This window comes from Carassius auratus, chromosome 48 (assembly GCF_003368295.1).
Source record: "Carassius auratus strain Wakin chromosome 48, ASM336829v1, whole genome shotgun sequence".
Lineage (NCBI taxonomy): Eukaryota > Metazoa > Chordata > Actinopteri > Cypriniformes > Cyprinidae > Carassius > Carassius auratus.
Window position 1 is genome coordinate 6,933,672 of NC_039290.1, and position 72,089 is coordinate 7,005,760.

The 72,089-nt window shown below is 36.7% G+C and overlaps 1 protein-coding gene and 1 long non-coding RNA gene across 2 annotated transcripts in view; one reads left to right on the top strand and one right to left on the bottom strand.

Annotated features, from left to right (window-relative positions):
- Nucleotides 1–3,731: 3,731 nt before the first annotated feature.
- LOC113065361 (uncharacterized) lies at nucleotides 3,732–34,059 on the top strand. The gene is made up of 3 exons (XR_003278998.1): nucleotides 3,732–3,958; nucleotides 4,318–4,508; nucleotides 33,959–34,059. It is a non-coding gene; the product is annotated as an uncharacterized LOC113065361 (long non-coding RNA).
- An 8,810-nt stretch (nucleotides 34,060–42,869) lies between these two features.
- Nucleotides 42,870–72,089, bottom strand: part of LOC113065673 (teashirt homolog 2-like) — a 30,970-nt gene continuing 1,750 nt past the window's right edge. Inside the window, exon 2 of the mRNA XM_026237120.1 lies at nucleotides 42,870–46,673. Within this exon, the coding sequence (XP_026092905.1) occupies nucleotides 43,645–46,608 (2,964 nt within the window). The 5' untranslated portion in view covers nucleotides 46,609–46,673 and the 3' untranslated portion in view covers nucleotides 42,870–43,644. The remainder of the gene's footprint in view (nucleotides 46,674–72,089) is intronic.

Below are 72,089 nucleotides of genomic sequence, written 5' to 3' on the forward strand. Positions count from 1 at the left end.
CATCATCATCCGTAGATCCCTCTGAGAAAGAAGGGAGATATAATGGCACTTGTGGAAAAAAACAGCCGCTGGCTTCAGGAAAGGGATTTGGGTGTCTGGAGACAAGAAGGTCCATATGGAGCGGGGTAAGATAGCAAGGCACACATTCAGAATAATGGATGATGTGTCATGTTTCATGTTGTTAAGAAGCCATCAAGAGACCTGGTCGGGGAAATCAAAAGACGTACGTACAGTAAAAGCGACTGTTGCAGCGTTTAAAGATTTTGCTGGTTCCATCAGCCCACATTTGCTCTCTGATAGCTGAACCCATTAATGGGAGGAGGGTTTTTAAGAAATGACATTGTTGTCATTGTTCAGTGAAAATGGGGCAAAATACATATTCAACACACCTGTACAAAACAGGTTTTTTTTTTTTTTGAGCAGCAAATCAGCATATTAGAATGATTTCTGAAGCATCATGTGACACTAGGAATGGAGTCATAAAGTCATAATTTGAAATGAGACAAAAAATTTAGAATTCTGACTATTTTTTAATGCAATTTATGAGTTTTATGAGTTAATTTTATGAGTTTACATCTCACAATTCAGTTGTATTATTTGTGCCATGCAATAAAAAATGAAATAAATAAATAATAATAATAATAAAGGTATTGCAAATGTTAATTAATTAATTCATAATTATTTTTTTTAAATATTAGAACTGTGAGAAAAACTAAACAAAAACAGAATGGTGACCCTGGACCACAAAACCAATACACTTTTCGATATTAAGATTTAGACATCATATGAAAGCTGAATAAATAAGCTTTCCGTTGATGTATGGTTTGTTAGGATTGGACGATATTTGACCGAGATACAACTATCTGAAAATCTGGAATCTGAGGGTGCAAAAAAATCTAAATATTGAGCAAATCACCTTTAAAGTTGTCCAAGTAAATTCTTAGCAATACATATTACTAATCAATTAAGTTTTGATATATTTACGGTAGGAAATGTACAAAATATTTTCATGGAACATGATCTTTCGACAGTTTCCTAGTGATTTTTGGCATAAAAGAAAAATCAATAGTTTTGACCCATGCAATGTTTTTTTTTGGTTATTGCTACAAATATACCCCAGAGCTGCTTTTGTGGTCCAAGGTCACAACTGTTAGGTACAAACTAAAAATGAAAAAGGGCTTCCTTAACTAAGCTGAATAAATATTGATATCATTTATATTTTTGGCACGCTATTCCTTTAAATATTATCTTTAAATGCTCTCTTAACACGTCACCATTGTCCAAAAAAATTGGGAAATTTCATCTTGTAAACAAAAAGTGCAATCGCTCTTCCCCAGATGTTGCATTAGCGTATTCGAAACCAGACCACTGAGGGAGATACGGGACCGAGGTCATGACCCCGTGAAAATATATATCTAGTGTCGGCCTGTCTGAGCCTGTCTTCCCTTCTATCATCGAGCCATAAATATTACAATGCCTAAACATCACAATCACAAAACACATTGCAGAATTGATAGATGGTGGGTGAATGATAGAAAGAAGACAGCTTTGTTTTCCACCTTTCTACACTCCGGATCAGGAGCATGGGGCGGCGGGCTATTTTTCTTTTTGCAAGGGGAGTTTTTTGCTCTTTCTTTCTTTTTCTCTTTGCAAAAGCATGTCCACTAAGTGTGATTCCCCCGCCCGCTCGCCCCTCTCTCTCTCTTTTTCTGCCTCCTGCGCTCTACCTGCATGTGAAATGCGTCTGCATACCCCTAACCTCGCTTTTTCCTCCTGTGTCAGAGCCACCCTTAAGTGCTGTTGCCGATACCCATGAGTAAGCCCCATAAAAGCCGCACTATCGCCGCGGCCGTTATTGTTTCTTGCGGATGATTGATTGATGGATGAGGGCTGACACTTCAATGAAGCTATTTCCACTGGCATCTCTATCCGATGATGTGCAGCGTATATTTTCTATCTACGCCTCATTGCTCGCCTGTGTCATTCCTGGAAGTTCATTTACACCATGTTCCCTGAAGGACCTTTTTTTTTTTTTTTTCCCATCTCCCTTTTCTTTCTCCTCCATTTCTACCATTTTTCTCCTCCTGGTGTCATAAAATAATGCTGTTTCTTGTAGGCTCTGTGGGAGCTGAGATAATTTGCACAGAGTGATAAAACAAAAGGCATGGAGAGGTTACTTACAGGAGGAACATGCATGTTTCAGACATATTCATCATAAAATATAAATCTGCTAAAATATATTATTGTCATTCCTGCTGTGCAGGGTGTTTTTGGCTTCATTTTTATTTTACTTTCATTTATAAAATTCTGAAAGATGGAAATCATTTTTGTCACTCACAATATCAAAATTAAGTAAATATGAGGGTTAATTTTAAATAATTCTATTATTATAGATGTTGCTGTACTTATCATGTTTATGGAAAAACTGAGAGTTTATTGAGAAATATATTGTTTTAATTGGAAATAAAGTGTGTTTCATGTTTATCACAATGTTTTTCATGTCCACACTTTTTCATGGTATTTTTGTGTAATTTCCCTTTAAAAAAAAACACAAGCCTGTTCATGACATCATCCTCCAGGAAGTATCATCGTTTTGGAGGGAAAACAACAGCAAAAGTGTAGTCAACTGAGTATAAGAAATGGATTTGATTCATTGTGTGATTCATTGTGGTATTTTGCATTTATGTAACTAAAAACGTCACATCCTTTTTGATAAAATTGCTAAACTTATGATAATTAATGCATTTCAAAATATAGTCAAAAACTAGAATGAACTCGAAGATAGCACCAAGTGTAGGCCTACTGCATAACAGGAATGTCCCAGCAACTCCGTTAGCATTTAAGGTAATTACCCACTACGTTAGTCAACCAGAAACTAATGACGTGGCTTCCTGTTCTTGTTTCCAGAATATCGTAGCAATAACGATTTTTCAGTTGGTGAGTTGAAGAAGAGAGAAAGATGGCTTTTCGAAGACGATTCTTCATTTTTATCTCATATGGAGAGCAGATGGCAGGCCTGCATCAGTGCAGGAGGCTTTCTGGGATGACAGCCATGAGATTCCCCCTCAGGTGCCATTGGAGCCCTCATGAGCCGGGAGTGTGATGGTTGGGACATGGCACCTCCTCGTGAAAGAATGGCTCTCTGTTCGCCTCCCTTTCTCACTTCGTAATGGTGCTTGCTAACAACCTAATATTTCAAGTGTATGTGTGCACACACAGTAGCCCAAACACTATGAACTCTCTTCTCTCCTTCTCTTTGTGTTTGGGTATGAAAACAGCCTAGGATTTGAGTTAAAGATCTAAGAACATAATTATCTTTTTATTAAGAGTTTTCTGGTTAATTTACATTTACCTTTAGTCATTTACCAGATGCTTTTTATCCAAAGCAACTTACAAATGAGGACAACAAAAGCAATCAAAACCAACAAAAGAGCCACAATATGTAAGTGCAAATGACTCACTTAGCCTAACGCAGTACACATAGCAAGGTGTGTGTGTGTGTGTGTGTATAATTAAAATTAGCAATTCATTAAAATTGCCTGGTAAGGCTTCATTGAAGATATAACATCTAATGAAAATATTATATTTAATTTAATATTTCATGAAAAAAAAAAAGAAAATTGTCCTAACCAGTAATTTGGCCACACTGAAAGAAAAATACTGTGCGAATTGACTCAAATACAACCAATCAGAACACATTTTGTGTTTAATATATACCTATATAGCTATGTGGCACATGATCTTGGACCAATGAGGATTCCCTAGGGGCGGAGCTATACCTATATAGCTATGTGGCACATGATCTTGGACCAATGAGGATTACCTAGGGGCGGAGCTATACCTATATAGCTATGTGGCACATGATCTTGGACCAATGAGGATTCCCTAGGGGCGGAGCTACCCAGTATGACACCATGGGAGCGGAGGCCAAACGCCTGGCAAAATGTCCTGTTGGCAGGTAAGGACAAAACTCCAACACTTTTGTAAAACTGTGCAAATATTGTACTTTTAGGGGTACAACAGCTTGTCACTGGGGAAAGAGTATCTTTGTACCTTAGTAGTTCCTTAAGGGGACATATTACTACTCTAAAGGACATTTTAGGGATAGGTAAGGTACAAAGTTTTCCTTTCCAAGGTACTGCGCCAGTGACAAGCTGTTGTACCTCTAGGGTACCATTTTTAGAACAGTGACAGTGAATATGCAGTTTCTTGGATGTGTGTTGTGTGATAGCCACAGTTGTGCAATAAAATATAATCAAAAACATATGTGTTAAAATTATAGGATTCCCACATGAACCATTTCCTCTGTCTTTACAGTGTTTGTGTCACAGGTCATTTCCACTGTGAAGGGGAATATCTTTCAGAGAAAATGCAGCATGTTTGAAAAATATTCAAGACTTCATCACAATATCAGAGATAACATGTGGATACTCCACCAAAAACCTCCTGCATTTTTGATGACTCAACCTTCTCTCCTCTTCCAGAGATGAAGTGACTCATAAGGAGAGGTAAGTGTCCATTCCTCCTGTATTTATACAAGCCTTCCCAATGAGAGAATGTATGGAGGCAGAAGAGGTGATTGGACTCTGGCGTATATTTCCCCTGTGTCTTCCCTTCAGCATGTCATTCTTTAGAAGTAATCACCTTAGAGGGCAGCATGGCACTCATTTGCGAGATGCTGACCTCCCTTCCACTGAGAGGCAGTGGACAGTAGGGCCATCCATAATGCTGCGATGCATTACCGGTGGTAATATGAAGTGTAGTCACCCCTTTCATGCACTAGTGTTCAAGTGCAAGGCCTGGGGAAAAACACCTTTTGGGACCCATCAAAACTCAGACTGATTCTATGTGTCACTGGTATTCATTAACCAACAGAAATGGTGAAAAATGGAATACGCTAAGCTATGTAGATATGAACGCCTACCCTGCTGAGAAGACTAGGGATATGACACTCCAGTTCTTGAGGGCCATTATCCAGCAGTTTTTAGTTCCAACAACTCCTGACTAATCAAGTAATCCTTAATTTGCTTCTTCACATGTACTGGATTAGGGTTGGAGGTAAATGCTCCAGGCCATTGCCCATCCAGGATGGGAGTGAAATAGTCCTTGTTTAAACAAACATGACTTTCCGTGCAGGTCCAAGATGGTTTGTGCATGTTAGGTCTGGGTCAAGCTAGTGGACCAATATTGCCAAGCTGTTCACCAGCAAAACTTGTGTAGCATCTGGCAGAGTTAACTAGTATGATATTTCAAGTGATGCTAACTGAGCAAGGAATTCTTGCCGGTTAAGCTAGATAAGAAGCCCTTTGAGGACGGCAGCTTTCAAAATGTGTTCTGGATTTAAGGCCAGGACACACCAAGCTGACTTCAAAGAACTAACGTCGACAAAAGCCAACGGTGTTGTCACCTAATTTTGGCTACATCTGGACAGAAAAGCTGTGTTTAAACACACTGCAAGGACTACGGCTGACTGCAAACTCGCATGTGTGTTCTGCATCTGTTTGTAAGGAGTTAACTCTCTATATCACCAGGTATTAATAGTCTTTATATAGTCTTCAATTTTAAGTAGCCTTAAATAATCTAATAACTTTCTTCATGTTAAGCAGCTCATGTTGTTATGAAAATATTTGTGTATTGGAATGCTTGGTAAAGATAACTTGACATTATAACAGACTTCTGTCTGTGCAGTCTTGATTTACTTGCTTGTTTTCATCGGGAATCTGGCAAACTGCTTCCTACAAGAGCTGACTTTTAAAACACATTAAAAAACCTGCCTGACCATCAGCTTGGTGTGCCACTGCCTCTAATCACAATAGATGGTATATTTAATTTTATAGAAATGAAACTGTGAAGGACTGATGCATAGTTCATTCAATAGATTGTACCGTCCAAGGTCACATCTAATCTTCACAGCCCATATTTCCTGGACCAGTGGTTCCTACACATTCCTGCCCCCCAAGCTTGTCTCATTTGTCTGACAGACCCAATTCAGGTCTTGGAGTCTCTAATGAACTGATGACCTGAATCAGGTGTGTTTGATTAAGGAGAGTGGGATGTGGTTGGAAACCACTGTTCTAGACATATTTACAATGTTTGGTTGGATGTTAACAATGAACACCAAGCTATACAACACAACAGTGCAACTTAATGACCATCTATCCCTGTTAAATGTGGCATCCCCCCAACAAATGGTGGTCTGTTCAGCAAGCTTTCATTCTTTGCAAATGTTTTGTGGTAAGCAGTGAGCTGAACTGGAACTTTCAAACTCATGTTCCAAGCTGTGATTCTGGACACTTCTCATCTCCCCAAGTGCATGTACATCTCAATCTTAAAGGCGATCCAGCCACACCCACCTGGCAAAGCAATACACTTTATCCGCTAATGCGTGCTGACACTGAATACTACACCCACCGAAATAAGGAGCCGCAAATTGGGTTATTCATCTTCACCTGGTGGTAATCTAGTTGATAAGCACTATGCACGTAGATCTCTAGTGGGGGAAGAGGCAATGTGATTACTGAGAGCAGAGCCATTGATGCCTGAGCTGCAGTAAAATGGCCTCTGGAGCTCCGAGGGATGGGCCTCTAACAAACACGTTTGAAGAAGACAAAGTAAACACTCACTCTCAATTGTCAGCCATGTAATGCCTTGCAGCACTAGCAACAGTTAGCATGAAACTAAGGAAAAGGAGTATAAATTAGTTTGTTTTACTGACTAAAGGAAGATAGGTGATTTGAGAGGTACTCTTTGGTGTTTGAGAAAGATATCATCTATTTCCGCCTCAGAGAGACTTGGTATTTTTCTTAGTGTATATCCTCTTGCTGTACCTCAGTTGTTTTCCCCAGAGAATAGCATGCATTCACCTGTGAAATCGGGCTAGCGTGCAAAGTAGTCTGACTATTGTAAATAAAGAACAAAGGCTAAAGAGATTCAGCTGTCCATCAGCCAGGGCAAGATACAACATTATCTCACAGCAGACTGGCTGGAATGTAGAGGGATACTCTTTGTCTAGTTGAAGAAAATGCATGTATCTAGCAAGTAATTTGTAGAGATCCAACTTTGCAATCTTAAATGTAAAAAGGTTCAAATGCAAAGCAAAAAAAGATTTATTAAAATGTGATCAGAGATGTCGACTGGACCACTGAGCTTTAAAAATGTTTAGGTTGCATTAACTCATCATGCGATGGCAGTACCTTGAATTATACTACCAATGTAAACACAGGACTCTGTAGTTGAGTCCACCTTCTGCAGGTTGTGAAAAGAGCTGAGGCCTTTGTTGCTCGGTCTGTGAATTATTTTCATCCCTTCAGGAGTCCATCTGACCTAGACGTCGCAGCATCTCATGACTTATGCATGTCATAGACCCCCTTACTTTCCCCTCCTAATGGCTAGATAGCTTTGGCGGCTGCAAGTTGTTGTTGTATTTGCAGACGTGATGCATAGATCCCCGGTGGCCGTGTAAAAACCAGCCAGACCAGGTGCAACACTAATATCCCAGCCGTATCCAAACATTTCCTTTCAAAGTAACCAGCACACAGGGGCCCATAAATTAGAGCCAAGATGTCGGGCTTCCAATAAGACCCTACCCTGAGCAATAAACTTTGACATTGGTGTGTGAAAAACGATGGCCCTTTTTCATTGTCAAGTGTTACAAATTGATGAAATGAGTTCATCGATGTTCCCTGGTCATTATCTCTCTAGTGGCACTTTGTTTTACAGACAGCGGGGAAAGGGACGGAGCAGATTAGGGGCCCCCGACACAGTTTATCAAACCAAATCTAATATCAACCCTAAGAAGGGAATCTGGAAATCAATACTTCATTACTAAATTGTTACTGGGGATGAAGAGTGATTGTGAGGGTTCAGAGATGTGTCTCGGCAGCCGGGGCACAGGAAGTTCAATGTCACCGGTGAAGTGATAAGTAAAGGCTTTGATGGGAAGAAACATTTCTGTAACGGGCGCACTGGTGAAGGAGGGCTTTGGGGGTGTTGGTGAGAACAGATAATAGAAACCGAGTTTGCCTTTGATTGGGCGTTTGTTTTATAGCTGGAAAGAGAGAGAGAGGAGGGGAAAAGGAAAGGAAATCTTTCTTTCTTGACTTCACCAATATCTCTAAGTCTACTGGGTGCTTGCAACATTATGGCAGAATTATTGGGTCGTTGGCAAACAAACTCTCATTATGAAGGCATCGATTTACACAATAATAAACTCTTTACTTAAAATAGATGTTTGCTTATTTGCACACATTGTTCTATTTGCAGAATTGGTGTGTTGAATGCAGGACAGTGGTAACTTTATTGCTGCTAGTCTTCCATAGTCAGGCTTTTCACTATTGGTGATGAAGTCTACATTACCAAGAGCAATCAAGAACAAGCGACAGCATGAAGAACTTGAAGTTCTATAAAGAACTTGAAGAAGCATGAAATCATATTTGTTCTGTCTCTTCTCTGTGTCCTTGATGATTTCTGACTTTTGCATCTGCATGTCATTAATTGAATGGAATAACAGTATAGTGAGATGGTAGACGGTGCTCAAACCTGCTCCGATTACATCCATCATGGAAAACAAACTAAAGAAATTTGGCGTAAACGTACAAGGGTTTATCAATATTTTTCTATTGTGTTATATGTGTATGCATTAGGATTTAAAAGCCCTAATGGAGTTTTTTTTTTCTTCTTTTTTCATTTCTGTCATTACAAATAAATGGAGCAGCTGCGACTGAACAAGTATGTGTGGTCTCTTTTTATGTGAAATAATGTTAAAAATCAGCTTGGTTTAGCATGCTAACACAAATTGATAAATTGCCATTTTTTTATCGTAAATCATTGGTATGTAAAATATAGATTCTGAAGTCTTTACATCTTCATGTAAGGTCCAACTGTCAGCTTCTGTCAAGTTTGTTTTGCGATATAGACGGTTTCTTTCATTTTCCAATCTGTGAAATTGTGGGGTTGTGTGACGTTTGCTTCAGGGAGGCCTGTTAAGGGCAGATTTTATTGTAGCCCTGGTCTGACAGTGGAAACCAGCCTGATTTTGATATAATGACTTGAGGTCCGAGGCTTTTGGCCCCTCCTCAGCTCATTGTTAGGATATGAGGAGTTACACTTCATTTTCTGCCAAATTGTATTGCCGATTAGAAATATTAAAAATACAGTATTTTATATATATATATATATATATATAATTTTAGTTAACCAGCTAAATGAATTCTACATTTGCTGTCAGATTTGATTGCAGATTTTAAATGGGATGTATAAGAAAATGTATATCTTGATTACAAATTTGCTAAACATACATTATTGTAGCATGATTTGAGCTAAAAAAAAAATAAAAAAAATAAAAAGTGCAGCTAAAGCACTCACTATCAGCCTTATGCTACATTTACATCACAGCGATGTAGTCAACAATGGAAAAGTTTTTACCTCGTGTTTTACCCATGCCAGGTACCCGTTCTTCGTATGTCGCCAACTCAGTTAGCTGGATTTGATTGTTGATGATTTGGCATGATCTTGGATTGGTTGGTTCTTCAAAGCTCATCCCAGAGTTGCTTTCATAGCAACAGGTCTGTAAGCTTTTTCATGAAAACAGAATTAGATCGCATATTTTTAAGTAGAACTGATACTTAAAATCTGTCCATTGCCACCGCTACTTTATTACAAGAGTATCCTACTGATACTGGGACAATAATAATCTTTAGACAAAGACAGTTTCACTCAATGAAAGATTTATACGTCATAAAATAATTACTTCATTATTGTATTAGAGTCTTACACACAGATAAAGTCGTGCATTAATTTGAGTGATGACAGCTATAATGGGAGTGGCTTGATGGAGCACAGGAGATGCAGTTAACATGATCTTGACCCTTAAGAAACTTTAATTAATGCTGTCACATAACAAATGTGTTCAAATATAAAATTAAATGAATTGCTAATTGCTACACTGAAATAAAAATGGTAAGCCTGTACAAATGTTAGAAATCGTGAATATAAATAATTGGGAATCATGTAAAAATAATAATAATAATAATAATTTATCTATTCTAACATTTTGTTTTGTTTGCTTGGCAGTTTCCTGCCAAATCCAGAAATTCGTCAAGTTTTTCATTAGGTGTCATTTTTAAATAAATGTCATTACGTTGTTGTCTTGCCGCCAGCCAATCGCTGCATTGCTGATCGTTGTTCCAAGTAACTATAGATAACCCCTTTTAAACCAATCCATGAAGGTGCAATTATCTCAGATAACTTAATCCAACCAATCATCAACAACAGGTGCATTTGAAGAACCCCAGTAGTTGGCGTGGTCACCTTGTTAGTAAATAGTACCTGTAGGGAAGTAACGACTATATGTTGTATATGATGCATCGCCGCTGTAGGTTGTAATATTGGTGAAGTAAATCCACACTTTGCTGAAGAACCATTAGCAAACTCTTGAGCAGCAAATACAGTAATCCACCATTGTTGTGTATGTTTGTTCGCGCTTGCATTTAAAATCGACACACACTGCGCATGTCTACATACTTAACACTTACTATGCACGTGCATGACGTAACCATTTTCAAAGATTCCCATATTGGGTGTTTACATGGAAACGATAACGGTGGAGTTTTCAAAATCTTGCACTTTGAAAACCATCTCCAAAACACCGTTGTTGTGTAAACGAACAGGCAAAATGCATAAAAAGTGTCCAGTTTTTGGCTGAAAATGTATCAGCAGCAGTCCCTTAGAAACAAGTTTGTTACAAAACGTGCACGCTGACTGCCAGAATTGTGTAGAAGCTAACTAATCAAATCTTGTCTCTTGTCCTTTATTGTGTGCATTTCAGTCAGTAAACAGTTCATGGATGCTCTCTACACAATAATATGACCGTACCTTGAAGACACTAAGCCATTCTCTAGTACTTTATATAAATAAATAAATTAAAGAGACGGAATAAAAGATTTTGGAGCAAATTATCTTGATGAGGCGCGTTATGCTGCATCGCTAACTCCTCAGTACGTCTCTAATTGGAAGACCATTGTCTGAGCTGTCACGACTGAAACCTCGCACATTCGCTCACGTTAAGATGTTCCTCGTGCACATTGCACGTTTCCAGAGCCCTTCTCCACGCAGGTGACAAAGATAAACATTTTTTACGGCAGAGTTTGACATCGGTGGAGGAAGAAGACTTAGTCCAGTATCAGAGGCCCACGGCTAATGATTTTTGAGCAGCCCCCGACTGAGCCTTAAATGTCTTCAATATCCATAAACAACTCTATACTGTCCAATTAGGCAGACAGAGATGTACTGAGCTGTCAGACAGATTTGCATGGCTAAGCACCTGAGATCCCGCAGATGATGGGGGGGAGGGTTCGTCAGGCCGAGAGAGAAAGATGAGCACAACGGATGACTTTCATTACTGCATTTTGCCTTTTTCCCAACACCCAATTACTGCCAGGATTAATTGATTATGTTACCTTTCTTTCAAAGCCCAACGCAGAGATTGCTGGCTCTCTCTTTCCCCACTTTATGCACTTATTTCCTGAGCCTTTTTTTTTTTTGTTCATGTATTCGCATGTTTCTCCTTTGGGGATTTAATTATTTTGCAATTTATAGGTTAAGAAATAACATCCAGTTCTGTTGCCTTTGAAAAAGATGGCCATTTTACAGCAGGCGATACCATGCTTAATTAGGATTTATACTCTTGCGTACCATCGCTGTTGTCCCTGCTCTCCCCTCTCTCTTCGCAACTGGCCTGTCAGTGGTCGGGGAGCTTGGGAGAACGTGACACTTCCCTGAGTACGTCTGATGGGAGTGAATCATGCTTTTTAGATTCATTATGGCACTTTATTTTTCCACTGGGCCTTTTCTCTCCTGTCCATCCAGTGTTGGGAGTGAGACGTGTGAGGGTGTATTAACGGACAGACAGCGTACATATTTCATGATATGTACGCGGTTCTGCTCTGTGGGCCGGCTGAGATGCTCGGCTCTCCGTCGGTGTCTGTTTTGTCTTACATGCTGGCCAGACAAAGAACTAAAAATGACAAGCGTGTCTCAGTTCAGGGGAGCAACGTCAAAGTCACATCAGGCTGTCCGTAATTTCTGGATTAAAGCTGGTTCTATGGGGAGAGAGTGAAGAGAGAGAAATCTAGAAGCAGGGCTAGTTTTATGTCTGTTTTAAAACTGCTATAGAATTATATAGCAGCTTTATATAATAACCAATAATGTATTTTTCTGAAAATTATAACTAAGACTGGAAATTTCTGATTTCAGATCAGTTATTAAAGTCAGTATACTACATGAAAACATCAAACTTGGAATATATATATATATATATATATATATATATATATATATGTATATGTATATATATATATGTATATGTATATATATATGTATATATATATATATATGTATATATATATATATATATATATATATATATATATATATATATATATATATATATATATTTTTTTTTTTTTTCTTCATTTAAATATTCAAATAAATATTTCTATATAAATGTATCTAAATTATCTGCTAATTGTGGGCTTGAAGTTACAAATTCACAACAATTTTAATACATATATATATATATATATATATATATATATATATATATATATATATATATATATGTAAAATATTGTTGTGAATTTAGAACTTAAAGCCCACAATTAGCAGATAATTGAGATATATATTTATATTAAAGTGAAATAATAATTATAAATAATATACTAATTTATTATTTACTAATACTATTTTATTATATATTAGATAATATTGCTTGTATTGTTAAGATTGTATATTTATTAAAACATTTCATGTTTCATTTTATTTCTCTAATTGTATATTTTTAATTTAAAAATGTCAATATATTTTATGTAAATTTGAAAAAATATGTAATTGTAAATTATATATACATATATAAATATTTTCTGCTTTAAATATTTTACTTTATTAATGTTTTCATAAATTTTAATTGGAAATCTTGGTTATAATCTTAAAAAAAAAAAAAATCTGGGGGAAATGATTAACATTAAACACCCTAAATATATTTATGCTAAAATTGAACTACATATTTTATATATTTTACATATTTAAATGTGTGTGTCTGTGTCTGTGTCTGTGTGTGTGTGTGTGTGTGTGTGTCTGTGTGTCTGTGTGAGTTCTGTGTGTGTGTGTGTGTGTATATATATATATATATATATATATATATATATATATAAATTAAGAACATATAAATTAGTCAACATTTGAAGAGGATCAGATTTGTCCTAAGACAACAACAGGTATTGTTTTTTTTTTTTAGGACAACTTTGATGAAAGGTTTTGATCCACTTCGTATGTTGACTAATGTATATGTGTGTGTGTGTGTGTGTGTGTGTCTCTGTCCGTGTCTGTGTCTGTGTGTTATATTTTATGCAGTATCTTACATATTTATTTTGCATAGATTGTGTCACTTCAAATAGGCTCACAATCAAGTCTTTATTTTTATTCTCTAGAGTTGTACCCTAGAACCCACATGATATCATATATATATAATATATATATTTCAGAATTAAAAACATTTTATTATATTACTTTCCTAAATTAAAATGGTGTTTCCAGCAAGCATGGTTTCTTTCAAAGCTTGAGACGGCGCTCCATTTGAAGCATGTTATTTTGATCTCAGACATTGGCACTGTTGACACCTCAGTACTTGACTGTCCCTCAAGCCTTTCCATCTCCCCGGCATCACACTTCCATTGGAACTAATTAATAAAAGTGTTTAAATCGCATTTCCCCCCTCCTGTTGTAATTAACAGCAACATCTGTTAAAGTCTCACTCAGCCTAGAAATAGCAGCTCACAGGGAGAAATACAAACTGTGCAGAGGATCCGTTTAAACGTTCAGACCGGTGCACGTGAATACGGCGGACACATACATTAAACCCATTGATTCAAACATGTTTTAGTTTCTTGTCCATATGCTCATTTCCAAGTCATCTTGGGTGCATTACAACATCTGATCGATTTAGAAAGCTTTTGATTATGTGTGTTTTCTGAATTAGACTGATGAAAGGATCAATGAAGAGGTCAATACATAGAGCGCCCTCTCGCGGCTGTAGACGGTAATGTTTTGTCTCTTTCTTGGTTCTAAATAAATGCGACTTATAGTCCGGTGCGACTTATTTACGTTTTTTTCTTCGTCATGACGTATTTTTGGACTGATGCGACTTATACTCAGGTGCGACTTATAGTCCGAAAAATACGGTATATCGGAGGCTGTTAAATTCGCAGAGTAAAAAAAAAAAAAAAAAAAAAAAAGGAAAAAGGAAACCTAATTGTGAGCTAAAGTTGAAATTAAAATAAGAAAAAATATGTCAATGTTAAATATGAAGTTATAGTTGTCAGTGAGATGTTGTATGGATGTCTTTATTATGGAATAATAAATACAAATAAATTAATTAAGGTAATTGTGACTCTTTATCACACAATTCTGGGTTTATATCTCGCAATTCAGAGTTTTTTTTTTTTTTTTTGGCATTTGCAAAGATATGCATATTGCATTATGACTTGATTAGAAAGTTGCAGTTGGAAAATATTAAGTCACATTGTATGATTTAAAGACAAATGATATCATAATTACCCCCCCCCCCTTATTTCTCAGAGGATATTATAGGGCTCCATTATTTTTTTAAAGGTTTTTTAAATTGTGTTTTATTTCTTATTTCTCATTACTGCGCTATCACATTATGACTAATAAGGTTGCAGTGATGAGAGCAATTGTGAAATATTAGAGACAAACCTATGAAATATTAAGCCATAATAAATTGTTTTGAGTCTTCCAGTATTTTTGACGTATTTAAAATTGAACACAGGAGGCTTTTGTAAAAAAAAAAAATAATAATCATAATTTGTAGTTAAAATTCAACCTATGCTAGCTAGCTAACTAAATGCCCTTGTGGTTAACACTTAAAATCTTACTTAAAAAGTTTTTAAAGCACAATACGACGGAAGAGTCCCACAGAGCTGGCGTGCCTCGGGTTGAGTACCGGGGCTCTACTAAATCAGTCGCTGTGATTAGACAGGAGGTATCCCATGAATCAGGTAGCACTGGCTGCTTATAATCACTTTTGTGTGACAAAAAACTAATTGAACTCAAGCTGTTTTGTGTACACGAGTATGACAAGAGCTAATGGGATTATTTGAAATACAAACGGGTCCTCACTTTTTCATCATTAATTACTACTAATTATATGAGCACACGCACACTCTCGCCGTGGCACCTATTAGAGGATTTTGTACTTGAAGGGTGTATATCACAATCAGAATGTCACTGATGTGTCTTAATTGTCTTTGTGTCTTCTCTGTCATATCTGAACCCTCTCCCTGATTACTCCGTATGGCACTTGCAGGTTATGTCCTGATGATAAACATAATCATAACTTAAATAGCCTGAATCTTATATTATGAGGAGGTGTGAAAGAAATGGGTAAAATATCTTTAAAATGCCATGTTTGTAAAAAATCTAAATAGAAGTAAAAATACACACTACTTACTTTATATTTTTGATTCAAATGATTTAAAGATGCTTGTTTGGTTACATTTCATCAAAATATGAAGTTACCCAAACCCCTGAAATGACTTTCCTTTTCAGATGTTTCCACCAAATATGTTCTCATAATTATGTCATGATAACCTGATCTCAGATTTAACACTTTTTTTCAGCATCATGTCCTCCATTTCACTCCTCTAATACAACAAATTACTGAAGTAAAATGGGTTATGAACGCTGTTTCATGCTCATTTATTACAGAAGTCTCGTTGCAAAGTGTGCATCATTAGCATAAACATGTATTTTTTTCTATTCTATTCTATTAAGCTGTTTCATGCAAAAAAAAAAAATACTTACAAAGCTGTACACATTAATGATAGCTTAATTTATTTTATCTATTTAGTGTGTTATATTATATTACATTATATATTATGGAAGTAAAATGGGTTATGAATGCTGTTTCAAGTCTTGTTGTAAAACTGAACACATAGGGCAGAGTTTGCACACACTACTTGCTTTTATTATTATATTAATTATATGATAATATTAATAAGTACTCCCAGTCAAAAACTTTGTTAAAAGTAAATAATTTCTTACTTTTCTTGCTCCTGGTATTTTGACCGAAATGGCGACCAACAACAGTTGGGCCTCATTAAGACAGCATTTCTAATATTCAGCCCGCCGTATATTCATCAGATTGGACAGACTGCATCAACTCGGCTCATTTCTGCATTTTTAATTGTTGTTTTTTACCCAGAGCTCATCCTTGGGGAGGCAGTCCGGTCTCTCCGAAAGGTTAGTGGTCCCTGATGCAAGCGCAGCACTGGATTTCACATAATGTCATGTCTTTGTTAGCATTTTCACTGTTAATAACATAGTCACCTGACATCAGCCTGCCAAACCAGAGGCATAGTAATGCGAGAGAAATGTGATCTCATTTACCAAAAAACAATTACTGTTGAAGAATATCGCTTTTTTTCCCCTCCAAATGGTTGTTTTATACTTCACTGAGAGATTCATCAGTAATCAAGGGTTAATTTCACACTCCACTGAATGGCCTGTTTTAATCCATATTCACAGTAATTAAATCTGTCTGATAAAGTGAGCACTTTACTCTCTCTTTTTTTTTTTTCATACTTTTTTTTTATTGTTTTACACCCTTCACGTCTCATCTCCTGAGCACCACGTCATCTCGCCTCAGTGACAGGCCGAATCTATCCCTAAAATTAAAACAATCCTGACCTATCTAAGATGACAGGAGACGCAGAGAGAAAAAGTGATAGAGTTAGAAAAAGAGATGGGGGAGAAGAAAGGGATAGACATGAGAGAAGTTGAAAGAGATCCTTCACAAAGCTCGTCAGGAGTGCGAAGAATAGCTGACAATCGTTTTATTTTTTCCCCCTCCTTTTCTCTTTCTTACGCACTTCCATTTCAGACGAGTGGAATGTGAAGATTTGACCCTGTCAATCAGGACTGGTGACAAGTTTAATCACGGAGCGCCCTCCACAAAATCATGGCTAAATAGGAATGCAAATAATAGAGCACCAGGGCCTCTTATAAATGCTAATCAAGAGGGCTAATCAGCTGACAGGACCACAGATTCTGCTCGTTCAAGGAGTCACTCAAACTTACTTTCTCCTCTCTTTTAGACTTTCTTTCCCCACTTTCACTTTCCCCATTACAGGCTATAAATCCACACCTCTGCTGGGAAGGAAATCCAAAAAGATTTCTACCGGCTTCCTGCGGGGTGGTATGAGTGTTGAGGAGAAACCAAACTTAAGGGTAGATTGTGTAATTTCTGTGCTGTTAAAACTGAAATACAAAAATAATGACTGTCAAACACAATCTAGTCTGCAATTGGTCAGACAGCCCCGCCTCCAAAGTCACGTGATTGGTTGAGCCTGTGTTGCAGTGTTGGGCTGGTCGAGGTGCTGAAACAAAGAGAACAATGGGTTTCATTCACTAATAATTGCGTAGATTATTCATATTGATATGCACAGGAGAACTTCTCTTAACCTCATTGTAATGTTAAAGAATTTGGAGTATTCAAAATGTGCAACCATGTATCTAAGGTTAATTTGTACTAAACATGCCCAAACCGTCTACATTTAAGGCCTTTTGTCACAGCAAACTTATCATGCTCTCTTGTCTAAGGCTCTGTTTATACCTATGATGCGCTTTTGTCGATCAGATCATAAACAGATGATGGAGAAACATTCCCATGCATACCTGCCTTTTTAATATATCTCGTTGATCCATGTTCAACCACTTCAGTCATTTCTTTGAGGGGACGGTCAATAGTTGGTGGTACATGGGCCAACTATTTGAGCAATTTTGCTGGGCAACTTTTTTGGGCAATGTTGCTTGGGCACTTTCCCATAGAGGATGGGTAACAAATCTGGAATCTGGTTACTTTAAATTGGTTGTGGGCCCTGTGTCTCACCTGCAAAAATTGTACATTTATGGATCCAGCAGCTTGTTACAGGAACAGTCCCCTTAAAGGGGAATTTTGTACCTTATCTACCCCTTAAAAGCAGCATATTAGTACCTTAGAGTAGAAATATGCACTACTATGAACCGAAATAAAGTAGAAAGTTGTTCCTTTAAGGGTACTGTCCTAGTGACAAGCTGTCTAGACACACTGAAATCAAAACATGATTTTAAGAGCACATCCAGTGATCAGTCAAATTCAAACAAAATTAAGTACCTTTCATTTGCGAAGCATCTAATTCACTGGGTTATCCAAAAAAAAAAAAAAAAAAAGGCATTACCACATTATTATTTGATTTTTTTGTTAAACTTCCAGAAAAAAAAGATAAATATCATGATGTGTACCGTTAATGTGATATAAATGACTCAGACATGATTCCGCCCACCCCTACCCTAACCATTGGTTATTCAGTGGTCCACCCACTTCTGCTCTATTTGCACAGATATAACATGTCAATTATGCCCATCTTTGATCTTGAAGAGTTATTTTTCAGCGTTTCTTCCCTCTGTGGAAGAAATAGTTATATTTTTAGGCTCCATAAAGTGCATTTGATAGAATCCCCCCTCCTCTCGATGAGATGAAGTAGCCGTCTGTTTCAGAACCATGTAAATGAGGCCTTGCCAATCCACAGCTCTGTGATCCGACTCAGAAGTGAAGAGCTCAGTGGAGACTTTGAAATGTTGATTTAGGCCTGGTTTGAGGATGGCGAGTCCCCCCGCTGCACCTCTAAAAATGCAGTTGATCTAAGTTTCATGTGCGCTTCAAAGTTGTGAAGGTTGCCTTTCTCTTCCCAATTGTCTAAGATATCAAAGCTAAATGTGAAGATCCGCTCCACTCCGCCACGCCTGCATCAGGAGCGCGGCGTGACTGTTTGAAGTCCGCAAAATCACAGACGATAAGACTGAAGCCAAGGCAGTCACTTTCTTCTGGAGACTGTACTTGCTTTTGTTATACTTTGTGTTCCTTCTTACGGTAGTTTTGGTACCTGCGCCATGTGTTTTCCATTCTCAAAAGTTTGAAACGAAGAGAATTGCATTCAGATGCACCACTTTATTGCATATGGTTATTTCACTCACATACGAATTCTGCAATTATTTACTACTTTTTTGAGTAACATACTGAAATTGAGGTGGTAATGTCCTCTCAAAACTACCTGTCCTGTATTTTCAAACTGACCCAACGCCAATTGACGACGATGACATTGTCAATTAAGAAAGCTAGTGAATGGCTTCAGATAACTTTGAATATAGCACACTGTTTGTTTAGGTCACTTTTATGGTGTGTCTAATAAGTTTAATTTTTTTGACTGTTTTTGAAGCTTGACTGATGGCGTCAAGCTTCATTTAAAAGAGATTCTTCTGCTCCATGAGGATGAGTAAATATTGAACATTTTTGACTGAACTGTTCCTTTAAGGTTGTAAGAACTTATGACAGTACACTACAGTTTCAAGAAGGTAATAGGAAATTCAATCCAAACGCATGGCAGTCACATTGGATTTCTGAAACCAGCAAATGTGGAACACAGAAGCATCAAAATGCTATTCCAAAACATTAAAACACAACATGCAATTAATTTTGTTTTACATCTAAATTTACATTTTGACTTTTGAAGAGGATGCTTCTGCTTCTAATGTATCAATAATTTATGGTAAAGGGAGTATTTTTATTTAAAGACAAAATATTATTATAACCTAATCGTAAGTGATTCCATCTGGTTTCATTTGTCAGCAAGAGTTAGGCTTAAAAAGGAAATATAAACAAGCTCTCACATCTCAAAAACTACCACTGGCAAAGTCTATTTCTCCCCTCAAACTGATGGTTTAACATCGAATTCTCTCGGGCGTATCTGAGTGCCTGAAACTTTCCCATCTCCAGAATCGCATATGAGTGTGTCTGGCAGTGCCAAGGGTGAAAACAAAGACTTGCTCTGAGAGCTTGCACTGCAAGAACCGCAATATCAAAACATTTGGATATTTCATTATTTTGAAAATTAGTGCTGCAGATTAGCAGTCTGCCCCTGGACTGTGCTGGACGGTGTTAAAAGTGCTTGTAAATAGAAAAGAGATCAGGCTTAAAGCAAAAACTCTTATATTTTGCAAGTTTCGTTACTCTTAGGGCCGTTTCATAGTCAACGCATCTATACGAATATGCGTCCCCGAGGCTACGCATCGTTACGCTTCGGCCCCCATTATGCGTCGGTGCGTAGCCAAATGTGTCGTCCTAGTTTTTAATACGCGACGCGCTGATGCACGCAATACTATGCGTTGTCGGTTGGGACGACATTGCAAGTATTGTACATTAATTCAAGTATATTGTGTTTACAGAAGAAGAAGGTTTGAATACAATGGCGGGCGAAGAGAAAATATTAAAAGAAAAATTATCTATCTCTGCGTTGCCTTTGTTGCCGCCGATGTAAAATCTGCAACAGAATACACTCCTCTTCAGTTGCCATTGTGATCTGAATATCACGCGACCCAACTCTACTGATATCACCTACTGATACTACCCCCTTTTGCGTGATCGGTGTATTGCATACACGCATCGCCCGTGACGCTTGTATCCACTGTTTAGACTATGAAAGGGAGCGCGTCGCTCGCGTTGCTTGCTCGCGTTTCTCGCGTTGCTTGCTCGTGTTTCTCGCGTTGACTATGTAACGGCCCTAAATTTTTAAACTTTTGCTGTTAAACATAATTTGGGAGATTTTGAGCTTTGATGACACTTTAAAAATCCAAACAGCCTTCAATTTTTTTGCTTGTGCAAGCTGTATTAAGCTCTACATGTAATCTTTTAGTTCCCCCCTCCCCCATTTGTATGAGATCTGATGGCCGGTTTGCTGGCTGCTAGTTAACAGCAGACCTTGCTCACACACACCCCGAGGTGAAGATTCAACCTGCCGACCACCCACTTCACCAGACGTCTCCCCAGGCATCAACACCACATGGCCATCGTCCAGCCAACATCTCCCCAGTGACGGGCCGCTGCTGCTAATGATGCCCCGTGTTTGGCAGTTCAGAGGCCTGTTTGATCAGGTATCAACCCTGCGCGTCAATGATCTCCACAGATATCGCCGCAGAGAGCAGAATGGAGGCTGAGGTTCAGAGGGATCTGTCATCAGATCAATCAGTCAACCAGTCGGTCTCTGGGACCGAGGGCCATCAAGGGCCAATGCCTTGCCTTTGGTCGCACTTTCTCCTGAAGCAATGGAAGGTTTTTTTTCTCTAATGAGGAAAGAGTTTGGTTTGTGGAATAAAATTGCAGAGGTGGTATTGATGTGTACAACCCATCTGGTCATCCATAAGATAAACTATAAGGCCAAAAGTATGTGGACACCTGAACCCCACACCTGCATGTTCATCTTGAGTGTTAAATTTTAAAACCATGGGCATTGCTAGAAAATCTGCTTAACCTGTTCCCTAGAATGTGGGTGTCCATAAACCGTCTTTTACCCAATCTAGAGTCTAATAAATTATAGGCCTAGGGCCCTTTTCAGTAAACATGCACATAATGTTTGTGCTTTACCTGTGGGCTTGCATTTGCAGATTAAACTAGGGCTGGAATACACTACATGACTTAATATTCGACATTAGGCATTGTACAGTTGTCGAAATTGTAAATTGTCACATACAAAAATTTGCCATCATACACTAAATGACTGAGGACTGCACACTATTAGACTTTAAAGTTGTTCCAAACAGAACAAACTGACGTAAAAATACACACATTGTTGGAGTGACAAATAAAAAACAACAAATCGGCTGAAAATATCAAACGTGTTTGACATCCTCCGACAGGAAGGACTAATAGTCTGAAGCTAAAAAAATCAGCGTCTATGACTATCATACACTACACGATTTTCTATTTTAACTGCCAACAAAAATCGTATCTTTCGGAAGACCCTTTGACTGTTACATGCACTTATGTTTTTACTTGTGGAATAATGCGAGTACTTTCTATTCCTTTCTGTTGTGGCCCATTCACCAATTACTTCGCATAAACTTTTGATACCATTCATCAGCCAGCATTGATTACTTCAGGTGCATAATGAGTATGGACTGCTTCACTCTCATTGGACTGCTCAGGAAAAAGGCAAGCTGGCATCCTCCATATATGTCCCTTACTTGTTTTCATTTTGCCCGGGGGCTGCTTCCAGCGTCAGGGGCCTCTCTTTGCAATGTGACAGCTCCATCTCAAGGGGTCTGGATCCTCATGCAAAAACAGCGCATCAGAACAAATAAGGCTTTCGCCACTTATGAGAAAGCTTCGATCAGTACCACCCTTTAACGTCACGTCAATGCCAGAGCGCACGAGGCAATCTTCCACAGTCTTGCACGGCTCTCTGCCAGTCTTTCCTGCAATTCAGCATCATCTCTACGGGAGGCTCCTGCTTCTGTCATCCTATGGAACCACTGAGGAGGTAATTACAGATTTTGCAGCGTACAGAATTTCCGAAGACGGACACCTGCCTTAAAAAATTATGCTTCTCTGCGGTCGACATTCCCACCCCTGCTCCTCCCTCCACTTCCTCTATTCCAATCCGAGGAAAGATGGAGAAATTCTGCTTCTGCTGATCCCCTACCCAAATGCTGGCGGCAACAGGAGCCTCGCGTACATTAAACAAAAACTGTCAGCCTGGGTAACGTGTGGCACTGAAGCATTTATTCTGTCTCACACATCCTGGCACTTAGAATTATTTCCTCCATGCCTGATAACCAAATTACAATATGGCAGGTCTCCCCGGAGCCACGGGGATCGTTAGTGCCAGCTCACAACATACTTTCAACTGATGTGGCATTTCATGTACAGCTGCCAATCAAAGTCTACGGAAGGGAAAGATGCAAATGAGGGTGGGCCTGGCAGTGTTGCAATTACAGTTGTGTGTGTGTGTGTGTGTGTATACGAGCGAAGGTATAATCCCTCGTCTCTCCTGTAGATAGACAGCTGCAGTCTGAACGCAGTTCCCCAGAATCTCACTGTGCTAACTCTACTCTAAATGTGGGGTAAGCAAAATGGCAGGTGAAGGGAATTACTGTAGCGCTGCTGGATTATGAGCTGTCGTATGCTTCTCTCGGGTCTCTGAGTGAGCCGAAATCTCTATCCTGTGGAATAAAACCGTTCGCTGTGTGAATGGCATGAAGACAGCAGTTTAGTAAACTTGCGGCTCTTCAAAATAAAGGGGTGACACAGAGTTCCATCCTGTTTTGAGATGGAAAAAATCATAATGTTGTGATGTCTTTGGCATAGCGTTTTTCCCTCTTAAACAGTAGCTTGGTGATGGTGAAGGAGGCCTTGAGCTCAGCTGTTATAGCTATAATATTTGGTTTTAAATCATGACAAACTACATTCAAACTATAATAAATATAATATAAAATGGCCCTAATAAAATTAATTTGGAAAATTAAACCATATTTAAAAATTTATGAATGTATGTTTGCACATTGTATATTTGTGTATATATTATGCAAATAATTATTAAATAAAGAGATATTTATTTTAAGTAAATTAAGCATATCCCTTCTTAATCAAAGTATTTCACACACACACAAAAAAAAACACTTTATAGTTGTGAAGCATAGTGAAATGTTCATAGTTATCTATGGTTACTGTACAAACTCAGAAAAAAAGGTATAAAATCTGACACTGGAGGTGTATCCTTTCAAAAGGTGTACTTCTGTACCTTATTCACCCCCAAAGGGTGCATATTAATATCTTAAAGGTACATATTACTACCTAATGTTACATATTAGTACCGTTTGACAGGGTACCACTGTACTAAGACAGCAATGTGAATTTGCAGATAACTGACTTTATACATCTACTAAAAATCTACTTTAAGTTGGTTAAAAGAAATTGCAAAAAAAAAAAAAAAATGTCTGAAACAATCCCTAGCATTTGAACAGATACCACTTGATTTGATATATCATAAAATGACATTCAGACAAGTATTGCAAAAGTGTCCAAATGCTTTTTAAGGCCACTGGTATTGTGATGTTTAACAAGCGTGGTTAGTTCCATCGAAGGCTTTTATTATCCAGCCAAATTGCAGGGTAAAGACATTGTTTTCACAGCACTGGACAGATCCACACTGAATCTGCTTAAACAAAAGGTCTGCAGAATTCAAGGCCCCTGTTATACACCTCTCTTAAGTGTTTATTAATGATTTGGCTGATTTGATTGTTTTCAGCCATTATTAAGATTGTCACACTCACAACATTTTTCAGGTGATTAATTGGCATAAAAATAATTATGGTGAATTATATGTCTCGTTTGTAAATTCAATGCCGTAAGAAGATCATTTATGCATTTGGAAAATGTAAAATATATTTCCTATAAATTATGTTTCCATTTTAATAAAAAAAAATTATTTATAAAACTGTAACATAATATGCATTATTCTGTTGAATATTAGTATATCATTGTTGGTAATTATACATTTTCTTTTGTTTTCTTAATTTAATGCAGCTTTTGAAGGTGGCCCAGTTAAACCATCAAGCTCATATTTCACAAGAACATTCTCAGTTTATGAAGGATTCAATTTTGCAATGACTGCACAACCAATGTGTGAGCCGCTTTAGCCACTACAGAATTCTGGGTAGCACTTTATTTTACAATCTAGTTCCCCATGTACATACTATGTACTTATTATAGTAATTACAATAACTATGTTTTAACTAGGTACTTACCCTAAACCTAACCCTACCCCATGTAGTTACCTTGTATTACCAGAACTTTCTTAGAGAAGTACACTATAAGTACATGTAAGTACACGTACTGTAAAATAAAGTGCAACCGAATTCTGTGTCTGAGTCTTTAGAAGCTTATAGGGTTTTATTTTGTAAGTTAAAGGGAATATGCATTTATGAATTTAATACATTTATGGATAGGTATGCAAATACTTATTACCAAAAGGGACAATAGGTCATCTCATGCAAATAATGTATTAAAAGACCCTCCAGCATCTCCACTATACCCAGTACAGGTTTACAGACACTCAGCAAGTGAGATTAAATGGCTGGGAAAATTCGCCATTACAGCTCTGGATGGTGATGAGTGAATATGTGCACCAGGGGTTAATAGCACAATAAATCATCAGAAACATTTTCCAGGTTGCTTGAGTTTATCCCCCCACCTCCTTTTTGTTTCTTGATTTTGTCTTTATTCTTATTTGTGTTTTCTTTTCGTTTACTCAATGAAGGAGTACCCCCCACTTCTCTCTCAAAGTGATGCTTTTGTTGCATTCCAAGAGGTTGATAAATCAATCCATCAAAAAAAAAAAAAAAATGTGCGGTGAAACTCAATCAAGAAAGGTCATGTCGCCAGGAAAAGAACAGATTAAATTAGCATTGAATTAGACATGGAAAGTGAGCTCTGTCAAAACCATCACCGAGCTCAGCACAATTAGAATATGTTAATTATGCATTTCATTAAGGGCCCAGGCGCTCTTTGAGTGTGAGATGAAATGTCACTGGTGTAGGCAGCCGAAAAATGGAAGATTGCCAGGCACAACTTTCTTTGTGCAATGTGTGACACCTTCATTAACATCAGGGATTGCTGCTCTGATTAGACTTTTGTATTAGTGGAAGCCTTAGGCCTTCAAATGCTTTGGGTTTTTAACACCCTGACTGCAAAGAGGACATTATCTATGGACACTTGAGTGAATTTACAAATCATAATATGACTTGTAGTTCCTGCACATTAATGGCTACAGGTCCATTATTTGGAATAGTTTTGTTTGGTGACACATGCTGTCATTTAAAGGCTTGATTTCAAGTACTGCACATTTAAACTATTGTGATGGACCAATCAGCTATCATGCATTAATAATAAACAGTAATGTTATATTTAAAAAAAAAAATACATTAATGTTAATTTCTACAGCTTGCAATTACAGAAATTAACATTTAGAAATATTTTAAAACTATTGTTAAAACAGACTATTTTTAAAACATCGTTAGTCTTTTTTAATTTTATTTGTATGTATTTGTTAAATCAATTTGGTGTTGACATTGAGGTTGCAGTAAATGATTTAATGCATCTGTTATACAAACATTTTAGGAAGCTGCATATATGTAAGGATTCGTTATTTGTAGTTATTTTAGTCTGTTCATCTACTGTAGTTTCTCTTCAGGAACAGAATGGCGTTTAACACTTGAAATAGTTAACCCTGGTGTAAACTGAATCCTGGGTTATCTTGTTTGTTCATACTTTACCTGGGTTTAACCATTAATCCTGTATATAAGATCACGTTTCACACTGTTAAAACTCTGGGTTAATGTTCTTATTTGCATATTTGCGGTCAGTCTCTTCATTCTCGTATTATGTACTATTGAGTTATTGCTGAATGGAAATTTGGACTACAGAAGGTAAAATAAGAACAAATATCGTTACTCTAATTCTCGTGTTTTTCCGTCAATCTCTTTCCGCGGGTAAAATAGATGTTTTTCGGCGGGGTTTCACAGATAAAATTCTTATTCCAGGGGCTAAATATCATGTTATTGTGGTAGTTTTACCCCGAAGACATGAAGAACACAACCCACACACGGAAATAGTATTATAGCAGCCCAAGTCCGCAGGAAAACCACAGACTTGTCTACAATCTCAATGCTCGTGTGGGTTGCCAGATTGGGGTCACGCAACAGGAACGGTTGCAACAAGCCTTGATGAGTTTATTTATCTGAGTTTTGATATGCCATAACTCATAGAGCATTTTTAGATGAAGGCTTTTAGGTCGGGGAGAATCTGTGATCTCTGATCCAGTTCTTTTGCTGGCTTCCAATGCTGCAAAACACTGTGTGTGACAATCATACAGAGCAAAAAAAAAAAAAAAACAGCCATCCTGACACTGAACACGTATTTCAAAGCACAGTAACTGGCTGTAGCATTGTTTTCCAGAGAAACAAGCATGAGAACATGTTTCCTAAATATCTGCAGACATGTTAAGGTGTTTTTATGCTTTAGTGCAGTCAAATAATTATAAAGTAACTTAAAGGTGTTCTGAGAAGCTTATAGATGTTTGCTGTAAATTGCTAGGGAATTATTAGCATGTTCTGTGTAGCTGGCTGCTTACCAGCCCAAGTCAAAGGGTTCATCATGAAGTCTCTGTGATATATTCTGGTCTAGATATGGCTCAGGTGCCAGGCTCAAACAAGGAAGAAAACAAACTATTTTTTAATAGTCCAACATCTTTTGTTTTGTTTTTTTTATTTTTGTCTAATATACATCTGTTGACCTTTTAAAAAGAGGCATTTTAGGTGTACGTATGATTTTTCTGTAAAAAAAAAAAAAAAGCAGACAAAATGATGGAGGCCCTAGCCGTGAAAAAATCGGGGCTCTATCCTTCATAATAAAATGGCAGAGATGCAGAGAGAGAGAGAGAGTCATAACAGAGAGTGATAATGAAAAAAAAAAGTGGGAACCGAGCACAAATGGTCTGGCATTCTGGATGACTTACACTGAAGATCAGTCAAACTTTTAAAAACTTCATTAAAGCAAAATGAAAGTGCTCCCTGGCCCTCTAAAATTGAATAGAAGTTGCTTGGGAATGGGAGCAGCCTGCCAATTACGGCTTTCACAGCCTTTTTTCAGGGTTTAGATGACTGTCTTGAGTTCACACTGAAGCAAATAAGAGCGTGTGTTTGTTCGTTCCTCACCCACCACATTGAAGCTGATGTTCATAACGCTGCACGATCACTGGCTGTTAATCTTATTCCTGTAAAGATCCAGAAAGCTGGTAATATCACTTCAAGGCATCTCTGAGAAGGAACGCTTTATTTAAAAATATCTAATTCCTTGTTTTGCGTTGGTTTAAGAGTGTTGGATGTCTCTTATCTGCTTTGTTCATGTATCTTAATATCACACTTCTGTCTATTTGTGCCAAGCGGCAATGCGTTGTCTTTTCTTAAGCATGTGATAAATGATAAATTATTCTAGAGATAACTTAGTTTGCAAAAGGTGGTGTTATGTTATGAGTCTTAGGAATGCTAAATTGTAGTCCATAGCATTTGTTCCTCTAACTACAGTTAGCAGAATCGAGGTAGCATTGTGAAATATTATTACAATTTCAAACAACTTTTCTGTTTGAATGTAATTTAAAATGTAATTTATTCCTTTGATGGTAAAGCTGAATTTTCAGCATCATTACTCTTTGTCATTTGATCAGTGTCACAGTGATCTTCAGAAATCATTCCAATATGCTGATTTGCTCAAGAAATGTTTCTTTGTATTATCAATGTTTAAATCAGTTTTACTGCTTAATGTTTTTTGTGGAAAATATTTTAGATTTATTTATTTATTTAAATTTTCTTTGATGAAAAGAGTTCAAAAGAAGATGATTTATTTGAAATAGATTTTTTTTTTTTTTTTTTTTTTTGTAATGTGAAGGTCTGTAAAAGTCTCTTTTTATAAAATGTAATGTGTCCTTGCTGGATAACTGTATCAAAATATACATTATTTGTCCAAATATGATGGTTACTCATAGCTTACACATGCAAAATAGCTGCAGCCATCCATCAAAATAAATGCAAAAATGTGTATGTTTGTCAAAAGTCATGTCGGAAAGCTTGTATTTATTGATTGTACATAAATGCCACCGCAAAGTAAGTGAATCTTTTCTGATTGCATGTAATCTGGATTATATAATTGCAATAATTACTACTAATAATTATAGTACTTATAGTTAAATTGTTAAATTTTAAAATACTAGTAATCAGACTACAGTTACTTTTTTATTGATTACATGGTTACATACAATTCACATGACATACAGGCAAACAGGTATAGTATTTAATATTTTTTTAATTGTTTTATTTGATTATTGTAATTTAAAAAAGGGTTCTCTTAAAAAGAAATTTTAATTTTAATTCATTATTCAATTTTCAATAAATTTCCGAACCCCCTGCAATTCCTTCACAAACCCCAGTTTGAGAAACTTTGACATAATATAACATTTAATGTACTTCGTGTTAATAACAACAACAAATATATTTTCTTTCTCTTTATATTTTTAGATCAATATCATTCAAGATTGTCCTATTTAATTGAATGTGATCAACAAGTAAGGTCAAAATTAATCTAAAAGTATTCTGATTATATCACAGGAAATGTGTAATATAATGGATAACGTTACTAACTTAAATTTGTGTCATGTATAATTCAGAATCAGTATCAGACTACAATTGTAACGGCAAAAAAAATACTTCGATTTTAACGGTAAAAAAACTTTGAAAATTCTACAGTACAAATCTGTTAAATGGTTAACGTTAATTTACAAATAAAGAATAAATTTACAGGGAAAACCCGTAAACTGACATTCCCAGAATTCTCTGCACTGCGTTTCAAATTTTGTTTGAATTTGATGTTTATTCTATGAAATAACTGTTTCTTCTTATTTGTTTTTATTAGGGTTTATTACGGTTGTATGTTACATATAATGTTGTTAAATTAATGTTTATTGCATATTTCAGTTTAATGAGTCTCACCATGATGGTGTTTAGCGGTTGTGTAAATGACACTGTGCACTTTCTAAGTAACTTATTATTTAAAAGCTGCTTGTGATGGTCTTTGTTTCATCACGTGACTTTCTCATCACCAACTGCTTTTGGTGGTTAACAGTGTAATACAAAGGTACAAAGCAGATTTCATTACTTCAATAGGTTAATATATAAAATTATGGTATTAAACTGTAAATTTAAGGTAAAACCGTTAAACCTAAAAAGGTGTTACCGTATTTTTTACGGTATAATTCTGGCAACCATAGATGCCGTTTTTTTTACCATATATTTTACAGATTTTTTTTTTTACAGTGATAATCTACCCAGCACTGACTGTAGTATTACCTTGGTACTTGTTCAAAAACATGGTAATATATGTTATATATCATGACTTTTAATGATATATCTGAATACCATACTCTATAAATTTCTTTTTAAATTGTTTCCTACCTGACTGTAGTTGACCTGGAAGAGAAAACTAACCCAAGCGTTGAAAACTTGTACCAGGCTTGCATTATGAGCTCTGCTCTGACACATTTAGTAGTGCAACAGTGCGTGAATCAGTAGCTAGCGTGTGCGTTAACCTAAACGTGTGCTGGATTAGGCTATTTTTGTTCCCTTAGCATTAACGTAAGAACTGACCCTCATGATGTCAGACCGACTTTTCATCATGAAGATCAATGCTTTGTTTTCCCTCCAAAAACGAAGCCATTATTTTGAGATCTACGTAAAACAACATAAGAATCCCTGTAAAAGATATGCACATCTGACCACGATAAATATCAGGCAAATGCAGTGCTGTACAATAATCTAAATACATCTACAGGAAACAGCCAATCGGAGGAGAAATATGGAGGTCTGTCTCTGCTGTAAATATATTCGGTGGCCCGAGGATGAACTCAGAGGCCATGTGATGTATGATTTACACACAAAAGACCACTGACTCCTCACAATGATGTATCTCTGCCTCCGTCTGGTCAGACCCAGTCCTGACATATAATCTTTCTCCTTAAACGCTGATATAGAGATAGATAACAGAGTGTTCTATTGATTCCACTGTCAGCTCAGGCCCGACTGCTATTTTAAACACTAACTTATGCTTCCTGTGTCATGTATATTCAAAGGACAGTCTCTGCTGTGTCTTATTGTCCAATCACATACTCTTTGGCTAACAGCTTAAGTCAACATGAAATCTAATTTGAACCTATTTAATTTCCTAGTACATGTACTGGTCTTAATATGAATGATTCATCAGTGCACATTATGGCAGTTTATAAAAGATTACGACAATAAAAGAAAATGGCAATTAAAAAAAAAATCATTAATATATGTTAGGATTAGCTAAATATATATGTTAGCATTATACCATGGTACTGGAATTCATGCAATATGTTTTTTTATGAAATTCATGCAATATGTTTTTTTTTTTTATATATATACTCTATGGTCCTTCCAAGACATGTCCAAAACACCATGGTAGTACCGTAGTACATGTCCAAAAACAATGGCCGTACCATGCAGCTTATTTTAATAATTGAGACCACAGTATTTACATGGTACTTCAATGTGCTTCAAAAAACTATATGTGCAAATATGATAACTGACTGTATAGTTTGATGTCCAAACAACCATGTCAGTACCATGGTACTTTTTTTGAAAGTGACCCCATGGTATTTACATGGTACTATTATGGTGCTTCATATCATATTATTGTATTACCACAGTAAATGTCCTCAAAAATGGTAAGACCGTGGTACTTTTTATATATCATGGTTCTATTTGATTACCATATGTATATACCATGGTTTTTTCATGATACTTTGAGGTGCTTCAAAGCATACTGTGGTAATACCATGTGGCATCTAATAAAAAAATATGGTAATACCACAGTACTTTGTTTTATGTCATGTCTCTAAATAATTAACAAAAATGTATACAATGGTATTTGCATGATACTTTGAGGTGCTTCAAAGTGTACAGTGGTTTTACTTGGTAACACCATGGTACTTTGTTATATATAATGACTATGATAAATAAATGATACCTGGAATAGTAACATGGTATTTGCATGCACCTCAAAGAATACTATGAATACCTGTCCAATAATCTGGTAATAGCATGGTACTTTGGTAAATACCAAAGTACATCATACCATATGTGTACATCATATCATATCACACACACACACACACACACACACACACACACACACACACACACACACACACACACACACACACATATAAATATTATGACAATAGTTTTCAATACTTTCTCAAAATCAGATCAGAGCATACCTTGGCATTGCTTTGGAGCTCATCCAAACAACATGGTAATCCAAATAAATTATGGTCTAAAATTATTACCATATGCATATACCATGGTATTAGCATAGAACTACAAAGTACATAAAAGCATGCCATTGAATTACCATGAAACTTGTCCAAAAACATGGTAATACCATATCATGTGTGCAGTTACAGTTATAATGATCATGATTATTATTATGGCTGCCTTTGCGCGAGTCTTACTTCGCTGTCATGCGAGTGTGAAGATTTAGCAAGCAATTTATCTCAAGCTTCGTGTTTATTCAGTTCAAGTGTTTCAATATTAATACAGTTAATCTAATATCTTACATGTCCACCTTAATTACAACCTTTCTTCTTGTGAACCCTGATCTGCTACAGTCTGAGCGAAGAGCAATGATTAAAGGAATCCTGCACCTCATTTGCACATTGACTCTGTAGGGTGCACACGAAGTGGGCCGCGTACTGAATCAAAATTACGTTACAGAAAGTGGGTGAAAAGGAGAGAGTTTCAATTCGCAGAGTATCTTATTGTGTCTGTAGATACGTCAATCCTGTACTGCGATCAGCAGTTTTTTTGTGACATTCAGCCAAGTATGGTGACCCATACTCAGACTTTGTGCTCTGCATTTAACCCATCCAAAGTGCACACACACACTGTGAACACACACATGGGGATCTGAAAGCACTTGTGTCACAAACTAGCAACTTGGTCAGGTTTATTTTTCATGATGCTTTTCCAGCTGATCAAAGCTAACAGCTTGCCCGTACCATCACACACATTCTGACTCCTTATGAAATAGTTTTTAAGCATTTACACCATTTTGAGCTTCCTAAATGTCTTAATTCCCATTATTCATAGCCTGATGGCTTCAAAAACATTCTGAACATCTTAGATTTACCACACCGACAGAGCATAGAGGTTCTTTTTATAAAAAAGTACCAATAAATCCACTGCAAAATCAAATTAACCACATAAGTATGCGTGCATCACGCAGACAGAACTTGGCAAAATTGACGTCAGCTCACATTTACAAATCCTCTTTCAGTCTGTCATTAGACATGCTATAAAATAGTGATAAGTGCACGCTTCTCGCTCGCTTTAGTGAGCTGCTCTCTGATGTTGATGTGTTGTAATGGGCCAAATGTGCATTGAAATTTGCCTGCTTGAATAAACAGAAAACATTCTCTCTCTGCCTTTCTTTGTACTTTCCTGATGACTATATGTTCTCTGGATCAACACTGAAACAAAAGAAACATAAAAGGGTTAAGGATCTTGCAACGGTAACCTGGGTGCTATTCGATTAGAAGGTTTCAGGATTCATGAGATGTCGAGGCCATAAAAAGCACCTCGTTTCTCTAAGGAGGTGAATTAGAATGAGATACAATCAACAATACAAGCATATAACATACTAATTTAACTTTTTTTCTGAAGTAACACTGTTTAACACGGACTCAAGCACAGGCGTGTTTATTTTGCATCCTTTAAACTCACTCATTTGACGCCATGTAAAGAGAGAACTTTTTCTAAAAAGTACCTGCATTTGATTTGGTTTCTATTGCATTTCCATTTTGCACTTTTTATCAGTGGGTTGACAAATCTCGGTTTTAGGTTTGCAGAAATCTTTGCTGTTCCTCTCATTTGTCTTGTTTGCCGTATCTGGGTGTGGATGAACAGAGATTAAATGAATCATTGTCAGTTGATATGACCACATGTGTGGGAGAAGTCTGTTTTTACATGTACGTGATGTTAACACCTCGGCAGATGTTGACTTGGGTGACAGATGAAAGCTCAGCTCTTTTCTGTGAACTAAGAGATCTTCAGAATCACAAACAGTGATGTCGATCAGCTATCTTTCTTTCTTTCTTCCTCCTACATGAGCTGAAATGTGAGGTCAAAGTTGAACTAAACCCTGTTTTATCATGTAAACATCGACAGCATTTGTGGCAGATGTCAGAAAATGATGCTCAGTCATGGAAGAAAAAAAAAAAATCTTTTTCCACATTTCCTAGAAGCGAACCAGGCCATTTTTCCAGAGGATTTAAAAGCACAAATGTGAAACTTGTGTTTTTAAGCACTTAAACTATAAGAATTGTTTAGTAAAAACCTATGATGCTGAAGTTGTTTCTGTTTTCTTCTTTGATCATTTTTCTAGGCAGATGAACTTGTGGTTGTGTTTCTGCTGTATATGAAGTTTTACTGGTGTCTCATGGACGCTGAGAAGAAAAGATCAGATACAATTACACCAAGAAGGTTAGCAGGTAATTCTGTCACACTACTCTCATGTTAACACTTTTATTTTTTTTTAGTCTGGGAATATCCAGTGCAATAGATACTGGAAAACAAGCTACATGTCTAGTTTCAACAATACTTATTGTTCATATATTACCCTTTAAATATAATAAGCATCTATATGCAAAGTGACTTGGACAATTTGGACATGGTGCCACATTTAGATCCCCATATCAATGGGACTGAACCATATAGGGCCTAGAAAAAGAAGACAACAAAAGAAAAGTTCGTTAAGAACCAGAATCTAAAATCATATTGGAGTATCTTTAATACTTCTCGAGTTACAATCACGCAAACTTTGGAAAATGAATATGTATGGCACACAGACAGGTATGTTCTATTTCAATTGTTTTGATAGAGGGAAACAAGATATATTTCTAGTTTCAATATTATTTGTTTCTTTGATATTCTCTAAACACAATAAGTGTCAGCGGTTTGCAAAGTGACCCACATTGGGTTTTTGACCCCTGAAAATGTGTAATATTGAATTATTTACTCTTGGAGCAATATTGAGATCCCAGTATCTCTGGTAGTGAACCATACAAGGCCAAGATAGCAAATGAACGCTTGTTAAAAAACAAATTCATAAGGGATATTAAGATATACTTCTTGAGTTACAGCCATGCAAATTTCGAATAAAATTTTTGAATTGTGTACCATTTTTGAACTGTCACCATTTGTATATGATGCAACAAAGATGCTAAAGTCATCTTTCTAAAGTCTGCCTTTAGTAATTTTGCTCCAATCTCAGTAGAAAATTAAAATTTTGACTCCATTTACAAAATTGTGGATCACTCTGTAAATATACATCCATTACATTTAATATTATGGCTTTCATCTCTATTTATGTTTGACTTTTTTTCAGAATTAGAACATTTGAAACTCGTGTTAGATCAACAGAATTCCCTTAAATGCTGTTCCAACTAACAAATTACTTAACAGAATATCAGAGTGAACAATATTGCTTCAAAATGATGCAACGTTTGTTGTGATGTGATATTATATTCATTCTCAGCGATCAGGCTTGTGTGTTAAATGCTGTGGTATACGTACTGTACAACTAAAATTATAGTCCTTGTATCTTCGTTTTGTGAGGTGATTGTGCCTTAAATGTAAAGTTTTGTTAACTTTTAGCAATGCACTAGCATATGGGTGCCTTTGAATCTAGCAGACGTGAACTAAAGCCGTTAAAGTCCCATTTTGATTTCATGCTTTGCTTCAGATGCACTTCTAAAACCTCTCAAAACATTTTAACTGTAGACGACGTGTTTGAAAAACAAAACTGACAGAGATGACAATCTGAAACCTCGCTTTATAAAAGTTTCAGGTAAAGGAACTCTCGCACTTTAAATAGTTCTTTGGCGTACAGCGATATCTGGAACAGTCCTCCATCATACCGTGTACCTCAGACCAACAGACAGCGTCATCATTTTCAGGACAGTCGCTATTTTCCTCTTTTCCTTTCCATTTCTCTGTCTTCCTTGTGGCAAGCTCAACTTGTAATGGTTGTCTTTAAATATTCATTCTCTTTCATTTCTGTGTTTGACGCTGGGTCGGCCCAGAAAGACATGCTCAATGATTGAGCAGCGTCTACGTTTCCTTTTTACCTGCACGAGAACGTTTGAAAGGTTTTAGCAAAGCGTCACTCACTTCCAGTCACCAGCTGAAATAAAGTGTTGCACAGTCAGCGATAGAGAGAAGCGCGGAGGAGAGACAGATGTGCTTTCAAGGATAAATGGAGTGATGCCCCCCCCCCCCCCCCCCCCCCCAAAAAAAAAGACTGTAGACTCAAGACTCTAAGCAGATCATCTGTTACCCATCAATGGAGATTAGCGCTGTATAAATATGCACTATATGAAACAATGTGTAACATGAAATTTTAATTCTATGGCTGCTGTAGTGAATTTAAAGAGGCTTGATCAAACCAGGTTGCTTAATGTCTTGTGGCTGTTTGATTAACTGTATGATGTACTGTAGCAAACCTTGTTTTACTAGCATCACTATTCAGTTCACTATTCAGAACTGAACTGAGAATGCCTTTAAATTTAAATTTGAATTTAAGGAGTTCAAATTTAATGAATTTCAAAGAACTGTAACTGTAGTTTTTAGTTAAGCAATAATCAAAATATTTTGAACAGATCAAATAGTAGTAATAAAAAATGTATTTTAACATTTAAATAAAAGTTTTCTGTATGAATTACCAATATTCATTTTATTTTATTTAAAAATTTCGGGCAAACAGAATGCATAATTTTGGAGTTAAATGGACAGAATAATGATAAAATAATTCAAGAAAATTCATTTTAACATTTAAAAGAGCATAATTTCAGTATGAAATATTATGTACAGACAAGTGGGGTATTAAAAATATTATTTTATTAACCTTTAGTTTATGGAACATTAGACTGGATTGAATTTTGGACTTTTCAATATTTTTTTATAAACTTGTCATTGGTCATTTTGACGAATGTGTTGTTTATTAGATTTTTATCAGTATTTATAACGGTAATTATAACAGTATTTACAGAAATGGTTTAGAAATTGTATTGTAATTGTAGGATTAAATATGTATAATTAGTCAAATTATTTGTCTATAAACTTGAATTATTTATGTCTCAAAACATGCACAATTCAATAAATTCATCTTCCTGTCATTTCAGTTCAATTCCAATTCTACATCCTGTGAAAATAATTGGAATGACAAATTTTACCCAACCCTGCATTATCATCAAACCTTTTATTTTCATAAATCATGATTAGTCCAACTATCTCTCTTTAATTCACAATGGATATCATTAAAATGTTTCTCAGAATTCCTAGTCTGCCTGGTCAGCTCCTGATAAACACATCTGAAGCATATTTCTTGAACAAAGATGCATGCTAGGACAAAAAACAGACATCATAAAGACAGACGTCTGTCCCATATTGCCAATCTTAAATCAAAGTGATGAAAGCATCTCATTAAACTTCTTTGTACCGCACATTCAATACTAATAACTCCAACGAAACCTCTTCTAATCACAACATTTGGAGAGATTCACTAACATACATGTGATCATTTAGACCTTTTTCTCCTGACCTCTTGTATTCACAACGTCTGCGTGTAAAACTATAATCAAGCTGCTCATCGCAAGCCACTTCTACACTGCAAAGAGATGTATGGGGTCAATGGCACCCATTCATTTTTTATCTTCAAAGGCGAGTGAATGCCAATAGCAGATCTGAATGAAAGAGTGTGCATCGGTTTAGGCCTCCATTACAGCCCGGATGAAAGAACTGGGTCCCGATTGCCAGCACTTCATCAGTATGTGGTCGTGTCACAGCGACTAGCTGGAGGGCCGGAGAGCTGCCTCAGATTGGAGCTGACATCACCCAAATCTAAAAGCAACAAATCACACATTTTCATTGGGCACTGATCTCCTGGCCAGGCCCTGTGCCGGCGTCAGCACAATCACGGCTGCCATGCTGATTCCTGACGACCGTCCGACTGCTCACTCCAGCTGTTACTAGCTAGTAAAGCAGAATTGTGCTGAACGTGGCCTGTTGCCACAGACAGCGGTCTCACCCCTCGTGCACCATCCCAACACAAGCACGCCAGATTGGCCATTGTGGGACGATTGTACGGTGAATTGTTTTAGGAGCAGATACCAGCCTGAAGCCAGTCAGAACAGTCAGCAGACATCTTGCCAATGCCTCCGGCAGCTATTTTCAGTCAAGTACAGCTTCTGTCGGCTTGAAGGGGGACTTTGGCAAGATTACTTTGCAATAATGTCCATTTATACTACTTCTTTGTTTTTTTTTGTTTTTTTGTTTTTTTTTTGTTAAAGAAAATATGATGTGCTTGTGCATGCAAAACTCCCGACCATGACACTAAGATGTTCTTGGTAGTTTTCAGATAGATCTATCTATCTATCTATCTACAATTATTTATTGATGACTGTTAGATTTTTTGACAGTATTGCACTTGGTTTAAATCAAATGAAAACATTAACAACAGGTTGCACGTGCTAACGAACTAACATGCACATTGTGAATGGACTGATGTCTGTGCCAAAAACTGCCATGTTGAGCACTGCAGTTTCTTCCATTCATTTGTCTCCTCTTTATTTTGTCTCTGAACACTCTCAAACAATATATCAGCAGCTTTATGTGATGTAAGACTGATGCAGAGTGTGATATGTGCATGAATAAAGCATGTCAGTGCTGTATAAATGTGAGCGTGCATCTATTGGTTATGAATTGCCTTTATCAGCTGCATTCCTGATGCTGACAGTGGAAATATGGAACATCAGTTATGTGTTTCCATTAAATGGAGCCCAAAAGGCCTTGGGTTACTGTTGTTGGTACATCTCAATCTATTTTGACAGTCTTGTCTATTGGCATGTGTGTATATCTGAGCTAATGCGTGCATGAGCGAGTGTGTGTGCCAACTCCAGCAGTCACGTGCAGGCCATCTGTGCGTACACAAGCCTGGAGGATGTAATGGGTCCTGCTGTCAGGCCGGTAGCCCTCAGGTTATCTGTCACTCATGGAGATCTGAATTAGCTGTGACTCCATCAGGATTCAGCTTTCCCCCTCATCCTGTAAACATAGCCGGGGTTCACTGACCCAAAGCTCAAAATACAGCCCATATGCCCTGCTCCAACGGCCCGTCCCGATACAGACGGCATGCTTGTAAACAACTCTGGAATGCCTGTAAAGTCTAAGAGGAAGTTACGATGTGACCGCACATTTCCGTATGGATTTATGAGCTTTCTAATTTAACATGAGTGTCAGGAATTTTCCAGTAACAAGAAGCTTGGGTGTGAGTAAATTAAAAACAACAGTAAATGCAAATAACTAAATGTATTTAAACATAACTGTAGGATAGATATTAATGTAAAAAAATAAATAAATAATAATAATAATAATATCAATCAAGTTTTGTTGACCTGTTATATAACAACAAAATATATATATATATATATATACATTTATTCATTTAGCAGACACTTTTATCCAAAGCGATTTACAGATGAGGACAGTGGAAGCATTCAAAAACAACAAAAAGAGCAATTATATGTGATAAGTGCTATAACAAGTCTCAGTTCGCTTAATACAGTACATGTAGCATGGGATTTTAAATAATATAATAAATAGAAAACAGATATAATAAAAAAGAATAGAGCAAGCTAGTGTTAGAGATCTTTACACACACACACACACACACACACACACACATACAATTGCATAATAAATTAAAAGAAAACAGAATACAAAAAGATAAGAAAGGTAGTTAGATTTTTTTTTTTAAAGAATATAATTAGAATAGTGAGTGATAAAGTTAGAGGGTCAAATAAAGATGGAAGAGATGTGTTTTAAGCTGATTCGTGAAGATGGCTAAGGACTCAGCTGCTCGGATTGAGTTGGGGAGGTTACTCCACCAGAAGGGAACATTTAATTTAAAAGTCCGTAAAAGTGACTTTGTGCTTCTTTGGGATGGCACAATCAAGCGACGTTCACTTGCAGGACGCAAGCTTCTAGAGGCACATGACAGTTTGGTTGAATAAATGATTCCAAAGTAATTTGCTGCCAGCAAATCCAGTTGGACTGTCTTCATTTTTAAAACATTAATCTCAACAATATGTGTTCATTTGTAAAGGTACCAATGCAGATGCAACTTCTGTGCCACCTCTGCAGTGCAAATATGATTTTTATTGTTAGTGATTTCATTTGATTTGTCTTCTATAAAATGCCTTATTATTCTAATTGCATGTATTGATCAAATTGATAAAATAGAAGACTTTTTCAGGAAGTAAATGTCGTCTTGGCCTTGTCTTGATCCCAACCCCTCTAAGTCTCAGTTTAGATAGTCTTGACTACACTAGCTGTTCTATTAGAAACACTCACACAGCAGTGATATACATTTTTTGTAATTTATTGCCAAGGTAAGAAAACAAAATGTGTCATACGTGTACATAAAATGTAAAATAAATAAATAAATAAAATTATATATATATATATATATATATATATATATATATATATATATATATATATATATATATATATATATATATATACTGTCATATTTACAATGTTAATAACTGTGAAAAAGTATCATCATAGTCTGTGAAAATGATCTAATTTGGGGGTGGGCTGGGGGAATGAAGGATTCAATACTACTATAGAGGTACTCAAGATTAACATGGCATTGACCGAAACTGTGTGTGTTATGTCCCCTTCAAAAGACTCTTCTTATGAGTCATCAATTGCAAATCAGACATTACGGCTCGTGCTGTGAATCAAACACAAGAACACGCTTTAACAAGATGAAATATGTTGAAACCAATGAAGACCAAGATGTAAATGCTACAAAATATTTTGGAGGGAGCAGTTAGTTGCAGTCTTGAGCCCTGTCAAGGTGGGCTACTATTTAACAAAAAACAAAACAAAAAAACATCCGATGTATAACAATATTCAGTATTTCGCAAATACAACTTTTTGATAAAAATGTACAATCTAATTTATAAATAATTGGTGACCTAGATTAAATGATGTGCTCACTTTTTAACCTGTTGTAGAAAACTGTGGAAATTTTTCAACACCAGTCATTTTCTGAATATTTCACTCCAGGGTCCCCCATTATTTTGCTGTTCATTTGACATGTGACGCTTAACAACTCTTTGACATTTTTGCCCACAAATTTGAGTTTATTTTCAGTCCAGTTAGTGCGCTTATAAAATGCTTTATTTCTGTGTGGTTTAAAATCAGTGTCTGGATGCACACGGCCCTTTTCCACCGCTGTGACTTCATTAGGCAGAGGACTGACACTTCTCAAGTGGCTGTCTGACAAGATGATCCACATGGACCCAGAGAAGACGGTACAAGCACATTTGCTGGATTAGGCATTCAGGGGAAACTCTGTCTATGTAGATGTGTTTTGCAAAAAAATGTTTCCTTCTAAATGACTAAGACTTTTAAACGACAGAGAAAGCAGAGTTCAGAGAGCATTCAGCGATGTGGAAGAAGATAAGCAGGGTTGTGTCTCAATACGCTCACTAGTTTAGGAGAAAGTACTCACTTACGCAGTCCTGCAGTGTCAAACTAGTAATGTTGTTTTCTTTCCGTAAGTCATCAATAATGATCCAATTTGTGTTCACAATATACAGATTTACATTACAGAGAAGTAGGGGCAGAAATATTTATCAGGACAATAATGTAATAATCAGCATAATCGCTTGTTCATTTACTCTCATCCTATTGTTATTTTAGCATGCGGTGTTGCTTTTATTTTATTTTTTCTACTGCCATCCCATATAAACATAAGAGACAGTTAATTAATTGCAGGGTTGTTTAAACCCCTGATTGTGTATCCGATTGGAGCTCGCCTTTAATGTGGCAATAAATCTCAAATGACTTTGAATTATTGTTCTGAATTAATATTAGAAACAGCTAATTTCCTCCCCCTGATTACAATGACGAAAAGGATCCAGGCCCGTAATGTGAATCTCTGACATTGAGCGGCTACCTCGAAAACCATTTCAAATGTTCCCCCATCACACGTGCCCATCCAGTGGCAGGGTCGTTTCAAATTTCGCCATTAACCGCAAAGGCTAAATGACTCAATTGTGAGTCACCACGGCCGTGGCACGCTTTCATTTGACGAGACACTTCAGAGGCATGCTCTCAATTTTAATTAAGAAACACAAATGACGTTCGTTTTGTCATATTGTTCAGCATATCTTAAATCATCCTCAGGCTTCCATTTAAAGGGAGGTTGGTATTCTGAAGCATAATGGCTCAATGGAGGGAATCAGGAATCCATCGGTGAGGAAAGGCGCTAAATAATTTATGGCTTTAATCTGTGCACTGAGGTGTGAGCTCTATGGCTGTAATTATAAATGCAAGGAGGAATTATTGCAGAATACTTTAACTGCATTAGGAGTCATCAGATGAGCTATCGTGATTGCCTGCTTATTTCCAACAATGGAGGGCACGCCGGTGTCAGGATGTGCAAATCACCAGGTGCTTTCTCCCATTTACTATCAAATGTCACTTTCCTGTTATAAAACAGATACGATGGGGAGTGGTAATTGGTGGTTTGATTGCTATAAAAAAGGAAGGAAATTGCATAAAATGTTGCAAGTTCAGAGGGTAATTATAATTTTTCATGCTTTCGGAAGCTGAAGAAATGATAAGCGATTGTAGATAGCCGAGTGACATCATCAGGGTCAAATGTTATAGGTGAGAATGGGGTTAGTTGTCATATTTTTCACTCCGGTGAACATTTCACGATTTATGTACAGTAGTCTTGGCAACAAAAACAATGAAAACTGAATAATTTCACCATTTCCCAGAGAGAGAGAGAGAGAGAGAGAGAGAGAAAAGAGATACAGTTCATTCAGAACACGTTTTGTTGTGTGGGGTGTAATCTGGCATTAAACAGCCTTTTATTAACAATAAAACTATGAAAAACTAAATCATGAAAGAGCAAAAATTTTAAAGTTTTTTGACCAGCACATACAAATAAATTGTATAAGTTTATAGCATTTAAAATGCATGACAAGCTGCCCTGACCTGGCATTTATTAAAAATAATGCCTTGAGAACAGTACAACGTTTAAAGCAACCTGGATTTATTGTGTTCAGTAAAAAAAAAATAAAAAAAAATCCTACTGTACATGGTAAATATAATCAAATACATTTTTCTATAAAAAAAGAAAATCAAAACAATGATTCTCCTTTGTTCCAATCAATAATAATGGATTTTAAGTGAAGACTTGTAGACCGTTAGAAAATGTTAATGCTTTATTTGTATTGGTATAAAAGGTGCAGTGTTCTTTCGTCTCACAAAGCATTTTCTGATGAGACACTTTTTTCTGCAATGCTAAATATACATTAATGTGAGACTTCCTCATGTCAAACCTGTCCAAATCTGTAAGCCCACACACTGAATCTGCGCCTAAACATGATTAAACTTTTATTAAAGTGCTTTTCTGTTCTATCGTTGTGACACAAACATTTTACAGAGCAAATATACTGTACATTTCAGTAAATGTTTTTAATGTATGTCTGGCTACCTGTTTGAGCACCTGTGTGTTCACACAAGTGCACGATCAGATCTGGAAATTACAGTCAATGCATCGATCAATTTGTTGTTAAACGTAATACAGTTAAAACTTGCCATATCATACAAATAAATAGTAGTCATAGCCAGAGCTATTGCATGCAAACATCAGCATTTATGTCTCAAGCAGTAATACATTTCATTTCTGGTGGTGCATTTGAACAGGGTGCAAAGACTTATGTCAATGACTTCTTAATCTCTTTAAGATTATTTATTTTCTAACAGTACACTTCAGTCTAACCCAGCCAGTGTGTCCATTTATTCCTCGATATGATGCAATGTTAATTCTGAAGTTGAACTTTAAGCATTCTATGTAATGCTACTTGAAACATTATGGAAAAAAATGGGGTGGAGTAGACAATTTGACCCGTGTTTTATAAAAGCAGAGCAATTACAGTTATTTATCAACAAGATAACTAAAAGTAGTAAAAATCAACAAAGCTACTCTTTGTCCATTTCCACAAATTGTGAATGATTCTCTGGGGATTTACTGTGAGTTTTACTCAAGTGAAGTTTGACTGCGTGATTGCTGGCAAATGTCCGACTGCAAAGCTTGCATTTGAACTTTGAGTCAGATTCCTCTTCTGTGATCTGCGAATCTGTCGGCCGTGCATTGAGTGCTTTTGAAAGTTCAGGCTCTGTTACTTTAGTTGGATGTTCTATGGGTAGTTTGTTCATGTCCTTGATTTGGAAACCCAGGTGGTTCTCCAGGTGGCATATAAACGCAGAGGGTGTTCTGAATTGCGATGCACAGTCATTGCAGTAGAAGATCGGATGGCCAGTGTCCATGTTCTTCAAAAACTTGGTCCCTCCTGTTTTCCTAAGCTGGTACTTGACATTGGCGAGCCAGTGGCTGATGGTGGTCATGGAAAGCCCAGTGAACTTGGAGATGTGCATCCTCTCTTGAGGCCCGAGGTCTGAGAGGAGATACTTGCCCTCAGAAGTCTGAAAAAGGCTGGAGGCGAACTGGGCTTGAAGGATGAGCAGATGTTGGGGGTTCCAGTTGGACTGTCGGCCTTTGCGCTTGTGAACTGAGTACAATTCACTGGAGACATCTTCGAATCGTCGCACGTCTGTCTCCAGTTTCATGGCAGGCACTCTCGCTGGCATTGAGGGCTTTGGGGTTGTGGCTTTGGGAAGAACCTTCACCATGTCCGCAATGTCAGAGAGGGCATGTTTCTGGGGCACTGGAGTGGAGGACTTCAAAAAGAGGGAAGGGTTTGTTTTGTTTTGTTTGTGTTTTGTCAAGTCTATTGGTTGATCGTCATTTGTGTACATGAAGCTATTTCTGGGCCTGAGGGCAGCAGATGCTGAGAGTGCAGAAACTGGTTTCTCTAAACCTCTATTCAATTCTGAAAAGATGGATTGTGTGCGATGGGAGAGGATGCTTTCAGGCTTGGGTTTGTTTGCTTTACCCAAATGATTGTTCAAGACAGACTGTAGTGCGCTTAGAGGGTTTATGCTGAGAACTTCCTGGGAGTCACTGACAAGCTCTGAAGAACTGCTGTGCCCGTTGCTGGCAGGGGGGCTAGGTGATGGGTTCCCTCTGTCAGAAAAAGCTGGGCTCAACTTCCCTTTGATTGTGTCATTCTCTTCACTTACACAGTCTGCATCAAGCTTTGAAGAGGAGGAGGAATCATCTTGACAATCACTGTCATCGTTCTCCACCAAATCAAACCTACAGCTCTGGCTCTCTTTGCCATCAGACGCGCAACCCCTCTCCTTTTTGATGTCCAAATTGTGATGTCCCTGGAAACTTTCAAGTCCCCGAAGTCCCTGATAGAACTTTGCTTTGGGTGCGATGGCTCTGTGCTTGTGGTTGAGATTCTGCTTGAGCTGGATGGGAGGAGAAGAGGAAAAGGAGGCCGTCTTGATCACCCCTGAAAGCTGGTATGCCGCATGAATGCTGGGGTAAGCGCTCCAGCTGGGGGTCCCTGTTTGAGCTTTATTGATTGCCGAAGCCACCGTGTTTGCTAAAGACTTGAGAATGTCACCGCCTCCACTGGACCCCTGCTCAAGGTCTTCTTCTCGCAAGTAGGGATACTTGAAATTGGCGTCAGTGGACTTCCGGTCCTCCTCATCTTGTTTGTTGTCCTTCTCTCCATTCTTTTCAGCTTTGTCTGGTGACATGTCCCTTGGACTATCCCTCTCAGAGTCACCAGATGGTGTGCTCTTTGGAGAAACCTTTTCTCCTTCAAGTTCGTTCACTGCTGGATCAGCAAGTGTCTGCATTTTCTCTATTGCTAGAGGATCGAGGGCTAGTTGTTTGCCTTTCTTGGAGGCAGAATTTGTCACTTTTATGAAGTGGCCGGTGACCATCATGTGAGTGGTGAGCTGCTGGAGTGTATCGTGAGAGCTTCCACACTCCATGCACTTCAGGATCTGAGATTTGCAGGTCTCAAACTGCCATGTGTAGCTAGCACCGTTTTGATAGCCAATGCGGCTGTTGGGAGCAATGGCGAGGCCAGATGACCTTTGTGCCTCACTGTAACCTGAAGCCCCTGTGGTGGAGTCGGGTGAACAAGGCCTTGTGGCTTCAAATGCACGTTTCTTTGCTGGTGGGACTAATTTGGGAGTGATTACTGGAATGGGTTCTTTCAAAGGCACTTTCTGGTAATGCTTCGTTTTGATCATGTGGACACTTAGGTCTTGCAGAGAATCAAAAGAGTGGCCACAGAACATGCACTTCAACACCTTTTGTGCATCTTCCTTGCCTTCCATGTCTTGAAGGTTCCTCTTTCGGTTCTTGGATGATGAAGTGGAGGCGATGTTTTGTCTGTTGTGGTTGTCATCCTGGTAGTGGCCACTCTTGTTCATGTGTACCGTCAACTCCACCAGGGTGTCATATGCCGCACTGCAGTCTTTGCAGCGGAAGCGGCTGGCGCCTGTAAAGACAGCACTGCACGCTTTGCTACTTTGCCTGTACAGGTGGACGGAGCTGAATAGATTAGGCTTTGACACAGGTTTCGGGGACAGCGTTTGCTGCAGGGTTTTTGAAAGTGCGTCCTGGTGCCAGTCAAACTCGCTCTTGGTGCTCCCGTTGGTGCTGTCACAGTTTGCTTTGCTGCCAGTGTTAGCAACCTTTAAATCTAGTCCAATCTTTGACCAGTAGGAGTCTGAAAGGAAGTTGGCATAAGCAGCCCTCATTTTCTCCAGGCTACTGTGCATGTCATTCTTCAGTTTTGAGCCCTGGCTCTCTGTGTCCTTCTGACTTGCTGGTGGTGAAGTTTTAAAGTCAGACAGTCTGTCACTGCCATCGCTCAGACGGGATTCCAGCTCAACCTCCTGGTTGGAGAGGACACTGACCGGAGAGTTCTGGAAGCTGTAGCTGCTTTTGTTGTCAATGTCTTTGTCTTCTTTGTCCTTGGAAGTGGGCCTCTCAGAATTCTCCTCCTCGGCCTGCATTTCATTTTCGCCCTCCTCCCCTGTGATTGACTCTTGGACACTGACATCATCATCTGGCTCATATGCTGAAAACAGAAAAAAAAACAAAAAAAACAGAGAATAGTGTTATTAGGGCTGTCAAATTAAATGTAATTAAATTAGTTTCATTAACCACTGTATCATGTAATTAATCACAAATATTCACATATATCAATATTTCATGAGAAAAGACCTCAAATGCATATAATTCAAATGCTTTAGATACATTAGGGTTAGGGTTACTTCAAGTAGCGCTTTTTAGTTACATTTACATTTTTTTTTAAATAATTAGACATACTGTAAATGAATTAAACCAACAACCCTAGTTATAGCTGTACAAATAAAACAAATTTCAATGTCTTTTGACCATTTATACAATATGTATGAGCATCAGATCTTTAAAAAGGAAAAACAGGAGAATACAAAAATGAAGTTGATGTCATTTATTATTAGAAATCGCTGTGTAGTACTGTCATCCTTCTTCAAGTGTAGCAGTGTAATCCCTTCTCAGAGATGCTTGTGTGCCTGTAATCTTCTCCTGGTAATAGTGGGCAATTTGGCAGTATGTGTGATTCATAAGTCACTGACTTAGTTTTCTGAAGGTTTCATCTGTTTACACATACCGTATGGGTGCAGAGTAAAAGGTGATTTTCTCTAGGTGATACGCATTATTGCAATAGTCTAGTTGTAAAACTATTTGATAGGAGCCTAGTTGATTCCTGCACATTTCAAAAAATAATGTAAAATCTGCTTGATATATTTCACTTTTAAAGATTAAATGGTTAAAAAGTAGGTTCACAATGTCTGGAAAGTTTTTATTTACTGTCAATCATTCTCATTCAGAATGAGGCAAAAACATCATAAGACCGCATAAATGCAGTTAACCTAAAAATTGTTAAATGCAACCTGGCATCCTTCTGATCCCTCCTGAATACTTGCTGGCTACAAATTAACCACTATTGACTAGACTCAAAATCATTTCCTAAATCTTTCATCACTTCTTAAACCGTGCTGTATTATTCACTTAATAAAATATATCCAAGGTCGTCAATTACATCAATCGCCTCAGTTAAGAAAAATCAAGATCATCTAAATTTTATGAACACATATTTGGATAGCACTCGGCATTTCAAGTGCTATTACGCACAGATGTGCTCTGTTAAATATACATAGGACCTAACAGCCTGGGCCAGGCATTTTCCTTTATTTTTCTGAACTGGAGATGCTCAATGAGGGCAACTCTCAAATATGAGGGCTAAAAGTGCTACGTTTTGTAGCCCTCACCATGTCCTGTTCCTCTGGATTCTGAAAATAAGGCTTTTTATCAATATGTCAAAGGTGCTTCAGAAGTAAGCCTGGAGGTGAATGGCTGCAAATGGATAAAAATGGAGCAGAGATTTAGCCTCTCCAAACAAACCCAAAGAATGGGGTTCCTCGAACTAGGGGGTATGCCCGTAGAAAAAGCTTCCTGACGTGCCACGACTTTGATCTTCCGCAATGAAAATTTCTCAAATGACTGACTGCAATGGATGATTGCATCCCAGAATGTGCTCATGCACTAGCAGTTTCCAAGAGTAGCATCATGTTTTATGTATTGCAATGTGTATATATAGTTTTGACATAAAAGGAGTGATATTGTGTGCATAGTTTCTCTGTGGTGTCGCAAAGGTTTGCAATCACTCAACTGGCGTTATGATGGACAGCAGTATTAGCTGAGCTTTAGATTATTTACAGGATGTGTGGGATCAAAAAATTTAAAATATGGAGACTGAAAGTAAACCCTCCTTTGCACTATTGCACAATCCTTGTCCTGCTACAACGAAATAGTTAAGTCATGGTGCAATGTGATTTTTTTTTTTTTTTTAGTGACTGGCATGTTTCTGCATATCTCTGTGTTTATAAGATTTTTACGATAGTTACAATCTAAACAAGCAAAGTAACCATGACACCATACACCTGGAGGAATCAATCGACTGCTATTTTGATTGCGGTTGAAAGATAGACAGCTACATGAAAAATGCATTAGTCAACCACACTGCATTTTATTGAACATGTAATACTCTTCAACCTAACAAAAAATCTGGACAGGTCTGAGGAGTGTCTTATTCAGAGCAATTCAAATGGTTTAATGCAGGTTTCATTACTTGGACATGCAACCATGTTCTCAGACTTCAAAGCAATCTAAACCCAAATACTTGTTCATTTTGTAGTATTTTGATATATTCATTTTATTTTGACCCTCAATTGCTCAGCTGCATAAATTTACCTTACTAAGACATTGTTGCCTATTAAACAAATTATTTTTACATCTCAATTAATTTAAGGTGTTTTATTCTAGAAGTGAGGTTGGAAAACAGGTACCATTTGTGTCCCTTTTATACCGTGACTTTGTATACTAAACTTATACATGCATAATTGTTATGCATAAATTTTTTTGCTATGTCAAACCATGTCAACTCTGTATCACTGAAGGTGTGTTCACATTCAACATAAACTGCCGTTTCAAAGTTTGTGGTTGGTAAGATGGTAAGATGTTTTTTAAAGACTTGTATTTATTTGATTCAAAATGCATTAAAAGCAGAAATAATATGAAATATTATTACAACTTAAAATATTTTTTTTTTATATATATATGAATATATTTTACAATTTAATTTATTTTTGTGATGCAAAGCTTTATTTTCAGCATCATAACTCGAGTCTTCATTGTCACGTGATCCTTCAGAAAACATTTTAATATCAATTGATGAATGCATCCTTGCGGAATTAAATGATTTATTTAGTAATGAAATATATATATTAATTTAGGTTGAATTGCAAGAATGCAAAATTACTAGCCTGATAAAACCAAATGATTTACTTTAAAAAATGTTCTTTTTTTTCTTCGAAAAACTGATGTGGGTGGCATTACTGAAGTCACTGTTCCCTGTCCTCCGATTTCTTCATCCTCTGAACATCTGGAGTACACATTAATACAACCACAGACACATGTTAACCTTCCAGACCCAGATCTCTCCGTTCATGAATGGTTACATTTCCCTTCCTTACCCATTTGTAACAGGGCACTTGCGTTAACCAGCTTGTGATCCCTGCCAAGCGGCAGGATTTCGGAGTACAAGATCAAACACAAGGACACCTCTCCCACAGACATGAGATACACCAGCCTTTCCCAAAATCCACCGCTAGGATGCAGCCACTCTAGCAGGCCAACAGCAGTCCCTCTTCTGTTACTGATGTCTGAGCCAATAGAACAACCATAGCATAATTTGATCTCCAAGGTGGGCTATTTGTATTAATTTCAGTAATGTTCAATATGCATTATTTTGATTCGGTCTAAGCAGCGCACACATGAATGCCTTTTGTAATCGTGCGTGCATGGCACCTCATTCATTTAACCTCTCAAAGAAGCCAGGCTCATTCGCCACAGGCCCGTGCACCATCGTTGGTCTCTCTGTGCTATAACAGAGCAATGAAAACAGCCATCGGTCCAACTAGGCTTACAAAATAAGGCACTGGCAGAGATTTAGCATGTCATAAACTTCTGTAAACCCTCCAATCTGTGTCACAACTAATTTATATCTTCAGACAGGGATATTCAGAGGTCAAAAAACCGAAGGTGTCCATCATAAATCAGCCATTAAGTGTTTATAACATTAATCCATTGGGAAAGACTCCTGGCATAACACAGCAGCAGCTGGATTTCAAAGAGCTGGCTGATTCCCAGCCAAATGGCTGCAGAAGGGCGAACGCTAACATTAAATGCGCCTTTTTCACATCTGATTCATATATATACAGTAGTGGTATTATCATGGAGTCAGTTCTTATTACTGTAAGTGTGATCAAAGGCTGGAACAAAACTGTTTTTTAATTGTAAAAGAGACAGTGATGTATTTCCAGCTTTTTTTTTTTTTCTTCGCACAATGGTGTCAGACGTTTAGATGAAACGTATTCTAAACCTACAAAAACTGTAATGAGTTACTGATTTTGCACTTTGATGGATCAAAGTGAGTGTAATCTGTATCATTTCCTCTGGCACCATCATTTTAATGTACTCATGAAAAAAAAGTGCTGTCTTGAAATTCCATGCACCTAAAATTAAGTTATATGTGTCTTTTTTAAAGAGTTTAAGAAAGAGTACAATATTAAAAAAGAAGCGGAAAAACTTGAGCTTTACGAAAAAAGCATTGAGAAATGTAATATGCATGTGTAATTTAATAAATCGCTTCAAAAGGAGGATCCATCAGACGTCTCTGTTCAACTTTTGATGAAAGCAGCCTTTATACAGAAAAATAGAGATGACAGAAGTAAGATATAACTTTTGCACATTTCATTTGGAATATATTAAGCTCAGATTTATTTATTTTTCATTTTTTGGCTTTTTGACAGATATCAGTATCAGGAAGTTAAACTGAAACGTATTATAAGAAGAGATTAAATGTATCTTATACTGTATAATTAAAATAAAAAGACAAACTCTGATTATCAAATCATGTATACATTTGTTAAATTATTCTGCTAGCCATTAATAAAAAAATATTTTAGAATATTATGAAAATATATAAATAAATACTGAATTATTTATTTGACTTTGAATGTGTATAATTAATTTTTATTAAAATATTAAATGTTAACTAATTATTTATTCTTCTCATCAAATTACTGATGTCATTTACATTGTATTTTAGCTAATTGTATTTTTTGCTGTTTAATTTAACATTTATATAAATTTGATGTTGATGTTCTCAGGCTGTGTGTCCAAACTCTTGCAACAGATACTATATTTTTATAAAGTTATTATAGTTATTAAAGTTATTAAATTAATTTAATTGTATTTCTCTCTTCCAATTACTGATTACTCATTTACATTGTATTAAAGATTATCAAGTATAATAATACATTTACAATTAAAAAAAAAAAGAAAAAAAAAAAGAAAAATATATATATATATACTTTTTTTGCACTTATTTTGATATTGGGGTGTCGAAAAAAATCTATAATTTTTTTTATCAATTATTTTTTTTTTTTATTCCTCCTTTCTAATTATTGATGTAATTAAAACATGAAAGTATAACACATTTTGATTTTAAACTACGTCTATGAAAACTTACATCATTTAATAATCCTTGTCATTCCTTCCCTACTTATTTGTATTTTTTATTCTTTGATGTGTTTTTTGTTCTGTTGCTGTCATTCTGTTGCAATGCCGAGTTTCTATCACAAAACAAATTCCTCGTATGTGTAAACATACCTGGCAATAAAGCTTATTCTAATTCTGATTCATTCTGATAATCATAGCATAGCAAAATACTGTACATATGTGTGCCTATATTTTGATGTTGATGTTGTGAGGCTGTCCAATCAAACTCATGCCACAAATGGTAGATACAAGTCAAATAATGTAGAGGCTAAAATATACATGACATGAGCACAATAAACAATAATCAGTCACCGCTTCTAAAACAATGCACAGCTCTGGATCATGTGCAGCGACAGAATTAGACAGCGTTCACACAAATTACTGAGAAACTCCACTAATTCAGAGGGAAGAGGAATAATAGCATTTAAAAACGTGGTCTACGAGGCATGCAGGTTTTTTTTTGGTGGACGTGTCCTTTTAGCGTGCCACTGCGGCGGACTAATCATCCCCTTTGAGACATGTGAGGGTCTGTTGGGGGTAAATCTGTCAGTCAGCATTCAGTCAGGGATGTGATTTGCATTAGTTCAAGGAACCAATGTAACATTCAGGCAACAACTTTTCCCGCCGCGCTCTCGTTTCCCACGTGCGCTAAACTGCCCTAATGCTAATATTTCTATCAGCGCGTCATCAAACATTTACCCCCGTAGCGGTAACATTTCTATAATCGATCGGTTCAGGAGGGCGAACAGCTGCAACATCTCTGGCCCTCTGCGAATATGTGAAAGGTAACGCTAGCGTCGCGGGAGACCCTCTAATTCTGAGGCGCTGTTGACAGGTCTGGCGGTCTGCGCCACTTTGGCCACGGATCTACTTGCCGTCTCAGGCTACAGTTTTTGCCGCGTGCCGATCAATAGCTCTTTTTACTTCTCATTGATTGTCTAGCAGCAGGAGACACCTAAGCAGAGGCTGTTATGACATTTCTAGATTTCCCCCTGTCCTTGGAACAATCAATTACACGCGCATGGCAATCAAAACCTCTTTGCAAAATGAACCTGCTCCGTGACATTTTCATCTCCCGGATTTATGCCATGCTTTAAAAAAGAGAGAGGCGGAATGGGAGAGCGAGCGACAGAGAGAGAGAGAGAAGGCAAGATTTTCATGTCCCACATAAAAAGCCTTCACACACACACACACACACATGCATGTGTGCTAACGAAGCAGGTCATGCGAGAGCTGTAATCTCCACTGCAGTCGCTGCTGCACAGACAGGTCTTTGTTGGACACACTGCTTTGGCTATTGATTTTTGTCATAAGGTATGACAGCCAGGATCACCGTGGGTTTACCTAACTGTAGAGTTCAAGAGTCTTGCGGCGTGTCGAGCTGCGGAGCATGGATACTTTGATAAATCGTATGCAATAGCAAGACATTGTCATTTACCAGCGCCTGCCTCTCCCAACACATCTGCAGTGTAGCACAGTCAGCAAAGAGGCCTATGGTAGATGCAAAAGCAACGTGCTCTAACTGTTCAGAGCAGGTTAACTGAATAGTTTTTTTTTTTTTTTTTTTTACTAGACTGTGTAATTTTTAGTTTTTTTTTAATGATTATGCTATTTATTTTTTTATATAATTATAGACTTTTAAAAAATATTTTATATAATGTATTTCTAACTTAACATATTTAACATATAAGTTTTCATTTTCATACAAGTTTTTGTTAAATACTTGTTACTTTTACATTTTTCTGTTCAGTTCAAGTAAATTTAGTTAAGCTTTAGTAAATTTTAAGTGCTTATATATATATGTATGTTTAGCTTTAATTTATTTTTATATCCATTATAGTTTTAAGTACATTTTGTTAAGCTTGAGTATATTTTTAAAACTTCTGTTCAGCATTAATTTAATTTGATTTCAGTTTTAGTTGACAAACACTTTGTTAGGCTTTTATTAGGCATTTTATTAGGTGCTTTGGTCATTATTAAAATATATTTCTTTAACTTTATTTAAATTTCCATTTAGTTGTAGCAATTTTAATACTTCAGATCATATTATATTTGTGTTAGTTGCCACGGAAACAGTTTTTCATCTAATATTTTTATTTCATTTGAGCTCAGCTTTACTTCAATAAATTGTTTGTTTTGTTTAAGTTTTACAATAACAACACTAATAATAAATTGTTTGTTTTTTGTTTAAGTTTAACAATAACAACACTGCTACTAGAAATGCTTTTATTTTTTTTTATTTTAATTTTTATTTTCAATAAATTGTCTTCTAAACTTCTAATAATATATAATTCCTGCAGATAAATGCCTTGCAAATGTAAATGACACCAGTAAAAGAAAAAAAAAATCAGATTTTTATAATAAAATATTATTGAATAAGTAATATTTATTTTTTTCACAATTTCTATCTTAATTACAATACACACTTAGCATGCCATTGGATGTCTGGCTATTTAATAAATCAGTTTAAAGTGTGGCCCTGCTGACGTGACGTCAATTAATACTTAACAAACCCAATTAAAGCTTTTCCCAGTGTATCGCCGCAAACATTCTCCACGTCTACATTTACACTGACCAGAAGTGAGAAATACCAGATCCATTCAAGCACAAAAACATGCTCATCCTCAACAGTCTGGCCTCTGAAACAGATTATAAAGATCGATCAAATACTTCAAATAACAACACAGACCTATGATTATCAAAACAATGTGTGCAAAAAATCCACTTGATATGAAAAAAGGGTAAATATACTTCATGCAGAAGATGTTTAGATTGCATTCCTCTCTGCCTACAGTATGTTACTGGTGTTATTTACATTTTAATATAGTTAAATTGTCTCATTTTAAAAATAGGTATTACAGTATAATTAACATTTGAATGCAGTTAAATCTATAATATTAGTGACACCTCAATAAAATCGCTCTTAAAGCATTGCAGTGTTATGTGTTGTTGACTGCTCCACAAACCTCTTCCAGGGCTCTGGCTGGAAACCAGGCGGCGGAGAGATTAGAGTTCATTTGTGCATGCATGACAGAGATGTTACTTAAAGCACATTACTTCCTTGACTAAACAGGAGCAATTCATGCAGATAAATGCCTTGCTTTCATATACCCACACATTAAATATTTAATATAATCAAATACAGGAGTCTAAATTCTGGCTTGGAAAGTTGCAGCAATTGTGGGTTTGATTCGAAGCTTTTGGAGCAGCTGTGTTTGATACTGAGTATCAAAAGACATTCTTTGAAAGAACACGTTTGGCTAAATTCAAGTGAAATCCAAGAGAACATTGTTCAAAAATCAAAGATTCCTTTTATAATAATTAAAAGTTATGTTTACAAAAGCACTTTATGGTCACAAAGGCCTCGTCTGTTATAAACTGATCCTTCACCATTTGTGTCATAAACATTTGTGGTCCACAAACTGACAAACATGGGGGATCTTCTCGCTAGTAACAAAGTGCTCCTCTGAGACGTCTCTACCTCTGCTTCTGCACCAGCACACAAGCTCCTGATTCCAGGACGTTGATGGAAGCCAGGCTTTTTAGAGTCAGCCAATGACGGAAGATAGTGAGCAGTGGGAGGGGCTAAAGGCGGGGACTCCTCCTCCTCCCCTGCTGCCTAAAAATTGTACTGTCAATTCTAAAAAGCACAAAAATCTAACCAAAGTTCTTAACTAAAAACAACAACAACAACAACAAAAAAAACAAAACAATGTAATCCATATATTTTACTTTTTCCTTAAAAATTCCCAAATATCCTTAAAACTCAATATTTGTACCCAAGGAGCAACATTTTTATTAAAACAACTGTATTTATTTGAAAAAAAAAAAAAAAAAAAAAAAAATATATATATATATATATATATATATATATATATATATATATATATATATATATATATATATATATATATACAATTAGTCCCAAATAAAGGTTGTATAGAACTGTCAATTCTAAAAAGCACAAAAATCTAACCAAAGTTCTTAACTAAAAAAAAAAAAAAAAAAAAAAAGTAATCCGTATATTTTACTTTTTCCGTAAAAATTCCCAAATATCCTTAAAACTCAATATTTTTACCCAAGGAGCAACATTTTTATTAAAACAACTGTATTTATTTGATAAAAATAAAATAAATAAATATATATATATATATATATATATATATATATATATATATATATATATACAATTAGTCCCAAATAAAGGTTGTATAGAACTTCTTTATTACTAATTAATTATTACTTTATTACTAATTAATAATTACTAATATTATTATTAAACTTACATACAGGTAAGGTATTGCAGTAATTTTTCATTAGTTTATTTTATTTTTTAAATAATGATTAACAATCGACAGCCCCAATAAATAAGCAAATAAGTGTACATATGTACATAAATAAGTACATACATACATAGAAAAAGACTATATTAATTGACGTAATGAGTTACTCAAAAATGTGCTTGATTTTTGTAATCATTCTTATTAAATGGAAGCACTTCTAGCATTGTGACATGGGTCATGACCACTAAAGTGTCTCTACCTCTCTGTCCCTCTATGGACTGTCCCGGGCTTTTGCTCCAGTATGAGCGAGATGAGGCCTGATGGAGGAGCCCCCATCCCTCCCTCTCATCTGAACCAGAGCAGCCAAGCAAGCAGCGTGCTGCTAATGAAAGATCATCAGGCCTTGGTTTATATTTCCTGACTGAATGTCAGTCAGGAATGTTTGCACCATGGAGAGAGAGAGAGAGAGAGAGAGAGAGAGAGGATGCTGTACTTTTAAAAGACCTGCCAGCTAAATAATACACTCTTTTGTTCAGTCAATAATAAATCAGAAAGCAAAGGCTGAAACACATTTTGTTAAGTGTTTGCCACTTAATTTATTAAAGGCAAAGACAAAAATTTGACAGGAGAGAGAATTTAAGAGAATGCAAGAAAATATCAGAAAAGTTCACAATCATATTTGAAACTGCATCTCCCATATGAGTGAACTAAAACTACATTTTAACTAAAAACTGAAAACTAAAGTAAATAAATTAAAACTGAAAATCACACACACACAAACAAACACAAACACATACAAAAAATAAATATACTACTAAAATGATAAAAACATTACTAAAACTTTAAGTCAAATTAAAAACACTAATTAAAAATATCAATACAATCTATACTAGTATCTGAATAATACTAAAATAAAACTGCTAACCGACTTCAACTCAGTTTGTTTCAACCCTCTGTTTTGCTGTTTGTCACTCTTATTTACAGGGAACATGAGATAGGACAGGAAATCACATCATAAATGTCAGGAAATGAACCGGATCCAACACAAACGCTAATCTGAATACACATCATGGAATGTGTCACAAACTACATTCAAACTCTCACGTCCACATGCATTAACTGCTAAAGCCACAAAATTGAACTCATTTTCTGTGGCTACTTGTTATATTGTACACTAAAAGACATGCAGCTTTTCTGGTCCCCATTGAGTTCCATAGTATGGAAAAAGAAACTTTAAACTTTCAAATGTCTTCTTTTGTTCTCAACAGAAGAAAGAAACTCATACAGGCTTGAAACAACATTTTTGCATAATAAACATCCCAAATATGCTGAAACGCAGAACAAAGTCATGACATTAACAAATGTCACAGGACACAATGAGGGGCGAGAGCCTGGGACACCTCACTTCCTCTCAAATAGCTGCTGAGAAACAACACACTGTCCTAAATGAAAGTAGAAGGGACGTCCTGGTGGAAACCGATCCGCTGGGACACGTTCCCCTGTCCTCTGTGCTTCATATGAACAAAGCCCTCGTGTGGTCTTTGTCACAGTCACCTTGTCTGACATATATAAAAAGGACTGAACGTACCGATGATTACAAAGACAAAGAAGTGGGGTACTGGATCAGAGAACACATAACTCCTCTTTTTATCTATTCTATTTAGGGAGTTCACATTGTAATGGGATTCAGATGTTCTAATTGATTTTTCGGGTTCGAGAACATGCAAATACTTAAAGAAGTGATGATCACGACGTGTTTTTTGTGACCGAACATCATTGAAGACATCTGTGTGAGACTTTTGACATCTATGGACTGTTTTTAACGAGCCGGCGATAAAATAAGGATCTGAATACGCCTCCAAAAACTGTTGAAGGTTTCTCGAGATTTAAATCACACACACTTCTCACGAAGGGTAAATTGAATAGATCTCAAACTTTGGATGAGAAAGAAAGGAGAATGTTTTCATTTGCTCATCCTCGTGTTACTTCCAAACCATACATTTTCCATATAATGCAAGTAAATGTGTCAGAAAAAGCACTATTAAGTATAAATATAAAAAGTCCATAAAACAAATCTGATGATCCCATACAATAGTTTATGAATAGAATAAATGAAATATGGTGTCATTAGAGTGATGTCACACGTGATGGGCTGAGAGCTATTGGAGGACAGGATTTTTATTGAATAATGATTTAAATTGGTGTCATTTAAAGGGACATTTACCTAAAATGAAACTTATGTCATAATTTTACTCTGGCATTCCAAATTTGTATGACTTATTTTCTACTGGAAAACACAAAAGAAGATATTCTGAGAAATGTTCGGGGATCCAAATGTCCAATAAATAGGGTTATTTAGAATCTATGTGTATTAAAATTTTAATCAAATTAAATGCATCCTATGCAGATTAATCAAAATGGTCATTTGTATATGTATACACACACACACACACACACACATTTATTAATATGAAAATATCATGCAATTCATTTGAGGGCTTTTTTTTATAACATATGTTTTTAATGATTTAATTGAAATTAATCACATTAATGTTCCAAAAATATCACCAACAATTCTATATTAATTGATATTATGGGCTTTTAAAACAGCATTGCACCCCATTGACTTTAAATGTTATATAGGAAAAACATTTCCCAGTCCCCGTTCACTTTCATTATTTGGCAATGAGCAACCAGGATATTTTTCCAAAACTGGCCTTTTGTGTTCTTGGGAAAAAAAGTAATAGTGGTTTGAAATAGATGAGGGGGAATAAATGTCTGAATTTCCATTTTTGGGTGTACTATCCCTTTAAGAAGACCTTAAATATCATTTAAATATAATTAAATATAAAAACTCACCATTTGTGTTCTTTGGAAGAAAGAAAATCATAGTGGTTTGAAATGACAGAGCGTGTGTAAATGACAGCAGAAATGTCATTTATTTTGTGAACTATTCCTTTAAAATCATTTGCATTTTCACATCCCCTCCCTCCCAAGCAGACGTTCTATGGATCTTTCATTAGATTCTGGCCCCCTCCAATCACCACTTTGTCTTATACAAGCAGTTTTGTGCAGTTTTCAGCAAAGGATACATTTCTTTTTATATTCCAAGTTCATTAATAGTAGATAGCCAGTTTTTCCCTTCATTAAATACAATGAGACTTCCCAGTGTATATGAAACAGAAGCATGTGCTGTCAGCTTCTTGTGAGACCAAAGGCTGTTTGGTGGCACAAATAAAGCGAGGGAAGACTTCTCTCACGCCAAAACCTGCAACACAGCAGGGAGTGAACACCAAAGGGAGAAAGAAAGAAAGCAGAACTCTTCCAAAACAGACCCTCTGTTCACGGTTACTATTCATTTTAATGGCGAATTTGTCGGGAGTGTTTGTCAAACGTCTTCCGTACGATGATTAGGGACCGCTGTTTGCTTGAAAAGCACTGACTTCGGGATGCGCCGGGAGAGCGTTGTCACTCGGCGACAGCCTGCGCCTCAGACAATGGCTGCCCGAATTGTGAGAAGTGTTGGCAAAGGCATTCCCTGAAAAGTTCCCCCTCAATGCTACGTTTCTGCTGTTGGTGGATATTTTGTTGCGTTGATATCAAGTTGTTGATTAGAATGAAAAAGGAAGCCACTCAATTGAAAGGCTAAAAGCTCCCCACAGAGCAGTGGCAGCTACCGAGAGAGATTGACAGTCCTCTTTTGAGTCAACTTTTTTTTCCACTTCATAAAAGAGTAGCTGCATGCACTGTCAAAGGAGTAAAGTTGGCGTTTAAGGGCAGCAGGATTTCAAACCGCATAGACAATTTAGCTGGAAAGCGAAACCACAACAGAAAGTACAGATTCTAACCCTGTTTTTACTTGATGAACTTTGAATAGCCCATGAAACAGCATGAGTCACTTTCTTAAGTTTCGTATTGACATGATGGATAAATGAGTTCCCGGTTTGAATGACTAATACGCTTCTATCATGTAACAGTGGCAGAGGAACAAATTATTTGTTCCTTCAAGGCTGTAATGACGCTGAGTAAATTATTCCTAACAAAAAGGAAATGGGAGGAAATTATTAGACTACCCTTTTGTGTTCTTGATCTTAAAGAAGAAAAGCAAGATATAAAGACTATTATATATTGAACAGAATTTTTTTTTAAAATTATATATATATATATATATATATATATATATATATATATATATATATATACAAGTTGTTACAAGAATCTAATTAATCACTAATTATATTTGCCGTTGAAAATACCCTCCAGAAAATATATAAAGCCATTATTGTGTTAAATAAGAAATTGCAAGTAGATATTACAAAAAGTAGCTTTAGAAAGAACTATTTTATTTCATTCAACATAAAATGTATTACACACAAACTATTAGGCTGCAACGGCCTAACACAGACTATGAAATATTAAAAGAAGATGATTTGAGACACATCTCAGTATTTTTTCTTCATACGATGAAAGCCACTGCTAACCAAATCAGCTTGGTTATCAGAATTATTATTTTTCTTCTGGTACCAACATTCTACATTATTTTTTTTTATGTTCCACAAAAGAAAGTAACTGTTACAGACTTTTTCTTTTTGGTTGAATTATCACTATTTATTTATTTTTATTAAATGATGCTCTAAATAATAACATACGACTGCCAGTAAACTGAATCTCTTTAAAGAGTAAGTCGTTGAGTCATTCATTCATTTGATTCGTTCAAACTGCTGATTCATTCAGGAATGATGTAAACAGCTCTCTTAAAGGAACACTCCACTTAAAATTCTAACTCCCCTGGAGTTTAAAAGTTGAGTTTTACTGTTTACGAATCCATTCAGCCGATCTCCAGTCTAGCTGTAGCACTTTTAGCTTAGCTTAGCATAGATCATTGAATCTGATTAGACCATTAGCATCTCGCTCAAAAATGATCTAAATGGTTTCTATTTTTCCTATTTAAAACTTGACACTTCTGTAGTTACATTGTGTACTAATACTGATGGAAAATTAAAAAAGAAATAGCAAATTTCTAGGCCGATATGGCTATAGGAACTATACTCTCATTCCAGCGTAATAATCAAGGAACTTTACTGCTGTACCATGGGTGCAGCAGGCGCAGTGATATTACAAAGCACCTGAAAATAGTCCCCAGCTACTTTGTGTATTTGCAGCAATAGCAGAATTAATAGCTTCACCCATGGTACGAATGGATTCAAAAGTTAAAAAAAAAAATAAAAAAAAACTTCCTTTAATGTATGAGCAATTGAATCATTCAAAAAAACAACAACAACGAATCAACGCTGTATTACAATTCTGTTGTGGCTTTATAGGTAATATCTTCATTGGTAAAATTTAGCAAAAACAAACATTATTGTGTTTAAAATATGACACAATGTTAACTTATTTACTGAACTTTTATTAAAAATCACATTTCGCACTCATGCTATTGGGGAAAAAACAAGCAATTTTGTAATACTGCACTAGCTGCTTGTTTCTGCTGATATCGCTTATCATACAGTATGATATAAATATGAAACAAAAAACAAAAATTCAAATTTCTTAAATTTTAAGGGCATTACTGCATATTATAGGCTACAGCACAGTGAGTTGTTCCCCTGTATCATGTTTGTCAACGGTTAACTGTATAAAATATAAGAACATGTACAGGTCTGAGGGTGGGGCGGGTGTGCTCAAATATTTTAATAATGTTATTTTTTCATAACAAATTAATTAAATTAACTTGCTAAAACAGCCTTAATTATATTATAATTATATAACAATTGACAGCAATACATATACATGTGTATGATTGCAGGGAAAAACATTTTTGGACTACATATAAATCGAAGTATGAAATAAATAAATTATACAATAATTATTTAAATAAATAAATTATAAAATGCTGTTTAAAATAGTTGGAGGTGGACACTACTGTCATGGCTTCGAGTCTCATGTCCAGCAGGAATTTTCAGTGGGGGGAGTGGATAACCAGCGCTCTCTTTAACCCTCAATATCACGTCTGAGGTGACACCCTTGAGCAAGGCACTCAACCCCCAACTGCTCCCCGGGCACTACAGCAATATACTGTAGCTAACTACTGTGTGTGAGCACTTAAATGGGTAAAATGCAGAGAAAAGATTCTTAATATGGGTCACGAAACTTGGCCACCTGTCACCTCACTTTGACTTTCTTTGCTTGACCATTGACTAAAATCAGATGCCATTAAATCTCCCTGTAATGCCAGTACCAGACGAGAGATGTCTGTCACTTACATCTTAAAATGGGTTAAAATGTAAGTGACAGATCTATTTATATTAACAAATACATTGATATCCTGTTTTTTAATTAGTTTTGTGAATTATCCCCATTCCAAAAGTTCTTTTTTTCCCAGACACCTAATTCAGAGTGACCTGCTTTCAGATCTATTGGTGTTGAGTTTCTTAGTGAATTACTTATCAGTCTACATAATGATCACATCCACCTCTCAGCCCTTTTGAGATTCCGAGTCGCTGAGGGGTCTTAACCAATAATGAAGTGGGAGGGGTGTTCTGCTTGCTAGAACGGAATGGCATGGCCCCTTCCGCCGAAGCACATCTGAAAGTGGTTAATTTATGGAAAAAGAGCGGGGAAGGGAAAGCGGTGATATGGAACACATACCCCCATGTGACTGAAGGCTGTACACCAGCAGGGGGAGGAATACGAGGAGAAAGAGAAAGGGAGATACTGAGAGAGAGAGAGAGGAGGTGAGGGAGGAAGGGACCAGAGCGACAGAGGAACGGTTAATGGAAATGAGTGACAGGCTTTCAGAATGATTTACAACGGGCGGGCGCCGGCGGAGCCCGGTACTTTGATGGATGATCCTGAAAGACGGCGAGCGACCATAAATCATGTCTTTAAATCATTGACAGAGATAAAGGAGGGGGCGAAAAAGCAATGGCACTGACGTTCATTCTTCCAATAATGTACATTGACGAGTTACACTACCGAGCCTTAATTAAAAAGTGAACGGAGGCTCTGCTCTCTCTCGCTCACATGTCCCCCCTCTTCTCTGCTGTGATATCAGCGGTAATTAAAGATGCGTCGAGGCCCCGTCCCCGGTCTTGCTCCCACTTCCGCCGGTGGCTCACAGTGGCCAGATTAGATAGACGCTTGGCGAGGAGATAACGTCACTCCCCCTCCTCTCCTCCCAGTGAGGGGCCTCATTGCTCAATGGCTTTCCACTTCACAAAACACGCACAAATACACACCTGCTTTCCCTCCCAACTAGCTGCTATGAGTTTGTCTACTTCCCTACGCCGTCTGTACAGGTGTCTGACTGGGACTGTGTTTATAAATTCAAATATCCTGGCATAGCTTGTAGCAGCGTCTTTGTAAAAGCAGTAGAAAATGGCATCCGCACAAAGACGCTGGACAGTTTTCAAGCTACATGGATGTGGCAAACAAATTTTGGAGGGCGGCTGCTTCCAAAGCGACTCTTTTCTGCAGTGAAGTGATGGATGTCAGGAGTAGAAAGGGAAAGAGAAATAAAGCGAGACAGGAGAGCGGGATAGAATGATAAAGCTGGAGAAGACAAGCCCTGAAGAGGAAGTGGCAGACGAACCGAGGAGGCAGCATTCCACATCAGCTGGGATCCTCCAAAGTGCATACAATGAAGCAGCGAGGTGAAAGTAATCCCAAACATCTGTCCTGGGCGGCACGCACGCACGCGCCGCCTGTTTGTTCCTGTTCAAGGAAAGAGGCATTAGAGAGGGAGGATGGGATCAATTCATGCATTACTGCTCTGAGGGGATCCAAGCGAAAACGGTGCTCTGTTGTTATACATAGCCTCGAACAAGACGGAGACAGATGCAAAGGCAGGAAAGAGGTGGAGTGCAAGGCCCTGGTACCAAACTGAATGCTGTGCGGTCGCTGCATTGAATGAACACACTACATGACCTCTTTATGGGGAATGTGGCTTAGCAGCTAAAGTTCAGGGCCTGTGAAAAAAAGGCTGCCAGTTCAAGTCCCTCAAGGAATGAGTCTTATACCAAAGAAGATCATTAGATGGATATGTAACGTTTTGAGTGTGTGGAATACAAAGTTGAGCGCCGTATGAATGGATAGATAGATGTTGCATCTATCTGCACTGTTACTGACATCCCTTCTTTGGATGACTGCATTGTTAAGGATTTTAATGAGGGTGACTTGATGGTACTGCCATGGCTTTGACTCATCATTGCTGGATGTGAGTCTAAACAACCAGCCAGTCTTTGACAATCAGTGAAACCGTGTTCCAAACAATGAGACATTGAGATCTTAGATGCTTCTTTTACTGCTTCTTATGTCACTGTCCTCAGCTGTCAGCACTTCAAAAGACATGGAAGTGGGTCTTACGTCAGAGGCCAGACCTCCTTCTGACCTGGCCACTTAGTGCAAGTCATGCCTGAGACTGTAACCTTACACCATGGCTCTGTGGGAATTTGTGCAAGTGTGTGTGTTGGGAGCATACTAAGAGACAAAAAAATGTCCCTCCAGCTGGACGATGACATTTTGGCGGTTCCAAAAAGAAATTGCGGCAACAATAGTGCTCCTGTGGTGCAATACTGTGGCACTGTTGCACCAACCATGAAGTCTGGGTCTGGGTATTCAATCTGGTAACTATTTTTCATCGGATTCTGAAGTTGTAAATCTATCATGTTGGATCCCATGGTGACATTTTCAAACATAGCCTGATGGACACCTGAAATAATTAAATGTCATTCCTCTGTTTGAAGGTTTTCAGGTTTAGTGCCACATCTTTCTATCCATCTGCTATAGGCAACCTGCAATGGCATAACTCGAATTTGATTCTATCAAAAATAGAATGCATACTTGATTCTCGACAAAGATGAACTGATGAAGAATTGCATACTGTGATACGAACACACCAAGAAACTCAATAAACTCGAGAGAGTCTCTTTGTCTTGGAGTATTCACTCGACTCGGGGCCCTGTGATGTTAAATGGTCTTAAAAGATGATCCATACAATAATGAAGTGCGCTCTCCCGTTGGCTGGCCTCCCAAATGCACAACATAATCAAAGCGAAATCACAAGGGGATTCTGTGGAGCTGCTCTGTGTTTGAAGAGCAAACATTTGTTTTATTTGCTTGTCACAGACCTCTCGGATGAATCCACTAATGACAGCGAAATATTAATTGATGTATATGAAATGTAAATACCAATTTGTAAGGTACAAGTGCTGCTACGTCAAAATGATGTGAATGTCAAATTGACGTATACTAAACCTGAATTTCATCCTGAGGTTTATCAATCTCAGATCAGCAGTGGAAGTTATAATGAGACCTCAGTCTTGTTCGGTCCTGGTCTACCCACGCACTTGCTACAGCGTGGATCCCACCCTCTCCCATGCACACTGGGTCAGACCACCCTGTTTGCAGCAGTGGCGGCTCAGGCATCTGGACTTGCTGTCTTGTTGTTCTTGGAATGCAGTGAAAGCAAATAGCTTCTTAAATGGCCCCCTTCGTTCCCAGACAAAACCAAAAAGCTGTAGAGCCATTCATCAAAAGAGTCGGACAACCTGGTCCTCTACCTCCCCCCCTCCAGGCACGGCCATATCCCCTCCCTGGGTTTTAACTAGGACTCCATATCATTCCAGAAATGACAAATGATACTTATATCTGTGCCCTGTGCCGAATCAATAGGCATGCAGAACGGCTATCCATCTTGAGAGCTATCGACAGCTGCTGCCTGACATCAGGGGAGAAGCGCCTGGTGGCTTTATTCAACAGTGAGACAAAGCTAATGGCTGCATATATTTTCCCTGAAGTTTGTAAACTGATTGTCCTGTCTTCAGCAGTATGAGTTTATAGCTTTTAATTCTTTATCTAGCCACTTTTCTTTAGTATATAGTGCTAAAGTTATGATAAACTTTAACTACTAGCTTCTTTGCTCCAATAGGTATATTTTAAAAGGTTTAAGTAGGATTTCTTTCAATAAACATCAAGCCAATGTCAATTTTATAAATTGCAATTTTTTATCTAGCCTTCTGCAGTACTAAAGTTATGATTTTTTTTTTTATCTAGCCTTCTACAGTACTAAAGTTATGAAAAACCTTGTGTTTATCATAGTGCCACAGCAGCTCTTTGGCTACTAGCATTATTTGCTAGGTACATTTTCAAAAGTTTTAGGAGGATTTCTTTCAACAAACATTAAGGCCAGTTCAGTTTTATAGCTTGTAATTTTTATCCAGCCTTATTTCCATAGTATACTATGCTAAAGTTATGACAAACTATGTGTTTATCACAGTTAGCGGCAGTATTCTTCTACTGGCTCTCTTGCTACCTCTACTTTGCAGCAATAGGTATGTTTTTAAAAGTTTTAGGAATATTTCTTTCATTAAACACATTGAGTTGACAGGTTTTTTCTTCTTCTAGCTGCTTTTCTATGGTATCCTGTGCTAAACCTATGGAAAACCTTTGACAAGTATAAAAGTGAAATACTCCCTATGAAAGCTAGCAGTACATTTATGACCTTCTGTAAAGGTATGTAGGTTGCGCGCAAGGCTAGCACCTGCCTGTGTTTACATGGCAGTGTATGCTGCCGTGAGCTGATGGTGGAGCGATAGGAGCCCGGGCTGCACAGCACCGTCTGTATCGCAGCAGCTGACAGATAGCACTTCAGTCCAGTTTTAGCAGCACCTTCTCTTGAGAGACCATGATTGATGACTAGCACTGCCACCTATATCCATTTTCCCCTCCGATCTCTCAGGCTGAGGGTCCACAAAACACATTTCTCAACATTTTTCAAACTACCTTTCAGGGCTCTTTATGGAAAGGAAGTTAACAAAAACATAAGTTTTGAAAAAAAATGTTTTTAAAGAGATGACTGATTTGAAATGGTGGTATTCTAATGCATTATAGAATTGTAAGGAAGTCTGCATAAGGTATGAACAGACTGATCTTAATATGAATGTGAATACAATGTACTGTAATCAGAAATAATACTAAATATGTCCCACTTTTATTAATGGCAAATAATTGTAAAATCAAGTTAATGTACAGAATGGCCACAAAAATAAAAATACAAATATCACTACAAATGTGATTTAATTGGTATGTGTCATTGTGCCTCAAATAAATATATAGCTGAGTATTGTCTGTGTTACAGGGAAAACAAACTCTATATCTCTTAATGATATTTATTATAATATGTACAGGTTGAAAAACAATGGTCCTAGTACTGAGCCTTATGGTACTCCATTCTGAATTTGTGATTGATATTCATTTTGATGTTTTCTAAATGTTTTATTTAATAGCTTAAATTATTATATTAAATATTAATGTGTTAAGTATCATTACATTTAATATTAACTTTAAGTAAGTGTCCAATACTGGCAGATACAGGTAAAATAGCAAATATGCATGCTTTTCAATCTTTACGTCATTTTCTGCCTTTATAAATACTTATTTCCCTGTTCACACAGGACCACATCCATGGAATTTAGAATCAAATGTGTTTTATAAACAAGACCCCAGGATTCCCCTGAGACTATCAAGAAAGGAAAAACAAAAAATGCTGCAGCTCAGACAAAAGACAGTCCTCTGTGTTTTTGTTACAGTCTTAACTGTTTAGATGACATCTTTTGAAAACCAGGCATCCAAACCATCAGTTTTAACAATGCCACCATAAACGTGTTAACAAACACTTAGCCTAGCCATCTGGATGACAATTACACAGGAACAAACATACTAGCTCAGCAACTAAAGGTTGGGTCATCAATCACAGACAATGGTCATAATCTAGATGACTGTTTCTGCTGAGACCCAGCCTAATAACCCAATGAACTGCTGTGTCCAGAAGAAACATGTTTTAGGCCCTTAGCTTTTCAGTATGCTAAAGGGAATAACAATGACATAGCCGTTGCCTATGTTTTGTCATTTTATTCAAATGAAACAGCACCAAAATCTTGCATTCTATCCATAAGTTACAAATCAACAATGTATGCATATACTGTACATACTCCTGACTATAAGATTTTAGATATATACATCTAAACAGTGGAGTTTATTCTCCAAGGTGTCCTCCGGTCAAACGTCCACAGTTAAACCAATCCTGCTCTTCTCTTTGAGTAGCTTAATTAATTAACATTTTCTCTTTCTAATTGCAATCATGTGCCCCTTGGGGAGTCATCAAGGGACTATAATTGCAATTACACATTTGGATGAGTTGGTAAAACAATGTCAACGTACACACCAAATCTGAAGAGATACAGAACGAGGGCTTCAAGTGGGTTAGTTATGCTTCCTGGCGCGGGTTCTTTGATGGGGAGATACTTACAGATGCTGCATATGAAAACAGTGCTAATCAAAGGACAGATCTAATGAGCTGTTTAGACAACATTACATTTATTTGATTCAGTGTTGACAAGTAACTAACCATAATGAACGATGCTAATAACTTAACCACATTTTTCAATATTTCTGCCATTTTTAATAGCATGACCTATCCATTAAAACAACTAACAGTTGTTCAACAACAACAACAAAATGCAATATTGCCATTTTTATTAGATAATGTAGTATACATTCACCCTTCAGTCTTTCAAACAATCTAGGAAATAATCAAACAAACTCTTTTGAAATATACCATCTCTATAAGCAAATCAGTTCATTTGAATTCAAATGAATCGGTTCAGAAAAACATCTTTCATCAATTTATCTCTCTAGCTTGTAACTTGTCAAGCTTTACTAATAAAGTAGTTTCCTCAACACTGATTAGTTTGTATTTTATTTATAGGATGCTATGACAAATGATTTCTCATTTATCTATCCATGAATATCCTGATGTTTGATAAGCTCAAATCTCACTCTGAAGTCATTATAATCAATCGAAGTAGGACGTCATTCTCCAACCCTTCCCTTTGAACACGCTTCACTAGCCGTTGGTTGATTCTCACTTGATGTCTCTTTCTTCCTGTAATGCCCAGCTGAGATCTCCTATGCCACGGAGACCGTCTAATATTTCCATTTACTCCTGAGGAACCTCTGATTCTGAGTACAGTACACCAACCTATACCTTACAGCAAACCTTCCACAGTTAGGAGCCGCATGCAGAGAGATATCGGGGTTACCTGACTCAATCCCTACACCCAAACACTCTGGGTAAGCCAGATCCCTGTCTGCCCTCCCCCAAACACAAAACATGAATGAGGTGGTGAGAAAGAAAGCCTGACAAGGGTAACCAGACCCCTGCTGGGTGTGATTTGTTTGTGCGATCAGGAAACTCTTGGGTTTACACTTGTATACCACACTGGGAGGTAGAGGTGCTGTTTTGTCTCATGTGGGTAAAAAAACACAAGCACAACACTGTGAGCTATCACAACCTTGTCTTTGAACAATCACTTTATGTGATCAATGCTAGGATACATCAAAATCGGCAGTCTTCATGACAGGTGCTGAGCTTGATTGGCAACGCTGTATCTGATTAAGAGCGAATGCTGCTTTTCCTCTGATGCAAAGCTTAGAAGCCGACAAAAAAAATTTGTCTTTGCGGTAAACCTGACAGAATCAAGATGATTGTATTTGTATAAAAGTTTGTATTTGAACAAATAACAAATCTACTAGACTAGATTGTGTATGTTTCGGGGAGAAAATTTGAGTGGTAATTATTTTTTAAAGTTGTAAATAGAACAAAAATGATTACAGTAAGTTTTATAAGGAAATTTTATTTCAGACTTTCTACTTCATAATTTCATTATTTACATTTGCCATTGTGATTTATTTGGAAATGTACTTGCGATTCCAAGTGAAATATATATATATATATTTTTTTTTTTTTTTTTTTGAAAACAAATTGTAATGATAAAAAAAATAAAAAAAATAATTTCTCAAAGTTTTAAATAAAACTTAAATGAATGCATGGATTTTAGAAGAAAATACTATTTTGCGCCTTTCTATTATAAGTTATGTGCTGTTTCTTTGTAAGTACTTGTACAATTTTTTATTTTTATCAAATTTGAATGTCAAAATATTACGTTGTAAAACGTTGTAAAAACTATTCAAGTTGTAAATAGAAATTTTTCAGATTTTCGGAGTAGGTTTTACAAGAAAATACTATTTTAGCCTTAATAATAAAAAATTTCAGTCTAATTTGTTTCATTCAATGTTACTAGACATTTACTGTTTATCATTATTTTTTTTTTAATGTAAAATCAATTCACACTCAGTAAATTCATTTAAATTTCAAAATGAATAACAAAACAATGGTAATTAACACGTTGCATTAAACAGAATTTAACGGAGAAAGAAATAGTATTTTCCTGTAAAACGGTTTGTAATTTTTTTTTTTTTACTAATTCCAAGAAAGCGCTTTACAGCGTATTATGACATTAAATTTTGTGTTGTTAATAGTCACTTAATTGTTCTGAGTGGTTGTTTGCATCATTCTTAGCATTGCTAGGGTGGTTTTTAGGTAGCCCAACCACCAAGACTTTCTTGCTTCTAAATATCACTTGTTTTTGCCCATTTTTATCATTTGCCAGATGAAAATGACAAGTCGAATCACTTAGAAAAGCAATGCTCAAAAAAGCTGAGCACAAACACTGCAGGAAGAGTTGCACACCCAGGTTTTATACACATAATATGGGGTTTGTTCAAATCCCTTACCCCAAATATGCAATAGCGAAGCTTTCCTTAACAAGCTGCACAAACAAACGTGCATTAATAACAACTGGCATTCACGGACAACAGATTAGAGATGATTTGCAGACTTGTTACTAAACCTGTACATAGCTGGGAGATACTAATCGTACGAAAAACATTTCTACCCATTTCTGCACCTCACAAAACCACCGGAGTGCTTTAAATCCTCAATTTAAGACAGTGAGGGATTGACACAGCCAGTTCTTAAGCACATGGGGAAAAAAGCTCCAGGAGTCACTCATATCCCCCTTCTGAAAAAAACCCTCCATTTAATGATCCTCCTCTAAGGAGAATCTACACACCTCCGAAAGAATTCAAATCCCTTTTCCCACAGCCTCTTTCAGTCCGTATGATAAATGACACCCGTCATTCCGCCGTTGCCAAACAGCACAGAGGGGAATTGTACTGATATATGATTCACAAGAACAGGAAATAAACTCTCCCTTTCTCTATCGCTCGTTCTTTTGCCAACTAGGGCGGACCTGGACAGTGTCAAAGCTCGGTCATATGAGGGAAGAGACAGCCGTGGACCCAAAAAGGAAAAAAGACAGCAGTTTGTGAGAGCGCTGTCGACCTGAGAGCAGATGTTGGACCTCAAAAAAAAAAAAAAAAAACAAGCGCTGGTGAAATAAACGGTGAGGAATGTTAAAAAAGGAAATGCGTTTGAAGGCTTGAGTGATGTGTAAGTATGCAATTACAGGGGGGAAAATCTCAATGAATGAATAACCCCCCTTGCCCCCAATTATAACAAAGCAACTGAAGCTAATTACTGGTATTATTATCTACGATGTCTGTGTATGAGAAAGGATAGAGACCGTGTGTATGTGGGAGAAAGAAAAAAGGAGAGAGATGCCCTGTCTAAAACATAATGACATGATTTGACACCATTTCCATAAGTACATACTTTACTATTCGAAATATGCATTTAAAATAACTTCCTGTTTGGTCTACTAGACATCAAACATCTAGTGCTATATAACGCCTGACAGTGCTGCTGAATGTCAGCCTTTGGGCAATATTCAATGTATCTCTCAATATCTATGCTGACTTATAATAAGATGAGGATTCTGAAAATATGATCAAATATTAAAACAATAAATAAAAGAATAAAAAAATATTTATATATATTTCTAAATATACATTTGGATTATATAATTTATTATATTATATAATGGAAAATATGAATATCTAATGTAAATATACAAAAATTATTTAAATTATAAAAATTGTATTCTAAATTTAATAATTGTAAATTATAATAAAATATATCATTACACTTATTTAATAACATAATTATAGCATATATATATATATATATATATATATATATATATATATATATATATATACACAATAATTTTTACGACAAAATA